Source organism: Schistocerca serialis, chromosome 3 (genome assembly GCF_023864345.2).
Source record: "Schistocerca serialis cubense isolate TAMUIC-IGC-003099 chromosome 3, iqSchSeri2.2, whole genome shotgun sequence".
Taxonomy (NCBI): domain Eukaryota; kingdom Metazoa; phylum Arthropoda; class Insecta; order Orthoptera; family Acrididae; genus Schistocerca; species Schistocerca serialis.
The window spans coordinates 291,301,621-291,373,709 of NC_064640.1; positions in this window are offsets into that span (position 1 = coordinate 291,301,621).

A 72,089-nucleotide genomic window follows, 5' to 3' on the forward strand; every position below is an offset into this window, starting at 1 on the left:
TATCAAACAAATTAATTAATGACCGAGAAAAAAGATCACCATTTGAGTGTGGATTTGACCCAAAAAGATCAGCACCAATAGCATTCTCACTTCGATTCTTCTTAATTGCAGTAATTTTCTTAATTTTTGATGTAGAAATCGGACTAATCCTTCCAATTTTAATTATTTTTAAGACTTCAGACATTATAATCTGAAAAGTATCAACAATATTTTTTATTATAGTATTACTAGGCGGACTATACCATGAATGAAATCAAGGAGCCTTACAATGAGCAGAATAATGGGTTGTAGTTAACTATAACATTTGGGTTGCATTCAAATAGTATTGATATAATCAATCAACCTTAAATAGAATAAGAAGCGAAATATTGCAGTCAGTTTCGACCTGGGAGGTTGGTAAATAAAATACCCTTATTCTTATTAACTGAAGCCAAAAAAGAGGCGTATTACTGTTAATAATATAATTGAACTATAAAGTTCCAATTAAGGAAATGTAAAGCCAATATGAAAGCTGCTTACTTTTTATATTAGCGGTTAAACTCCATTAACATTTCTCAACTTTATATAGTTTAAATAAAATATTACATTTTCACTGTAAAAATAATATATGTATATTTATAAATACCTAAAAGCAAAAATACTTCCTTAACATCTTCAGTGCCACACTCTAATTATAAGCTATTTAAGTGAACGAAAAATAATACCACCAAAATAAATATTCAAAAAATAAAAGTTAAAAGATAAATCTTAAAATTAGAATCATATCAACCATGTATATAACCAAGTAAATAAATAAATAGTCTATATAAACCTTGACCACCAAATAATTCACCTCAACCATAATCAAATGATTTAGATGAATAATATTTTAATTGTAAAGGAATATATCTAATAAACTTAGTTGAAAGAAAGGGTATAAACCATATAGAACCAGCAAATCTGACAAAAGAAGGTATACTTAAAGAAAATAAATTTTGAGAAAAATCAAAATTAGAAATGAGATAACCCAAATAAGCACCTAAAACAACTACAGTAATAGTTAAAAACTTTAAATAATAAGGCAAGGCATTCACATGAGGAACAGGGAAAATTAATCAAGACAAAAGGCTACCACCAAAAACAGCAACAAACAATAAACCAATTATACCAAACGAAATATAATAACCCTTATCATCAAAAGAAAATCTAGAATAAAAATTATTATCACCAGATATTGAATTATAAAAAAGACGAAAAGAATAAGAAGCAGTTAAACCAGTAGAAAAGAAATAAAGAAAAAAAATCAAACAATTAATTCATCTTAAGCAAATCATCTCAAGAATTAAATCCTTTGAATAAAACCCTGCTAAAAAACGTATACCACACAAAGACAAACTAGAAACATTAAAACAAACTGAAGTTAAAGGTATAAAATTAACAATTGAACCTATAAAACGAATATCCTGAGAATCCTTTAAATTATGAATTATTGAACCTGCACACATAAACAATAACGCCTTAAATAAAGCCTGAGCTAATAAATGAAAAAATGCAAGTTTTGGATAACCCATAGCCAAAATTCTTATTATTAAACCAAGTTGTCTTAAAGTAGAAAGAGAAATAATTTTCTTCTAATCAAATTCAAAATTAGCCACCAAACCAGCCATAAGTATAGTTATACAACCAATTAAAATTAAGAATCAACCACAATTATAAGTATCTAATACTGGTCTGAAACGAATTAATAAATAAACCCCAGTAGTAACAAGAGTAGAAGAATGAACCAAAGCAGAAACAGGAGTAGGAGCAGCCATAGCAGCAGGAAGTTAAGAAGAAAAGGGAATTTGAACTCTTGTAGTTATAGCTGCTGAAACAATTAATATAGTAATAAGCTTTATTTCGAAAGAATTAGAAATAAAATCATAATAATAAATATAATTTCAACCACCAAAATTCAATATTCAAGCAATAGAAATTAAAATAGCAACATCACCAATACGATTAGAAAGTGCAGTTAACATACCTGCACTATTAGATTTCACATTTTGGTAGTAAATAACTAAACAATTAGAAACTAAACCCAAACCATCTTATCCTAGTAAAATTCTAATCAAATTAGGAGTAATAATTAAAAAACCTATAGAAATAATAAATATTAAAACAATAACAATAAAACGATTTATATTCTTTTCTCCCAATATATAATCCTCTCTATAATAAATAACCAAAAATGAAATATACATAACAAAAGACATAAAAATAAGAGACATTCAATCCAAAATTAAAGTCATAACAACCATAGAACCATTTAAATTAAAAAGTTCTCATTCAACAAAAACTCTATAATCAATTATTAAATAATAATTACCCAAAATAAAAATTATAGTTCTAGAAAAAAACAAAGAAAAAACTAAAGAACAAATAGAAAATAAATTCATGGCCTAAGATGAAAAATTCATATCATTGATTCCACAAAACAACATTTTTATTTAAAATACTTAAGCAACCTAAACAAAAAAATACTCACCCCTTAAACAAAGAATGTTTAAAGGGAATCAATGTAAAAGTAAAAGATGATATTCACGAAAATAACCAAGAGAACAAGTATAAACACCAGAATAATAATTACCATGCTGTGAATAAGAATACATATATATAAAGTATAAACAGCTCTAAAAAAAGACAAAAAGATTAAAGCAAAAAATCTAAAAGAAGATCAAGACATAATTCAATTTAATAATCTAAGTTCACCTACCAAATTTAAAGAAGGAGGAGCAGCTATATTAGATGATCTCAAAAGGAATCATCATAAAGCCATTCTTTGTATCAAATTAATTATACCCTTGGTAATTAATAGTCTTTGTCTACCTAAACGTTCATAAATAATATTAGACAAACAAAATAAACCAGAAGAACATAAACCATGACCAACCATTAAAGAAAGAGAACCTATACAACCTCATCAATTCATGGTCATCAATCCTCCAATAACCATTCTTATATGAGCAACAGAAGAATATGCAATTAAAGACTTTAAATCAACCTGACGAAAACAAATAAATCTAACAATAACCCCACCAGATAAACCCAAAGACAATCAAAAATAATTAAACTTTAAACCCAAATAAGAAATAACCTTCATAAGACGAAAAATACCATAACCACCTAACTTTAATAAAACACCAGCAAGAATCATTCTACCTGAAATAGGGACCTCAACATGAGCCTTAGAAAGCCATAAATGAACAAAAAAAATTGGCATCTTAACTAAAAAAGCTAGAATTATAAACACATAAAATATAAAATAATAAGAACCAAAATCAACCAATAAAGGAAAATATAAGGATTAGAAAAATCATAAACCCTAAATAATACAAATAATAAAGGTAATCTAGCAACCAGACTATAAAAAATTAAATAAACACCAGCCTGTAAGCGTTCAGGCTGATAACCTCAACGCAAAATCAAAAGTAAAGTAGGAACTAATCTAGCCTCAAAAAAATTAAAAAAGAAAGAGCACTCAATCTAGCAAATGGACAATAAAGCATAATCATTAAAATTAAGACCCTTAAGACAAAAAAATTAGAATGATAAGAACTTAAATAAACTGAACCTCTAGCAGTAATTATTAAAGAACAAATTCAAAAGCTAAGCAAAATCAAACTAAAAGAAATATAATCAATACCAAAATAATATCTAATTATATTCAAATCTGTATATGAATAAACACAAATCATAAAAACAAAACTAGACAGAAATATTAAAGAATGAACCAACCATCAACAATTATTAACCAAACAAAGAGGTATCAAAAAAATAGTTATAAACAAATACTTTAAAATAAAGATAAACCAAAACAATTAAAAAATCATTTCCATGAGAACGAATTATTGAAACTCAAATAGAAAGACCTAAAGCACCTTCACAGACAGAAAAACCAAAAAAATTACAGGAAAAACTAATCATAATCAAACTCAATAAGAAAATCAATAACTAATATAAATAAAGAAAGAACAATAGATTCTAATCTCAAAAGAACCATTAATAAATGCTTACATTTAGAAGAAAAGACATAAACACCAGCAAAATAATCCAATAAAGGAGTAAACTCGAAATAAGTCCAGCCCGCACTTTGAAAACTTCAGAGGTGGAAAAGCTTCCATCATCGGCCCCCAAAACCGATATTTTTAATAAACTAACCCCTGAAATGATCAAAACAAAAATTATATCACTATCAAATGTATTAAATATTCGTTTTATTAAATCAAGACACCCAATATCAATAATGCTTTTCATTATCCTACAAACTTTTCTAGTTGGACTAATAACAGGAACAATAATGGAAAGATATTGATTATCATATATTTTATTTTTAACGTTTCTTGGTGGTCTATTAATTCGATTTATTCATATTGCGAGAATTGCAGCAAACGAAATATTTCAACCTAAATCAATTACGATAATTATTACCCTAACAATATGAGTATTTATTATATCAACATTAATTATTTTATATATAACAATATTTATAGACTTTTTCAAGAATACTGAAACTATAAATATTGATAATTCAATCAATTATCAAGAAATAACAATATCTTTAGAAAAACTATATAATAGACCAACATTCATTATCACAATAATAATAATAATTTATTTATTTCTAGCACTATTAGCAGTTGTTAAAATCACTAATATTAACCAGGGGCCTATTCGTAAAATAAGATAATTTACTAATGAATAAACCCTTACGATTAAGACATCCTTTAATTAAAATCATTAATAACTCTTTAGTTGATTTACCCGCACCTACAAATATTTCATTTTGATGAAATTTTGGGTCCTTACTAGGGTTATGTTTGCTAATTCAAATTGTAACTGGACTATTTTTAGCTATACATTATACATCAAATATTGAAATAGCATTTAGTAGTGTAGTTCACATCTGCCAAGACGTAAATAATGGTTGAATTATTTGAACCTTACATGCAAATGGAGCTTCTATATTTTTTATTTGTGTTTATTTACAAGTAGGATGAGGAATTTACTACGGATCTTACTTATACATACACACCTGAATAATTGGTACAGTAATACTATTCTTAGTTATAGCAACTGCATTTATAGGATACGTTTTACCTTGAGGTCAAATATCATTTTGAGGTGCGACAGTAATTACTAATTTATTATCAGCAATTCCATATTCAGGAACAGATTTAGTTCATTGAGTGTGGGGAGGGTTTGCTGTTGATAATGCAACATTAAATCGATTCTTTACATTCCATTTTGTACTACCATTTATTATTGCTGCAATGGCAGCAATTCATTTATTCTTTCTTCACCAAACAGGGTCTAATAACCCCTTAGGCCTAAATGGAGATATTGAAAGAATTCCATTTCACCCATACTTTACTTTCAAGGATTCTATTACATTTGTATTAATAACATCATTATTAATTATACTGTGCTTGGTTAATCCTTACCTCCTAGGGGATCCAGATAATTTTGTATCTGCTTACCCATTAGTAACCACTGTTCATATTCAACCAGAATGATATTTCTTATTTGCATATGCAATTCTACAATCAATCCCTAATAAGCTAGGAGGTGTTATTGCATTATTCTTATCAATTAGAATCTTAATAATTTTACCATTTTCTAATAAAACACCATTCCGAGGTATTCAATTCTACCGTTTTTATCAGATTTTATTCTGAATTATAGTAGTTGTTGTATGCTTATTATCATGAATTGGTAAACGACCTGTTGCAGAACCTTATATTATAACAGGACAAATCTTAACAATTATCTACTTTACATACTTCTTAATTAATGTTCACGTTGCAAACACATGAGATAAACTAATTAAGGAATAATAAGTTAACTAGCTTAGGAAAAGCATATGATTTGAAAACATAAAACTAGAAGTTTAACTCTTGTATTAACTTTTCTTAAAACATTTCACTAAATAAATGAAATAAATAAAATTTTAAACCAACAAAGAAAATAAAAAAATTCAAAGATAAAGGCAAACAACTTTTTCAAGATAAGTACATTAAATTATCATAACGAAAACGTGGTAATGTACCCCGAACTCAAATAAAACCAAAGGACATAACAGCAAGCTTAATAAAAAATATAAAGGAATAAAAATCACCACCTACAAAAATTAAAGCTAATAATAATCTTAAAAAAACAATGCTAGTATACCAGCTAAAAAAATTAAAGTAAACCCACCTGCACCATATTAAATATTAAAACCTGAAACTAACTCAGACTCACCTTTGGCAAAGTCAAAAGGAGTATGGTTAGTTTCAGCTAAACAAGAAGCCAAACAAGCTAAAGCTAAAGGAAAAGAAATAATAATAAATCAACAATAAAGCTGATAATTGATAAAATCGAACGTGTTAAAACTACCAATTAAAATAATCAAAGATAATAAAATTAAAGCCAAACTAACTTTGTATGAAATTGTTTGAGCAACAGACTGAAGAGAACCTAATAAAGAATAATTTGAATTAGAAGACCAACCAGCAACTATAACGGTATAAACACCTAATCTAGTACAACATAAAAAAACAAAAATTTATAAGAAAAAGAATATATATAAGTAAAGTAAGGGAAAATCACTCAAACAGCCAAGGAAATTATTAAATTAAAAACAGGAGAAAAATAATGAAGTAAATAATTAGATATAATAGGAATTGGCTGCTCCCTACAATTTAACTTAACAGCATCACTAAAGGGTTGAGGAATTCCTACAAATCCTACTTTATTTGGACCCTTTCGAATTTGGATATAACCTAAAACTTTATGCTCTAATAAAGTTAAAAAAGCAACACTAATTAAAACACAAATACATAATAATAAAAGAAAATTCAAAATAAACATTAATAAATCATAAAGAATCAATACTATTTGTAGAAAAAACCTATATAAATGAATTCTAAATTCAAAACATTAATCTGTCACAATAGTAATCTAATTAATATTAATCAATAAAATAAAAAATATTTCAACCATATGGTCGTTTCGTACTAATATGAATTAATAATCTTAGGATAGAAACCGACCTGGCTCACACCGGTCTGAACTCAGATCATGTAAGAATTTAAAGGTTGAACAGACCTAATTACTGGGCTACTGCATCCAAAATTTTTCTTAATCCAACATCGAGGACACAATCTGCTTTGTCGATATGAGCTCTCAAAAACAATTACACTGTTATCCCTAAGGTAACTTAATCTTATGATCATAAATTACGGATCAAAACAACAAACATAAATAAATGATAAAATAATGAAGAGTTTATTTATTCTTCATGTCACCCCAACAAAACATCATCATTAAATATAGAAAGACAAACAAAAAACTATATAAAGGTAAAATGTTAAGCTCTATAGGGTCTTCTCGTCCTAAAGAAAAATTTAAGCCTTTGACTCAAAAGTTAAATTCAAAAATTTATTAAGAGACAGTTGATTTCTCGTCAAGCCATTCATTCCAGCCACTAATTAAGAGACGAATGATTAAGCTACTTTTGCATGGTCAAAACACCACGGCTCTTTAAAAATCCGCTCAGTGAGCAGGCCAGACCTCAAAGTATTTTCAAGAGGACATGTTTTTGATAAACAGGCGGAAATCAATTTTGCGTAGTTAGTTATAATAAATTCACAAGGTAAAAATTATATACAAATAAATATACTAATTCTATCATAATTACAAAAATTTTTAAATTAAATCAATAATCTTAATAAAAAACCTAAAATACTTATAAAATCAAAATAAAAAATAATGAACTAAAATGTAATCTTAAAGATAGCTAGTTTAAAGCTTACTGTTACATTTCATAAAACAAATTATAGGTTATTAACTTCAAAGCTTATCCCTTAAAGAATAAATAAGTTAATATTAATACTTAAAAAATTAAATGAAAACAATTAACTTCAAAAAATTAAATTTTTTCTTAAGAAACTAGATATCTTGGTAAACAATTAACATCTCATTTCTATAAATAATTTAATAATGATTATGATACGTTAACTATAAATTATTTATAAATCAACCCAAATCGAGACAAGTAAAGTAAATACTAAAATTTTGATAAACCCTGATACAAAAGGTACAATAAATAAAATCTACTTATTAAAATTTAAAATAATATTTCATAAAACAATTACATTACCAATAAACTATAATCTAAAAATCAATTCTACAAAATATACTAAGATAAAATTCGACAAAATTATTTTTATTAAATAATTAAACAAACAAAAAATAAATATAATAAAATAGCTAATCAAGATACTCTGATTTGCACAGAAAAATTTTCAGTGTAAATGAAACACTTCACTAATAAGTTATATCTTGAAACACTTCCTAGATACACTTTCCAGTACATCTACAATGTTACGACTTATCTCATCTAAATTGAAGCTACATTAAAATAATAAAATAGAATAATCAATAATGAGTGCGACGGGCGATGTGTACACACCTCAGACCCAATATCAGTTAAATTAAATAAATTAAATTACTATCAAATCCACCTTCATTAACAGTATTTCCCCATCAAATCCGTTATAAACAAAAATCTATTGTAACCCACCTCCTCTTAACTATAAACTGCACCTTGACCTGAAATATTTTATAATTATAAATCTTGAGAATTATAACTCTAAAAAGATTCTCTGATAATGGATATGTACTAACAAATAAATTAAGTAGAGTAAATCGTGTATTATCAATCACTGGGTAGGTTCCTCTGAACGGAGTGAGATACTGCCAAATTCTTTGGGTTTAAAGACCTTAACTAATAGTACCCTGGTAAATATAATTAACATTTAAAATAATAGGGTATCTAATCCTAGTTTATTATTTAAATTTCACAGATTCATAAAAAAAGTTATAAATAAATTTTAACATTTCACCTTACAAATCTATATTTTAACCGTAAAAAATATAAACAACTGTTTTAACCAATAATATTCTCTTGTATCAATCATATAACCGCGGCTGCTGGCACGAATTATGCCGATACTAAATCAATTGCTAAATCCAAAATCACTTGATAATTAAATCAAATTACTGCAAAAAGAACATTTAGTTTAACGAAACTTACATATAATACAAAGAAAAAGTGAATAAACAAACAAGAATAAAACTTTTGGAAACAAAAATAAAAATTTGAAAATTTATAAAAATAAGAAAAAATAAAAGATTCAAATATTTAAAGAAAAAAAAGAAAAAGAACAAAAAATGACAAAAAAGAAGAAACGCACGGCCGTATGGCTACAACAACTTCTCTATTATATATAAATAAAGATTAATATGGAACATGTATACCAATAAATGTATGATATTCTTTCTTATTTAATCTTTCTTTTCACTAATAATAAAGTAAGATTAAATAATATAATAAATGTATTTTATACAATTATGTAATTTAATGTAATATTTTATTAATCTAAAATTAACTTTATAGTAAATTAAGTTAAATATTAACTAGTTAAATAATTTAATTATAGATAATTATGAAATTATATAATTATAATTAATATAATCATTTATATTAATATAATATTTTATATTTAATAACATTAATTATATAAATTATATCCAATTATATTAATATTTAATACTTAATCACATATTATTATATAATTTATAATATAATAACCTATTTTAAGCTAAAGACATAAGTATCTATAAACCTAGGTAAATAAATGTATTAAAAGGATCATTTAATAATAATAAAATAACATTGTAGGTATTTAAATTTAATTAAATGTAATATATTAATATAAATTATTTATTATATATATATATATATATATATATATATATATATATATATATATATATATATATATATATATATAAATTATCCGAATCGAGAAAAATTAATTAGAAATAACCGAAATAATACATAAACAAATTCAAAAAAAATTTTTTTTATTTATATATTAAATATAAATGAAGAGCCTGATTAAAGGGTTACCTTGATAGGGTAAATCAAGTAAATAAAAATTATCTTCATTAAAAATTACATAAGACAGAATTAAATTACCTCCTTTAATATCAAAAACTAACGTGCATCATACACTTTAATGTAAAAAGGTAAGCTAAACAAGCTAATGGGTTCATACCCCATTTATAGAGGTATCAATCCTCTCCTTTTTAATGACCAACAACTCTACAAAACTTCTCTTCCTATCAACATTAATGATAGGAACCATCCTGTCCATTTCATCAAACTCCTGATTTACAATTTGAATAGGACTTGAGATTAACTTACTTTCATTTATTCCGCTCCTAACAAGAAATAAAAATATAATAATAAATGAGTCGTCAATTAAATATTTTATTGTCCAAGCAATAGCATCGACAATACTGTTATTTTCAATTTTGCTGATTAAAATAACGTATCCAATAGGGTGAGAAAGAGAATTTATTCCCACAATAATAATTAGATCTAGATTATTATTAAAGATTGGGGCTGCACCCTTTCATTTCTGATTTCCAGAAGTAATAGGAGCTTCGAGATGAAATAACTGTTTAACACTAATAACATGACAAAAAATTGCCCCAATAATGGTATTATCTTATTGTATTCAACTAAGAACATTCATTTGAACAATTATCATTCTAAGAATTATTATTGGGGCAATAGGTGGATTAAATCAAACATCTCTACGCCAACTTCTAGCATATTCCTCAATTAGACATTTAGGGTGATTAATTAGATCCCTAACAGTAAGAGAAAACGTCTGAGAACTAGATTTTATTATTTACTCAGTATTAAGATTAGTTATGGTCTTATTATTTAAGCAAATAAGTCTATTTTTTATAAACCAAATTTATTCAGCCAGAAATATAAAAACTGAAATTAAATTCATAATATTTTTATCTCTCCTATCCCTAGGTGGTTTACCACCATTCCTTGGATTTCTACCAAAATGAATTGTAATACAATCATTAATAGAAAATAACATAACAACTATTATAACCATTATGGTTGTATTAACTACAATTACACTTTATAATTATATACATATTAGATTCCCAGCCCTAATTATGTCATACAGAGAAAATTCATGATCTATAAAAATAAAGTCTCAAAAATCAATAATTATTCTTCCTATAACAGTAATAATTTCAACAATAGGTTAATCTCAACATCAACCTTAATCTCATTATACTAAGGACTCAAGTTAATTAAACTAATAACCTTCAAAGTTATAATTAAAAGAATAATCTTTTAGGCCTTAGTAAAATTTTACACCTCTAGAATTGCAGTCTAGAATGATAATTGAATATAAGACCTAAAACATGATAAGAGAGAAACATCTCATAAGTAGATTTACAGTCTACCACCTAAAATTCAGCCATCTTACAGCAAAAATAATTATTCTCAACAAATCACAAGGATATTGGTACTTTATACTTCTTATTTGGAGCATGAGCAGGAATAGTAGGAACATCAATAAGAATACTTATTCGTGCTGAACTTGGTCAACCAGGAGCTCTAATTGGAGATACCAAATTTATAATGTTATTATTACAGCCCACGCATTTGTAATAATTTTTTTATAGTCGTACCTATTATAATTGGTGGATTTGGTAGTTGACTCGTACCATTAATAATTGGTGCACCAGATATAGCATTTCCACGAATAAGTAATATAAGTTTTTGACTACTACCGCCTTCATTAACCCTTATTCTTACATCTTCTGTGGTAGATAACGGTGCTGGTACAGGATGAACAGTTTACCCCCCTCTTGCAGGAGCTATCGCACACGGGGGTGCTTCTGTGAGCATTTCCAACCTATTTTTTCGCGGCATGAAAAGGCATTACAGAATCACGAAGCAGCCATAAAAGAACTGCAAACCATTGTTCATGAAAATCATGAGACCTTGTGGGCTAAAATTGACTCAGTTGCATCTACCGATTCGGTTACGCAACTTGCAAAAACTCAGGAAAACTTAAAGGACACAGTAGATTCGATTTCAACACAAATGGACACTCTGAAACTTGGTTCAGAAAAACACACTGAGGAAATGTGTTCACTATCGGAGAAAGTAGCCGAACTTTCGGATCAGGTCACTAACTTATCTACAAAGGTAGATGATGATCTGAATGACACAAGACCTGTAGCCTTCACTGACACAGAAGAGTATGAACAAATTAGAAAATTCAAACACATTCAAAATCAAATCAACACACAGTACAAAAGAGAAATCCGGGAAGTACAAGATCAGCTGACACAGGTAATACAAGAATTACGTATTTCAGAGGACACTCACGCCATAATACGGGAAGAGGGACATAGAAATACGGAACAGCCACAAAATAATAAGACAGGGCATTTCGGAAGTTATGAAAGAAATTGGCAATGTGCACCGAATTTTGAGATGGAACGGCCGACACGACCTAACAATGACCGATATGCGACTCGCCGACATGATGATTTTGACTATAAGCTATTCATTACTACACGTAAATTCAAAACATTTAAGAATTCTGACAACGACATTCATCCACAAGCATGGCTCCATCAATTCTCTCATTGTTTTCCTCCCAACTGGTCGTTAGAACACTGATTAGAATTTATGTGTGGCTATTTGGAGAATGAACCAGCTGTAAGAATGCGATCGGTCATTCACGATTTCCACAGTGAAGGAGAATTTTACCATGCCTTCGTCTCAGCATATTGGTCTCAAGCTACACTAGACCGAGTAAAACATAGCATCATGATGATGAAACACGTTGAACAATCTGAATTTTCCAGTCTTGTCAAATATTTTGAAGACATGTTGCATAAGAATCAGTATCTTTCAAACCCATACAGCCCCTCAGAACTCATCCGCATTTGCTTAATCAAATTGCCTGAACATTTACGACATATTATTTTAGCAGGACGCTGCAAAGACGACATTGAAGCTTTTCAGGGACTGTTACAAGAATTAGAAATTGTCACAGACAGTCACGGGATGCGAAAACAGGAAAACAATCACTACAGCTCACATCTGTCACAATTCCGTGACGACAGAAATAATACCTGGACACGACAAGCCTATTCTTACAACGCAAATCGTGACCAAAACAGACACCACCCATATGACAACCACTGGCAGAGTAATAATAGTTACAGAGAAAGATCGCATTTCCGTAGTAATGACTATCATAGGGACAATCAGAGAAACAGACAATATGGGAACCAAAACAATTATTATCAAGGAAGGCAGAATAACTTCAGACCCAACAGTTCGGCGCACAGTTACGATTCAGGGAGAAATTCTCCACCACGTGATGGACAAGGAAGAAACTACGGAATCTACCGACATGATGACAGACGATATATTCGTAACGACAGACCTGAATTGCATCTGAACTGGCGGGATTCAATCAGGGCAGGGCCTTCTCGTCAGAGTGAATTTGTGGAAGTTCGGGCTCCTAATCCCAATAACGACGTGCGCCAACAAAGAAACAGACAATGACCTGCACCGCAGACAGCCACATGCGCCGGCTGGCTCAGAGAAAAATAACATAGACGCTAACCTTGAGAAAAATTCCAGTGTTCTTTACCGACGTATACCGCATGACAATTGCATTCAAGTTCAAACTCTGATTACTATGAAGAGTAAAGGATTTCACCACACTTCACATATAAAACCGCTTATTGAAAGATAATCTGCTTTTTAACTTAGTCTTTGCCATAAAACGTTTCACTTCACGTTACTAGTATGCTTTAGAAACTGTTACCATGCAACAATGCTTGAAGTTAAATATCCAGTCAAGAACCAAGAGAATTTATTTCAACAGAAATTATGAATGCATTGTTATAGTGAACAGATGACACAATTATTTGTACATTCTTGCTTGTTAGTTGCACGATTACGTAACGACTATAAGGCTCACATACTTAGAACATTTACCGGTACTGCTAATGAGATTTTAATGCAACATTTTGGTTTACTTGAAATTTGGTGTATCATGAGGTAAGTACATTGGCTTCTGCAGAACTTAGCTTACGGAGGACGATAACTACGACACTTCCACAGAGATTATCTTACAGGAAGACGCACATTTAGCGCTACAGGACACATATTTGAGTGATTAATTTTGTACTTAAATAACTTATTTTTAAAGATATTTGAAGTACAATGATACAAAGGATTCACATGATCCATTTCATTCCATTGCTGTAATCTGTAACACCTGAGAGTATAATTACATTAATCCTCAGGGGGGTACACGCCTACTTTTTGTACCATGTGTTTGGCAAGCACAAGGAGCCCTAGCTAATATGGTATTTGCTTATACAACTTTACACATTGGTACCATATTCCTCTAACACAGAATTAAACAGCTAACTGATCATTTAACAGAGAAAGAAATTTTTTTTACTACATCAGTCACACATGTTTACGCAATTACACAGTTGGGTTACTTCACACTTATGAAACTGTATTTTGTCTGTACTTTGTAAACTGTTCATATTTTTTTGGAACCATTGTGATACTATGAGAGCTTTGAATGATGTATTTGGTATGGGATCATGATATTTAAAGTATGTTTGAGGTAGATGACACTCTTGAAATGAGCAGAGAATTTTTTTTAGGTTTTGACATTATTGCAAAAAGCTACGACGTTTTTGAGATTTGACTGAGGTGTTATGATGTTATTATTATGACAACGATGTGTATTATGCTGTTGAGGTATGTTTATGATCAATAAGATGATGCTACCGTGTATGAGGAATTTGATTATGCTACGTATTTATTAAGATGAAATATTGTAGAAGTGTCGACGAATATATATGTGTGTAATAAGGTAAGGAGTAATGAATAGTGGTTAGGGACTCTGGTTTGTGAAAAAGGTTGTTGGAAACCAAGAATCGTACTTTAAGAGTTATGAAATGTGTGTATATGCGTGAATGTATCACAATGCTGGCGAAAATTTTTTGGACGCTGTTATATTTATAGGATTTTGTTTCTATAGATTTGTAACCCAAATTCTTGACCTGTGAAATATTTTTATATGAAACTGTCACTGTAGCAGCAACTGGTGTCGTAAATATTTCGGTAAGAAAGTTAAGTGACCACCTGCACGTAATGCGTCGTGGGCACCCAGCTGGGCGACAGTCGCCTGAGAAAAAAAAGCCATTAGCGTGTGCCTTTCAGAGGTACAGGTGAAAAAAAAAAGGGAGGCCATTAGCCTCGCTATTGACATTCCTTTGTAGAAAGCATCGCAAATACGACACGCCCATAACTTGGAAACATTCTTACATCTGCACACCTGATTAGGACAAGTGTCTATCTACGAGAATTGAGAGAATTTCTACCAACTTATGAAATGCCTCATGACTACTGAATGATTATTTTGTGCTTTACTTTGTACACAGTTGCTTATTTCATTTGATATCTGGTTTCCAGCTGTCTTGCAGCATTGGTTTCATAAAATAAAATTAAATGCATTTGCTAATGTGAACACTTTCTGTCAACAGATCTACTAAATACTTATTTTATGACCCACATTCTTCGAAAAAGGAGCTCTTGGAATGGAAAGAACAATAAGAAGGGACTAATAACAGTAACTGCACATATCATTTTCTTTTCAAGTACTTGGTAACTTTTTTGGTAGAATAACTTCTTGTGGTGCACCACTTTAATTACTTAGACATTAAGATGTGATTATACATTGCATTGTTATCTTTAGTGTACTATTTTTTCTGCTTGAGCTATGTCCTGTTTAGATATATGTTTTTTTTATTTGCTGCTGCTGTTCGCCAGGCATAATGTTACTGAATTTGACTTTGTATTACACTGTTAAGCCAGTTTACTATGCATTTATTTTTCTTGTTTGCTGCACAGTGCTCTATATTAGTGGTAATATTGCAATTGCTCTGTCAGTTTGAATTTTTTGTCATTGATGTTTGTGTTAATTGTTTTGTGCTGCTGCATTGCCTTGTCCCTTGGTTTAGCATCTGAGCTCAGTAGATTTAAGTTAGCTTAAGAGGTGGTAGACTACATAAGAAACTGACTATGGACAATAGGAAAAAATACATTGAAAAGTTATATGAAAAAGATTTCGGCCAAAATGAGTATTGTACACTGAGAAATAATTATTTTGAAAGAAATATGAATAGAATACAGAAAGCAGGTATAGATAGCACTTTTTGAAATAATGAAGAACGTAGGGAGATCTCCAAGAAGTAAAGAAAATTTTGTTTGCAAGATACTGCAGTAAAACAAACCCTGTCCTTTCCCTTTCTGTTATTCCGCTGTGTTTGTGTACTCTTGTATATTTATGTTCTTCCTGTCTTTATATGTTTACCTCATAAGACTTATGTTGTATAAATTTTCTCATACTCAGCTACATGAACTATGATGAGGAATACTGTTATCCTCAAATATAATTTGCATTAATAATATATTATTTACTTTATAAAGATGTTTAGACATTATTTATTCTGTTCTGTTTTAATGCTTATGTGTAAAGTTGATGTTTCAAAAGTTATTCTGATCTTTTATGTATTTACTTATGTCATAATTCCTGTAACTCTGATGGATATGTTATTTCGATTCTCTTGTAAAGCCTGTACTACAAATGTTATCTGTATTGTTATGTTGTTTAATGATGTATTTTGTACCTTTGTAATTTTATTTTCATGTTGTAAATTTATAATTGTATAGACACCAGTTCTTCAAATTAAGTTACATTTCACTGCACACGTTTCTTTTGGTCATAGTATATGCACAATATGTAAGAAGTAGGGACTGTTAGTGTTTGTACGTATGTTAATAATTCTGCAACGGACTGGATACTAGCATTGCTGGTTCTAAGGACAATTCCAAACACTTTGTGAGTGTACAAGTGGTGGTTATGGACTTGCTATATTCTCCGCAAGAATCTTTGATGGTGATTGTGCACCTGCACAGTCGCAATGGATGGCTGCTGGCTATCTCTACAAGGACTACAATGGGTCTGCGTCTTTGCTGACTCACCAGTACCATTATTTCTACAAGGACTACAGTGAGTCTACACCTTTGATGATTCATCAGTACCATTATTTCTACAAGGACTGCAGTGGGTCTACGCCTCTGATGGGCCATCAATACCGTAATCTCTACCAGGACTACAGTGGGTCTGCTCTGTGATGACCTACCAATATTCTTCAAAACGTCGACTGACTCCGCTGTGGGTTTGCTCTGTTGTGGCCCATTACCTGTCAGCACGTCAAGAGTCAGCACTGTCTTTCCATTGGAAGGACAACACTACTTCTTCAAGACTGCATGGAAATCCACTACTTCCGTGTGCATTTTCTTTTACTGCTCAGACTTTGAGAAAAACACTGCTATTTTACTGTGATAAACAATCAGGACCGTCTCTATGGACTGTGAGAAAGTTTAGCTTTTGACCAACATTGTATCAATAAGTGTGTGCATTTGATATCTTTGTTATTGTAAATATGAAAAATTTTATCAAATCATTATTGGCCACTCCCCAAAACAATTTGTAAATTTTTTGTGTGGAGCATGGGGGCTATGTAAGTAGGCTGTCTAGGTTTCTTTATTGGTAACGCCACCTCTGTATGAAAATCACTGGCTGTGCTGTCTGCAGTCTGTGGCTGCTTTGCATTGTTGTAATACTTGCCATTGTAGTGTTGGGCAGCTGGGCTGTTAACAGCGCATAGCGTTGCGCAGTTGGAGGTGAGCCGCCAGCAGTGGTGGATGTGGGGAGAGAGATGGCAGAGTTTTGTAATTTGTCATGAACTGCTATATATATATTATGACTATTAAGGTAAATACATTGTTTGTTCTCTATTAATATCTTTCATTTGCTAACTATCCCTATCAGTAGTTAGTGCCTTCCGTAGTTTGAATCTCTTATTTAGCTGGCAGTAGTGGTGCTTGCTGTATTGCGGTAGTTCGAGTAACCAAGATATTTGTGAGATAAGTGATTTGTGAAACGTATAGGTTAATGTTAGTCAGGGCCATTCTTTTATAGGGATTTTTGAAAGTCAGATTGCGTTGCGCTAAAAATATTGTATGTCAGTTTAAGCACAGTCTTGTATAATTGTTCAAACGGGACGTTTCAATAGGAGGTGTTATTCAATGATAACCACTATTTACAGGATTAACTATAAATAATACATGATTAAAAATCCAATTTACAATTATATTTATTGGCGTAAACTTAACATTCTTCCCTCAACACTTCTTAGGGCTAGCAGGAATACCACGACGATATTCAGAATATCCAGATGCATATACATCGTGAAATGTAGTGTCAAGAATTGGAACTACGATTTCTATTGTAGGAATCATTATATTCATTATAATTATATGAGAAAGAATGGTTACAAACCGAGAAATCATATCTAGAGCTAACATAAGAAGATCTGCAGAACATAGTTACTCAGAACTACGACTAATTTCTAGATTCTAATATGGCAGATTAGTGCAGTAGATTTAAGCTCTACAAATAAAGGTTTGACCTTTTATTAGAAAAATTCACCAATGGCAACATGATCAAATTTATCCCTTCCAGATGGTGCTTCACCATTAATGGAGCAACTATCATTCTTCCATGATCATACTATGGTCGTATTATTATTAATCACAGTACTTGTAGGTTATGCCCTAAGTTATATACTATTTATTGCCTATACAAACCGAAACATAATTCACGGACATTTAATTGAAACAATCTGAACAGCATTACCAGTAATTACGCTAATTGTTATTGCACTTCCATCATTACGACTACTATATTTACTTGATGATTCAGTAGATGCAATAATCACAATTAAAACCATTGGACGACAATGATACTGAAGATACGAATATTCAGACATTATAGACGTAGAATTTGACACTTATATAACACCAGAACAAGACCTAGAAAGCGACAGATTTCGACTTCTAGATGTAGATAACCGAACAATTCTACCAATAAATACGGAAGTACAAGTATTAACAAGAGCATCAGACGTTCTACACTCATGAGCAGTACCTGCATTAGGGGTTAAAATTGACGCAACGCCAGATCGACTAAACCAAGGAACATTTACAATAAACCGACCTGGACTGTTCTTTGGACAATGCTCAGAAATTTGTGGAGCAAACCACAGCGTCATACCACTTGTAATTGAAAGAACTTCAATAAACTTATTTATCAACTGATTATCTAAGATAATCTAAGGAGTTAGTTAAAATGCATAACATTAGAGTGTCAATCTAAAATAACTAAATAATTAGTACACCTTGAAATACATCAGATGACTGAAAGTAAGTAATGGTCTCTTAAACCAAAAAATTGTAAATTAACGACTACTTCTGATGGGGAAATTTAATCCAAATCCCTCAAATATCCCCTCTCATATGATTCTCCCTATTCATTATATTTTCGGCTACATTAATTTTATTTAATCGAATTAACTTTTTCTCATTTAAACCAAATCCTATTAAAAGAGCAGAAAAAAGAACAATTGATATAAAAAACTTGAATTTAAAATGATAACAAACTTATTTTCAACATTTGATCCATCAACTAATATCTTCAATTTATCATTTAATTGAACTAGAACATTCTTAGGATTATTATTAATCCCATCTATGTTTTGACTTACACCATCATGGATTAATATTATTAGAAATAAACTAAACTTGACCTTACACAATGAATTTAAAACATTACTAGGACCAAAATCATTTAATGGAACAACATTCATCTTTATCTCGATTTTTATTATAATACTATTTAATGATTTTATAGGATTATTCCTTTACATCTTTACTAGAACAAGACATTTAGCATTAACATTTGCAATCGCTCTACCTATATGATTAAGATTTACGTTATTTGGATGAATTAATCATACCAATCACATATTTACACACCTTGTTCCTCAAGGAACACCGCCTGCATTAATATCATTTATAGTATTAATTGAAACAATAAGAAATGTCATTCGACCAGGTACGCTAGCAGTACGACTAGCAGCAAATGTAATTGCAGTACACTTACTATTAACATTACTAGGAAATACAGGACCATCTGTAGCAATAAACTTAATTTCACTATTAATTATTGGGCAAATACTTCTATTAATCTTAGAATCATCAGGAGCAATAATTCAAGGTTATGTTTTCTCTATTTTAAGAACTTTATATTATAGAGAAGTATACTAAACCTATGTTAACAACTCACTCAAACCACCCATTCCACTTAGTAGATTATAGACCTTGACCATTAACAGTAGCAATTGGAGCAACAGTTCTAGTATCAGGATTAGCAAAATGATTTCACCTATTTAGCATTAACTTATTTATAATCGGATTCGGAATTACCCTACTAACTATAATCCAATGATGACGAGATGTGGTACGAGAAGGGACATACCAAGGGCTACATAGGGAATTTGTATCAATTGGATTACGATGAGGAATAATTTTATTTATTGCATCAGAAGTACTATTCTTTGTTTCATTTTTCTGAGCATTTTTTAGAAGAAGACTAGCACCTACCATTGAACTAGGGATACTATGACCCCAATAGGAATTCAACCTTTTAATCCTATACAAATTCCATTACTTAATACAGCTATTCTTTTGGCATCAGGAGTAACAGTAACATGAGCAGATCATAGTTTAATAGAATCTAATCATACTCAAGCATTACAAGGACTATTCTTTACAGTATTACTAGGACTATGCTTCACTATACTTCAAGCATACGAATATTGAGAAGCACCCTTCACCATTGCAGATGCAGTTTATGGATCAACATTCTTTGTTGCAACAGGATTCCATGGTCTACATGTAATTATCAGAACAATTTTCTTATCAACATGTCTACTTCGACATTCAATAAACCAATTCTCACCAAGACACCACTTTGGATTTGAAGCAGCAGCATGATACTGACACTTTGTAGACGTAGTATGATTATTCTTATACATCTCTATTTATTGATGAGGTAGATAATTGTTTTTCTAGTATAAATAGTACATTTGACTTGCAATCAGAAAGCTTGATATAAATCAAGGAAAACAATCCTGATTTTATCTACAAGAATTTTTATTTGATTTATTATCCCAATAATTGTTATAATACTTGCAACAACACTATCAAAAAAATTTATTAATGACCGACAAGAAAGATCACCATTTGAGTGTGGATTTGACCCAAAAAGATCAGCATGAATACCATTCTCAATTAGATTCTTCTTAATTGCAGTAATTTTCTTAATTTGTGATGTAGAAATCGCACTAATCCTTCCAAATGTAATTATTTTTAAAACTTCAAACATTGTAATCTGAACAGTATCAACAATATTTTTTATTATAGTATTACTAGGCGGACTATACCATGAATGAAATCAAGGAGCCTTACAATGAGCAGAATAAAGGGCTGTAGTTAACTATAACATTTGGGTCGCATTCAAAAAGTATTGATATAATCAATCAACCTTAAATAGAATAAGAAGCGAAATATTGCAGTCAGTTTCGACCTGGAAGGTTGGTAAATAAAATACACTGATTCTTATTAATTGAAGCCAAAAAAGAGGCGTATTACATTTAATAATACAATTGAACTATAAAGTTCCAATTAAGGAAATGTAAAGCCAATGTGAAAGCTGCTAACTTTTTATATTAGCGGTTAAACTCCGTTAACATTTCTAAACTTTATATAGTTTAAATAAAACATTACATTTTCACTGTAAAAATAATATATGTATATTTATAAATAACTAAAAGTAAAAATACTTCCTTAACATCTTCAGTGTCACACTCTAATTATAAGCTATTTAAGTAAACGAAAAACAATACCACCAAAATAAATATTCAAAAAATAAAAGTTAAAAGATAAATCTTAAAATTAGAATCATACCAACCCTGAATATAACCAATTAAATAAGTAAATAGTCTATATAAACCTTGACCACCAAATAATTCACCTCAACCTCAATCAAATGATTTAGATGAATAATAACCTAATTTTAAAGGAATATATCTAATAAACTTAGTTGAAAGGAAGGGTATAAACCATATAGAACCAGCAAATCGGACAAAAGAAAGTATACTTAAAGAAAATAAATTTTGAGAAAAATCAAAATTAGAAATGAGATAACCCAAATAAGCACCTAAAACAACTACAGTAATAGTTGAAAACTTAAAATATTAAGGCATGGCAATCACATGAGGAACAGGGAAAATTAATTAAGACAAAAGGCTACCACCAAAAACAGCAACAAACAATAAACCAATTATACCAAACGAAATATAATAACCCTTATCATCAAAAGAAAATCTAGAATAAAAATTATTATCACCAGATATTGAATAATAAAAAAGACGAAATGAATAAGAAGCAGTTAAACCAGTAGAAAAGAAATAAAGAAAAAAATCAAACAATTAATTCATCTTAAACAAACCATCTCAAGAATTATATCCTTTGAATAAAATCTTGCTAGAAAAGGTATACCACACAAAGACAAACTAGAAACATTAAAACTAACTGAAGTTAAAGGTAAAAATTAACAATTGAACCTATAAAACGAATATCCTGAGAATCCTTTAAATTATGAATTATTGAACCTGCACACATAAACAACAACGCCTTAAATAAAGCATGAGCTAATAAATGAAAAAATGCAAGTTTTGGATAACCCATAGCCAAAATTCTTATTATTAAACCAAGTTGTCTTAAAGTAGAAAGAGCAATAATTTTCTTCAAATCAAATTCAAAATTAGCCCATAAACCAGCCATAAATATAGTTATACAACCAATTAAAAGTAAGAATCAACCACTATTATAAGTATCTAATATCGGTCTGAAACGAATTAATAAATAAACCCCAGCAGTAACAAGAGTAGAAGAATGAACCAAAGCAGAAACAGGAGTAGGAGCAGCCATAGCAGCAGGAAGTCAAGAAGAAAAGGGAATTTGAGCTCTTTTAGTTATAGCTGCTAAAACAATTAATATAGTAATAAGCTTTATTTCAATAGAATTAGAAATAAAATCATAATAATAAATATAATTTCAACCACCAAAATTCAATATTCAAACAATAGAAATTAAAATAGCAACATCACCAATACGATTAGAAAGTGCAGTTAACATACCTGCACTATAAGATTTCACATTTTGGTAGTAAATAACTAAACAATAAGAAACTAAACCCAAACCATCTCATCCTAATAAAATTCTAATCAAATTAGGACTAATAATTAAAAAACCTATAGAAAGAATAAATATTAGAACAATAACAAAAAACGATTTATATTCTTTTCTCCCAATATATAATCCTCTCTATAATAAATAACCAAAGAAGAAATATATATAACAAAAGACATAAAAATAAGAGACATTCAATCCAAAATTAAAGTCATAACAACCATAGAACCATTTAAATTAAAAACTTCTCATTCAACAAAAACTCTATGCTCAATTTTTAAATAATAAATACCCAAAATAAAAATTATAGTTCTAGAAAAAGATAAAGAAAAAAACTCAAAGAACAAATAGAAAATAAATTCGCGGCCTAAGATGAAAAATTCATATCATTGATTCCATAAAACAACATTTTTAATTAAAATACTTAAGCAACATAAACAAAAAAATACTCGCCCTTTAAACAAAGAATGTTTAAAGGGAATCAATGTAAACGTAAAAGATGATATTCACGAAGATAACCAAGAGGACAAGTATAAACACCAGAATAATAATTACCATGCTGAGAATAAGAATACATATATAAAGTATAAACAGATCTAAAAAAAGACAAAAAGATTAAAGCAAAAAATCCAAAAGAAGATCAAGACATAATTCTATTTAATAATCTAAGTTCACCTACCAAATTTAAAGAAGGAGGAGCAACTATATTAAATCATCTCAAAAGGAATCATCATAAAGCCATTCTTGGTATCAAATTAATTATACCCTTGTTAATTAATAGTCTTCGTCTACCTAAACGTTTATAAATAATATTAGACAAATAAAATAAAGCAGAAGAACGTAAACCATGACCAACCATTAAAGAAAGAGAACCTATACAACCTCATCAATTCATAGTCATCAATCAATCCAATAACCATTCTTATATGAGCAACAGAAGAATATGCAATTAAAGACTTTAAATCAACTTGACGAACACAAATAAATCTAACAATATTCCCACCAGATAAACCCAAAGACAATCAAAAATAATTAAACTTTAAACCCAAATAAGAAATAACCTTCATAACACGAAAAATACCATAACCACCTAACTTTAATAAAACACCAGCAAGAATCATTCTACCTGAAATAAGGGCCTCAACATGAGCCTTAGGAAGCCATAAATGAACCAAAAATATTGGCATCTTATCTAATAAAGCAAGAATTATAAACACATAAAATATAAAATAATAAGAACCAAAATCAACCAATAAAGAAAAATATAAAGTATTAGAAAAATCATAAACCCTAAATATACTAATAATAAAGGTAATCTAGCAACCAGAGTATAAAAAATTAAATAAACACCAGCCTGTAAGCGTTCAGGTTGATAACCTCAACCCAAAATCAAAAGTAAAGTAGGAAGTAATCTAGCCTCAAAAAAATATAAAAAGAAAGAAGACTCAATCTAGCAAACGAACAATAAAGCATAATCATTAAAATTAAGACCCTAAAGACAAAAAAATTAGAATGATAAGAACTTAAATAAACTGAACCTCTAGCAGTAATTATTAAAGAACAAATTCAAAAACTAAGCAAAATCAAACAAAAAGAAAAATAATCAATACCGAAATAATATCTAATTATATTCAAATCTGTATATGAATAAACACAAATCATAAAAACAAAACTAGACAGAAATATTAAAGAATGAACCAACCATCAACAATTATTAACCAAACAAAGAGGGATCAAAAAATAGTTAAAAATAAATACTTTAACACAAAGATAAACCTAAAAAATTAAAAAAATCATTTCCATGAGAACGAATTATTGAAACTAAAATAGAAAGACCTAAAGCACCTTCACAAACAGAAAAAACCAAAAAAAATAACAGGAAAAAAATAATCATAATCAAACTCAATAAGAAAAACAATAACTAATATAAATAAAGAAAGAACAATATATTCTAATCTCAAAAGAACCATTAATAAATGCTTACGTTTAGAAGAAAAAACATGAACGCCAGCAAAATAAACCAATAAAGAAGTAAAGACAGAGAATATAAACATTAGTTTTAATAGTTTAAAGAAAACGCCGGCCTTGTAAACCGGAAATAAGTCCAGCCCCCAGTTTTAAAACTTCAGAGGTGGAAAAGCTTCCATCATTGGTCCCCAAAACCGATAGATTTCATAAACTAACCCCTGAAATGATCAAAATAATAATTATATCACTATCAAACGTAATAAATATTAATTTTATTAAATTAAGACACCCAATATCAATAATGCTTTTCATTATCCTACAAACTTTTCTAGTTGGACTAATAACAGGAACAATAATGGAAAGATATTGATTATCATATATTTTATTTTTAACGTTTCTTGCTGGGATATTAGTTCTATTTATTTATATTACGAGAATTGCATCAAACGAAATATTTCAACCTAAATCAATTACGATAATTATTACCCTAACAATATGAGTATTTATTATATCAACATTAATTATTTTAGATATAACAATAATTATAGACTTTTTCAAGAATACTGAAACTATAAATATTGATAATTCAATCAATTATCAACAAATGATAGTACCTTTAGAAAAACTATATAATAGACCAACATTCATTATCACAATAATAATAATAATTTATTTATTTTTAGCACTATTAGCAGTTGTTAAAATCACTAATATTAACCAGGGGCCTATTCGTAAAATAAGATAATTTATTAATGAATAAACCCTTACAATTAAGACATCCTTTAATTAAAATCATTAATAACTCTTTAGTTGATTTACCCACACCAACAAATATTTCATTTTGATGAAATTTTGGGTCCCTACTAGGGTTATGTTTGGTAATTCAAATTGTAACTGGACTATTTTAGCTATACATTATACATCAAATATTGAAATAGCATTTAGTAGTGTAGTTCACATCTGCCGAGACGTAAATAATGGTTGAATTAATCGAACCTTTCATGCAAATGGAGCTTCTATATTTTTTATTTGTATTTATTTACATGTAGGACGAGGAATTTATTACGGATCTTACATATACATACACACCTGAATAATTGGTACAGTAATTTTATTCTTAGTTATAGCAACTGCATTTATAGGATACGTTTTACCTTGAGGTCAAATATCATTTTGAGGTGCGACAGTAATTACTAATTTATTATCAGCAATTCCATATTTAGGAACAGATTTAGTTCAATGAGTGTGGAGAGGGTTTGCTGTTGATAATGCAACATTAAATCGATTCTTTACATTCCATTTTGTACTACCATTTATTATTGCTGCAATGGCAGCAATTCATTTATTCTTTCTTCACCAAACAGGGTCTAATAACCCCTTAGGCCTAAATGGAGAAATTGAAAAAATTCCATTTCACCCATACTTTACTTTCAAAGATTCTATTACATTTGTATTATGAAACGTCCCCTTTGAACAATTGTACAGGACTGTGCTTTACCTGACACACAATATTTTTAGCGCAACGCAATCTAACTTTCAAGAATCCCTACAAAAAAAATGGCCCTGACTAACATTAAACTATACCTTTCAGAAATCACTTACCTCACAAAAATCTTCATTACTCGAACTACTGCAATACGGGGAGCGCCACTACTGCCAGCTGAATAAAAGATTCAAACTACGGAAGGCACTAACTACTGATAGGGATAGTTAGCAAATGAAAGATATTAATAGAGAACAAGCAATATATTTACCTTAACAGTCATGATATATACAGCATTTCATGACAAATTACAAAACTCCGCCATCTCTCTCCCCACATCCATCACTGCTGGCGGCTCACCTCCAACTGCGCAACGCTATGTGCTGTTCACATCCAGCTGCTGCTGCCCAACACTACAATGCCAGACAACAATGCTAACTACCCACAGACTTCACGCAACACAGCCAGTGATTTTTATACAGAGGTGGCGTTACCAATAAAAAAACCTAACAGCCTACTTACATAGCCCCCATGCTCCCCACAAAAAATTTTACAAATTGTTTTGGGTAGTGGCCAATAATGATTTAACAAAATTTTTCATAATTACAATAACAAAGATATCAAATGCACACACTTATTGATACAATGTTGGTCAATGTTTGTCACAGTCCATAAAGACAGTCCTGATCATTCATCATAATAGTAATTACAGTTTTTTTCACAAAGTCTCATTAGTAAAAGAAATTGCACACAGAAGTAGTGGATTTCCATGCAGTCTTGAAGAAGTAGTGCTGTCCTTCCAATGGAAAGACAGTGCTGACTCTTGACATGCAGACAGGTAATGGGCAACAACAGAGCAAACCCACAGCGGAGTCAGTTGAAATTTTGAAGAATACTGGTAGGCAGGTCATCACAGAGTAGACCCACTGTTGTCCTGGTAGAGATTACGGTATTGGTGGGCCACTAGAGGTGCAGATCCACTGCAGTCCTTGTAGAAATAATGGTGTTGGTGAGTCATCAAAGATGTGGACCCACTGTAGTCCTTGTAGAGATAATGGTATTGGTGGGCCATCGAAGGTGCAGACCCACTGTAGTCCATGTAGAGATTACGGTATTGGTGGGCCACCAGAGGTGCAGATCCACTGCAGTCCTTGTAGAAATAATGGTGTTGGTGAGTCATCAAAGGTGTAGACCCACTGTAGTCCTTGTAGAGATAATGGCATTGGTGGGCCATCGAAGGTGCAGACCCACTGTAGTCCATGTAGAGATTACGGTATTGGTGGGCCACCAGAGGTGCAGATCCACTGCAGTCCTTGTAGAAATAATGGTGTTGGTGAGTCTTCAAAGGTGTAGACCCACTGTAGTCCTTGTAGAGATGACCAGCAGCCATCTGTTGTGACTGTGCAAGTGCACAATCACCATTGAAGAGTCTTGTAGAGAAGATAGCAAGTCCATAAACCACCACTTGTGCACGCACAAAGTTTTTGGAATTGTCCTTAGAAGTCTTGCAGACAATATAGCAAGTCCATAAACCACCACTTGTACACTCACGAAGTTTTTGGGATTGTCCTTAGAACCAGCAATGCTGTTATCCAGTCCCTTGCTGAATTATTAACACACGTGCAAACACTATCAGTCCCTACTTCTCACATATTGTCCATATACTATGACCAACAGAAATGTGTGCAGTGAAATGTAACTTACAAGTTAATAATATGATGAATGGTGACAATTACAATTTTATAACACAAGAATACAATTACAAAGATACAGAAAACATCATTAAAAACATAATAATACAGATAACATTTGTAGTAATACAGGCTTTACAAAAGAATAGAAATAAACATATACATCAATGTTACAGGAATTATGATATAAGTAGATACATAAAAGATCAGAATAAATTTTGAAACATCAACTTCACACATGAGCATCAAAACAAAACAGAACAAATAATGTCTAAGCATATTTACAAGGTAAATAACATATTATTAATGCCAATTATATTTGAGGATAACAGTATTCCTCATCATAGTGAATGTAGCTTAGTACTAGAAAAATTCTACAACATAAGTCTTATCAGATAAACACATAAAGACAGGAAAAACACAAATACACAAGGGTACACAAACATATAGAGGGATGACACAAAAGGAAAGGACAGGGTTTGTTTTACTGCAGTATTTTGCATGGAGATCTCCCTTTGTTCATCATTATTCCCAAAAGTACTATCTAAGCCTGCTGTCTGTATTCTGTTCACATCCTCTTTCAAAATAGTTTTTCTCCACTGTACAATACTCATTTTGGCCCAAATCTTTTTTATATAACTTCTCAATGCATTTTTTTCCTATTGTCCATAGTCAGTTTCTTAATATAGTCTATCCCCTCTTAAGCTAACTTAAATCTACTGAGCTCAGATGCTAAACTAAGGGACGAAGCAATGCAGCAGCATAAAACAATTAACACAAACAGCAATGATCAAAAATACAAATGGCGAAGCAAGCAGCATAAATTACATCTAATATAAGGCAATGAGCAGCAAACAAGAAAAATAAATCAGTAGTAAACTGGCTTAGCAGAGTAACACAAATTAAAATTCGGTAGCACTATGCCTGGCAAACAGCAGAAGCAAAGGTAATAAATTATATCTAAACATGACAAAGCTCAAGCAGAAAAAAATATTACACTAAAGACAACAATGCAGACAAGGGAAATGTATATTCACATCTTAATGTCTATGTAATGAAAGTGGTGCACCACAACTATTTCTACAAAAGAAATTACCAAGTACTTGAAAAGAAAATGATATATGCAGTTACTGTTATTAGTCCCTTCTTATTGTTCTTTCCATTCCAAGAGCTCCTTTTCGAGGAATGTGGGTCATAAAATAATTATTTAATAGATCTGTTGACAGAAAGTGTTCACATTAGCAAATGCATTTAATTTTATTTTATGAAACCAATGCTGCAAGACAGCTGGAAACCAGATATCAAATGAAATAAGCAACTATGTACAAAGTAAAGCATAAGATCATCATTCAGTAGTCATGAGGCATTTCATAAGTTAGTAGAAAAATCTCTCAACTAGAGAGACAGTAGTCATAATCAGGTGTATAGACATAAAAATATTTCTCGTCATTTCATTAGGCATTTCAGTAAATATCATAAATTAAGAGCTCCACAGTGTAATCATATGTTTTCAAGTTCGACCATATCGTTTTTTGCGATTCTTTCTACAAAGGAACGTCAATAGCGAGGATAATGGCCTCCCTTTTTTTCTCCACCTGTACCTCAGAAAGGCACACGCTAATGGCTTTTTTTTTTAGGCGACTGTCGCCCAGCTGGGTGCCCACGACGCATTACGTGCAGGTGGTCACTTAACTTTCTTACCGAAATATTTATGACAGCAGTTTCCGTTACAGTGGCAGTCTCATATAAAAAAAATCACAGGTTGAGAAATTGCGTTACAAATGTGTAGAAACAAAATCTTATGAATATAACAATGTCCAAAAAATTTTCGCCGGCATTGTGATACATTCACGCATTTACACACATTTCATAATTCTAAAGTACGATTCTTGGTTTCCAACATCCTTTTCCACAAGTCAGAGTCCCTAATCACTTTTCATTACTCCTTACCTTATTACACATATACATATTCGTCGACACGTCAATCTTGCGATGACACTTCAATATTTCATCGTAATAAATACATAGCATAATCAAATTCCTCATATAGCATCAGCTTATTGATCATAAACATGCCGCAACAGCATAATACACATAGTCATCGTAATAATAACATCATAACACCTCAGTCAACTCTAAAAAACGTTGTAACATTCTGCAATGATTTAAAAACCTAAAAAATTCTCTGCTCATTGCAATAGTGTCATCTACCTCAAACGTACTTTAAAAATCATGATCTCATACCAAATACATCATTCAAAGCTCTCGTAGTATCACAATGGTTTCGAAAAATATGAGCATTTCTCAAAGTACAGACAAAATACAATTTCGTAAGTGTGAAGTTATCCAACTGTGTAATTACGTAAACATCTGTCACTGATGTAGTATAAAAAATGTTTATCTCTCAGTTAAATGATCAGATAGCTGTGTAATTCTGTGTTAGAGAAATATGGTACCGATGTGTAAAGTTGTATAAGCAAATACCATATTAGCTAGGGCTCCTTGTGCTTGCCAAACACATGATACACAAAGTAAGCGTGTACCCCCATGAGGATTAATGTAATTATACCCTCAGGTGTTACAGATTACAGCAATGAAATGAAATGTATCACTGAAAACCGTTGTATCATTGTACTTCAAATATCTTTAAAAATAAATGTTTTAAGTACAAAATTAATCACTCAAATGCGTGTCCTGTGGCGCTAAATGTGCGTCTTGCTGTAAGATAATTCTGTGGAAGTGTCGTACTTATAGTCCTCCGAAAGCTAAGTTCTGCAGAAGTCAATGTACTTACCTCATGATAAACAAAAGTGAAATGCTTTATGTATAGATATCTTAGTTATTACGCTTATTGCCATGATGAAGAAAGTACTGTGCTGTAACGTATTGTTGCGCTATGGAAAAGGCAGTCACATTGTAGCTATACCACAAAAGTTACTACTAAAACATGTTTTACTTTCCAGAATAAAACAGAAAACTGTGCAGATATAAAACAGAAACACTGCAAAAGCAACATTGTAAATTGTCACTCATTAGTAGCGTCGTGATAAAATCGTGTAGCTGTCACATAAACTAACCACTGTGTCATCTGGTATCTCACTGAAAGTACTTTAAATCCAGAATATATTTTCAAGTAAACCAAAATGTTGCATTAAAATCTCATTAGCAGTACTGGTAGATGTTCTAAGTATGTGAGCCTTACAGTCGTTACGTAATCGTGCAACTAACAAGCAAGAATGTACACACACAATAACACTGTGACGTCTGTTCACTATAACAATGCGTTCTTAATTTCTGTTTAAAAATGTTCCCTAGGTTCAAGACTGGATATTTAACTTCAAACATTGTTGCATGTTAACAGTTTCTTAAATCTGGCAAAGCATGCTAGAAATGTGAAGTGAAAAGTTTTATGACAAAGACTAAGTTAAACAGCAGATTATCATTCAATAAACGGTTTTACATGTGAAATGTGGTGTAAACCTTTACTCTTCCTAGTACACAGACTTTCAACTTCAAAGCAATTATGGTATTGTATACATCGGTAAAGAATGCTAAAATTTTTCTCAAGGCTAGCGTCTTATGTTATTTTTCTCGGAGCCAGCGGGCGCACGCAGCTGCCTGCTGTGCGAGTCATTGTCTGTCTCTTTGTTGGCGCGCGTTGTTATTGGGATTAGGAGACCAAACTTCTACAAATTCGCCTTGCCGAGAGGGCCCAGCTCTGTTAGAATCCCGCCAGTTCTGATGAAATTCACGTCTGTCGTTATGAATATATCGTCTGTCGTCATGTCGGTAGATTCCACAGTTTCTTTCTTGTCGGTCACGTGGAGGAGAATTTCTCCCTGAATCGTAAATGCACGCTGAACTGTTGCATCTGAAGTTATTCTGTCTCACGTGATAATAATTATTTTGGTTCCCAAATTGTCTGTTTCACTGATTGTCTCTGTGATAGTCATTACCGCAGAGAGGTGATCTTTCCCTGTAATTATTACTACTCTGCCAACGGTTGTCATACGGGTGGTGTCTGTTTCGGTCACGATTTAAGTTGATAGAATAGCCTTGTCGTATATTATTTCTGTCATCGCGGAATTGTGACAGATGTGACCTGTAATTGTTGTGCTCCTGTTTCCGCGTTCCCCGATTGTCAGTGTCAATTTCCAGTTCTTGCAACAGTCCCTGAAAAGCCTCAATGTCTTCTTTGCAACGTCCTGCTAAAACAATATGTCGTAAATGTTCAGGTGATTTGATTAAGCAAATGTGGATGAGTTCTGAGGGGCTGTCTGGGTTTGACAGGTAACGAGTCTTGTGCAACATGTCTTCAAAATATTTCACAAGACTGGAGAATTCAGATTGTTCGAAATGTTTCATCATTATGATGCCATGTTTTACTCGGTCTTGTGTAGCTTGAGACCAATATGCTGAGAGGAAGGCATGATAGAATTCTCCTTCACTGTGGCAATCGTGAATGACCGATCGCATTCTTACAGCTGGTTCATTCCCTAAGTAGCCACACATAAATTCTAATCTGTGTTCTAACGACCAGTTGGGAGGAAATCAATGAGAGAATTGATGGAGCCATGCTTATGGATGAAAGTCGTTGGCAGAATTCTTAAACGTTTTGAATTTATGTGTAGTAATGAACAGCTTATAGTCAAAATCATCATGTCGGCGAGTCGCATATCGGTCATTGTTACGTCGTTTTGGCGGTTCCATTTCAAATTTCGGTGCACCTTGCCAATTTCTTTCATAATTTCCGAAATGCGCTGTGTTATTATTTTGTGGTTGTTCCGTATTTCTATGTCCATCTTCCCGTATTGGGGCGCGAGTGTCCTCTGAAATACTTAATTCTTGTACTACCTGTATCAGCTGATCTTGTACTTCGCGGATTTCTCTTTGGTGTTGCGTATTAATTTGATTCTGATTTTGTTTGAATTTCCTAATTTGTTCGCACTGTTTTGTGTCATTAAAGACTACCGGTTTTGTGTCATTCAGATTATCATCCACCTTCGTAGATAAATTATTTAGCTGATTCGAAAGTTCAACTACTTTCTCTGATATAGTACTAATTTCCTCCATGTGTCTTTCTACTGTATCCTTTAAGTTCTCCTGAGTTTTTGCAAGTTGCGTAACCGAATTGGTAGACGCAACTGAGTCCATTTTAGCTTGCAAGGTCTCATAATTTTCATGAACAATAATTTGCAATTCTTTTATGGCTGCTTCGTGATTCTGTAATGCATTTTCATGCCGCGAAAAAATAGGTTGAAAATGCTCACAAATTTTAGTTTTTACGTCATTACAGACTTTTTGACATTTCGATCCAATGTTATGTAACTCAGTAGTTAAATCTTCACGTGTTTGTTTAAGAGTTTGTTCCAATGAGTCTAACTTTTGAAGCTGTTGCTGTGTTTGTCTCTGATTTTGTTCCATTGTGTCTAACTGTTGCTGTGTTTGTCTCTGATTTTATTCCACTGTGTCTAACTTTTGAAGATTTTTTCCATTGTGTCTAACTTTTCAAGCTTTTGTCCCATTTGTTGCATTAATTGTAATAACAATGCACTGGTGTCTGAAACATGTTCCTGAGTGCTTTTCGGCAGTGAATTTGCACCGGCAACATTCACATTTTGACAAGCGGAAAATGTGTCTTGACTCATTTGAGAAAACGGTGAGAACCCAAAACCTGAGTCTACAGTATATGCAATATTGTGTTCTGTCATTCCCGATTCCTGAGGCGAGCTGTTGCCGACCGATCGATCGATAACGCTTCCCTGTTAACTACCTGTTTCACTGTCTACACCATTATTTGACGCCCGCTCCACTTCCCTATGCACAGTTACCAAATTACTACTTTGAATGTCTTTTACTTCATTACACAGTGGTGATGATAAGCTACGCTCGTCATCACTATTATTTCTCAGTTTACTTTGGAGCCTAGTGTTACGTTCTTCACACGCCATTATTGTCACAATATTTCACACGATAACACAGAAAAGCACAATTTGAAGAACAAAATAAGATAACACATTAACATATAAATGGAAATAATATCTACTTAAATACTTGGTGCAAATATACATGCATGTCACAACTGTTTTACTGTACAACAATGAAAGACTGCAACTACAAAGGAGATTCTCTCTACAATTACACACTAGCAATAAACAAAATCTACGCTAATTACACAAACTACAAGGAAAAACTCAGAAGATTCCAGTGAGGTATCCTCGGCGAAGGGTCGACATATGAAACGTCCCCTTTGAACAATTGTACAGGACTGTGCTTAACCTGACACACAATATTTTTAGCGCAACGCAATCTGACTTTCAAAAATCCCTACAAAAAAAATGGCCCTGATTAACATTAAACTATACCTTTCAGAAATCACTTACCTCACAAAAATCTTCATTACTCAAACTACTGCAATACAGGGAGCGCCACTACTGCCAGCTAAATAAAAGATTCAAACTACGGAAGGCTCTAACTAATGATAGGGATAGTTAGCAAGTGAAAGCTATTAATAGAGAACAAACAATAGTCATAATATATATAGCAGTTCATGACAAATTACAAAACTCTGCCATCTCTCTCCCCACATCCATCACTGCTGGCGGCTCACCTCCAACTGCGCAACGCTACGCGCTGTTCACATCCAGCTGCCGCTGCCCAACACTACAATGCCAGACAACACTGCTAACTAGCCACTGACTTCACACAACACAGCCAATGATTTTTATACAGAGGTGGCGATACCAATAAAAAAACCTAAACAGCCTACTTACAGTATAAATAACATCATTATTAATTATACTGTGCTTGATTAATCCTTACCTCCTAGGGGATCCAGATAATTTTGTACCTGCTAACCCATTAGTAACCCCCATTCATATTCAACCAGAATGATATTTCTTATTTGCATATGCAATTCTACGATCAATCCCTAATAAGCTAGGAGGTGTTATTGCATTATTCTTATGAATTAGAATCTTAATAATTTTACCATTTTATATTAAAACACCATTCTGAGGTATTCAATTCTATCCTTTTAATCAGATTTTATTCTGAATTATAGTAGTTGTTGTATGCTTAGTAACATGAATTGGTAAACGACCTGTTGAAGAACCTTATATTATAACAGGACAAATCTTAACAATTATCTACTTTACATACTTCTTAATTAATGTTCATGTTGCAAACACATGAGATAAACTAATTAAGGAATAATAAGTTAATTAGCTTAGGAAAAGCATATGTTTTGAAAACATAAAACTAGAAGTTTAACTATTCTATTAACTTTTCTTATAAAATTTCACTAAATAAATGAAATAAATAAAATCTTTAAACCAACAAAGAAAATAAAAAAATTCAAAGATAAAGGCAAAAAACTTTTTCAAGCTAAGTACATTAACTTATCATAACGAAAACGTGGTAATGTACCCCGAACTCAAATAAAACCAAAGGACATAACAACAAGCTTAATAAAAAATATAAAAGAATAAAAATCACCGCCTAAAAAAATTAAAGCTAATAATATTCTTGTAAAAACAATTCTAGTATACTCAGCTAAAAAAATTAAAGTAAACCCGCCGGGACCATATTCAATATTAAAACTTGAAACTAACTCAGACTCACCTTCGGCAAAGTCAAAAGGAGTATGGTTAGTTTCAGCTAAACAAGAAGCAAAACTAGCTAAAGCTAAAGGAAAAGAAATAATAATAAATCAACAATAAAGCTGATAATTTATAAAATCAAACATGTTAAAACTACTAATTTAAATAATCAAAGAAAATAAAATTAAAGCCAAACTAACTTCGTATGAAATTGTTTGAGCAACAGACCGAAGAGAACCTAATAAAGAATAATTTGAATTAGAAGACCAACCAGCAATTATAACGGTATAAACACCTAATCCAGTACAACTTAAAAAAACAAAAATCCATAAGAAAAAGAACATATATAAGTTAAGTAAGGGAAAATCACTCAAACAGCCAAGGTAATTATTAAATTAAAAACAGGAGAAAAATAATAAAGTAAATAATTACATATAATAGGAATTGGCTGCTCCTTACAAATTAACTTAACAGCTTCCATAAAGGGTTGAGGAATTCCTACTAATCCTACTTTATTTTAACCCTTTCGAATTTGGATATAACCTAAAACCTTACGCTCTAATAAAGTTAAAAAAGCAACACTAATTAAATCACAAATAACTAATAAAGGAAAATTCAAAATAAACATAAATAAATCATAAAGTATCAATAATATTTGTAGAAAAAACCTACATAAATGAATTCTAAATTCAACACATTTATCTGTCAAAATAGTGATCTAATTAAAATTAATCAACAAAATAAAAAATATTTCAACCATATGGTCCCTTCGTACTAATATGAATTAATAATCTTAGGATAGAAACCGACCTGGCTCACACCAGTCTGAACTCAGATCATGTAAGAATTTAAAGGTCGAACAGACCTAATTACTGGGCTACTGCACCCAAAATTTTTCTTAATCCAACATCGAGGACACAATCTGCTTTGTCGATATGAGCTCTCAAAAACAATTACACTGTTATCCCTAAGGTAACTTAATCTTATGATCATAAATTACGGATCAAAACAACAAACATAAATAAATGATATAATAGTGAAGAGTTTATTTATTCTTCATGTCACCCCAACAAAACATCATCATTAAATATAGAAAGACAAACAAAAAACTATATAAAAGTAAAATGTTAAGCTCTATAGGGTCTTCTCGTCCTAAAGAAAAATTTAAGCATTTTGATTCAAAAGTTAAATTCAAAAATTTATTAAGAGACAGTTGATTTCTCGTCAAGCCATTCATTCCAGCCACTAATTAAGAGACTAATGATTATGCTACCTTTGCACAGTCATAATACCGCAGCTCTTCAAAAGTCCGCTCAGTGAGCAGGCCAGACCTCAAAGTATTTTCATGAGGACATGTTTTTGATAAACAGGCGGAAATCAATTTTGCCTAGTTCCTTATAATAAATTCACAAGGTAAAAATTATATACAAATAAATATACTAATTCTATCATTATTACAAAAATTTTAAAATTAAATCAATAATCTTAATAAAAAACCTAAAATACTTATAAAATCAAAATAAAAAATAATGAACTAAAATGTAATCTTAAAGACAGCTAGTTTAAAGCTTACTGTTATATTTCATAAAACAAATTATAGGTTATTAACTTCAAAGCTTATCCTTTAAAGAATAAATAAGTTAATATTTATACTTAAAAAATTAAATAAAAACAATTAACTTCAAAAATTAAATTTTTTCTTAAGAAACTAGATATCTTGGGAAACGATTTACATCTCACTTCTATAAATAATTTAATAATAATTATGATACATTAACTATACATTATTTATAAATCAACCCAAATCGAGACAAGTAAAGTAAATACTAAAATTTTGATAAACCCTGATACAAAAGGATAATAAATAAAATCTACTTTTTAAAATTTAAAATAATATTTCATAAAACAATTAGATTACCAATAAACTATAATCTAAAGAATCAATTCTACAAAATATACTTAGACAAAATTCGACATAATTATTTTTATTAAATAATTAAGCAAGCAAAAAATAAATATAATAGTATAAATAATCAAGATATCCTGATTTTCACAGAAAAATTTTCAGTGTAAATGAAACACTTTACTAATAAGTTATATCTTGAAACTCTTCCTAGATACACTTTCCAGTACATCTACTATGTTACGACTTATCTCATCTAAATTGAAGCTATCTTAAAATAATAAAATAGAATAATCAATAATGAGAGCGACGGGCGATGTGTACACACCTCAGAGCCAATATCAGTTAAATTAAATAAATTAAATTACTATCAAATCCACCTTCATTAACAGTATTTCACCATCAAATCCGTGATAAACAAAAATCTATTGTAACTCACCTCCTCTTAACTATAAGCTGCACCTTGACCTGAAATATTTTATAATTATAAATCTTGAGAATTATAACTCTAAAAAGATTCTCTGATAATGGATATGTACTAACAAATAAATTAAGTAGAGTAAATCGTGTATTATCAATCACTGGGTTAATATGGAACATGTATACCAATAAATGTATAATAGTCTTTCTTATTTAATCTCTCTTTTCACAAATAAAAAAGAAAGATTAAATAATGTAATAAATATATTTTATACAATTATGTAATTTATTGTAATATGTTATTAATATAAAATTAACTTTATATTAATTAACTTAAATATTAGTTGGTTAAATAAAGTAATTATAGAAAATTATATAATTATATTATTATAATTAATATAATCATTTATATTAATATAATATTTTATATTTAATATCATTAATTATATTTATTATATCCAATTATAATAATATTTAATATTAAATTACATATTATTATATAATTTATAATATAATAACCTATTTTAAGCTAAAAAAATAAGTAGCAATAATCCTAGGTAAATAAACGTATTAAAATAATCATTTAATAATAATAAAATAACATGATAGGTATTTAATTTTTAATTAAATGTAACACATTAATATAAATTTTTTAATATATATATATATATATATAAATTCAAATTATCTCAATCGAGATAAATTAATTACAAATAACCAAAAGAATACATAAACAAATTAAAAAATATTTTTTAATTTATATATTAAATATAAATGAAGTGCCCGATTAAAGAGTTACCTTGATAGGGTAAAGCAAGTAACTAAAAATTACCTTCATTAAAAATTACTTAACACAGAATTAAACTACCTCCTTTAGTATAAAAAACTAACTTGCATCATACACCTTAATGTAAAAAGGTAAGCTAAACAAGCTAATGGGTTCATACCCCATTTATAGAGGTATCAATCCTCTCCTTTTTAATGACCCAGAACTCTACAAAACTTCTCTTCCTATCAACATTAATGATAGGAACGATCCTGTCCATTTCATCAAACCCCTGATTCGGAGTTTGAATAGGACTTGAGATCAACTTACTTTCATTTATTCCACTCCTAACAAGAAATAAATATATAATAATAAATGAGTCGTCAATTAAATATTTTATTGTCCAAGCAATAGCATCGACAATACTATTATTTTCAATTTTGCTGATTCAAATAAAGTATCCAATAGGGTGAGAAACAGAATTTATTCCCTCAATAATAATTAGATTTATATTATTATTGAAGATTGGGGCTGCACCCTTCCATTTCTGATTTCCAGAAGTAATAGGAGCTTCGAGATGAAATAACTGTTTAACACTAATAACATGACAAAAAATTGCCCCAATAATGGTTTTATCTTATTGTATTCAACTAAGAACTTTCATTTGAACAATCTCTCCTCTCCCGAGGAGATCACGAATGTAAAATTAGAGAGATTAGAGCGCGCACGGAGGCTTTCAGACAGTCGTTCTTCCCGCGAACCATACGCGACTGGAACAGGAAAGGGAGGTAATGACAGTGGCACGTAAAGTGCCCTCCGCCACACACCGTTGGGTGGCTTGCGGAGTATCAATGTAGATGTAGCTGTAGATGTATCGTTCTAAGTATTATTATTGTGGCAATAGGTGGCTTAAATCAAACATCTCTTCCCCAACTTCTAGCATATTCCTCAATTAGACATTTAGGGTGAATAATTAGGTCCCTAACAGTAGGAGAAAACATCTGAGAACTATATCTTATTATTTACTCACTATTAAGATTAATTATGGTCTTACTATTTAAGCAAATAAATCTATTTATTATAAACAAAATTTATTCAGCCAGAAATATAAAAACTGAAATTAAATTCATAATATTTTTATCTCTCCTAACCATAGGTGGTTTACCACCATTCCTTGGATTTCTACCAAAATGAATTGTAATACAATCATTAATAGAAAATAATATAACATCTATTATAACAATCATGGTTGTATTAACTACAATTACACTTTATTTTTATATACATATTAGATTCTCAGCCCTAATTATGTCATATACATAAAATTCATGATCTATAAAAATAAAGTCTCGAAAATCAAGAATTATTCTTCCTATAACAGTAATAATTTCAACAATAGGATTAATCTCAACATCAACCTTAATCTCATTATACTAAGGACTTAAGTTAATTAAACTAATAACCTTCAAAGTAATAATTAAAAGAATAATCTTTTGGGCCTTAGTAAAATTTTACCCCTCTAGAATTGCAGTCTAGAATCATAAATGAATATAGGACCTAAAACATGGTAAGAGGGAAACATCTCATAAGTAGATTTGCAGTCTACCACCTAAAACTCAGCCATCTTTAGGCAAAAATGATTATTCTCAAGAAACCATAAGGATATTGGTACTTTATACTTCTTATTTGGTGCGTGAGCAGGAATGGTAGGAACATCAATAAGAATACTTATTCGTGCTGAACTCGGTCAACCAGGATCTGTAATTGGAGATGACCAAATTTATAATGTTATTATTACAGCCCACGCATTTGTAATAATCTTTTTATAGTAATACCTATTATAATTGGTTGATTTGGTAGTTGACTCGTACCATTAATAATTGGTGCACCAGATATAGCATTTCCACGAAAAAATAATATAAGTGTTTGATTACTACAGCCTTCATTAACCCTTCTTCTTACATCTTCTATGGTAGATAACGGTGCTGGTACAGGATGAACAGTTTACCCCCCTCTTGCAGGAGCTATCGCACACAGGGGTGCATCTGTAGACCTAGCTATTTTTTCACTCCACTTAGCAGGTGTATCATCTATTCTTGGTGCAGTAAACTTCATTACAACAGCAATTAATATACGATCAGAAAGTATAACTCTAGATCAAACACCTTTATTTGTATGATCTGTAGCTATTACAGCCCTTCTCCTCCTTCTTTCACCTCCAGTATTAGCGGGAGCTATTACTATACTATTAACAAACCGAAATTTAAATACATCATTATTTGACCCTGCAGGTGGAGGTGACCCAATTCTATATCAACACCTATTTTGATTCTTTGGACACCCAGAAGTTTACATTCTGATTCTACCAGGATTTGGGATTATCTCTCACATTGTATGTCAAGAAGAGGAAAAATTGAATCATTTGGAACATTGGGTATAATTTATGCTATATTATTAATTGGGCTAATAGGATTTATTGTATGAGCACATCACATATTCACAGTAGGAGTAGATGTTGACACACGAGAATACTTTACATCAGCAACAATAATTATTGCTGTACCTACAGGAATTAAGGTATTCAGATGATTAGCTACACTATATGGAACTAAATTCAAATTCAATCCACCATTATTATGAGCTTTAGGATTTATTTTTCTATTCACAATTGGTGGACTAACAGGATTAGTAATAGGAAATTCATCACTTGATATTGTATTACATGATACATACTATGTAGTAGCCCACTTCCATTATGTATTATCTATAGGAGCAGTATTTGCAATTATATTGTAAGTAGGCTGTTTAAGTTTTTTATTGGTAACGGCACCTCTGTATGAAAATCACTGGCTGTGTTGTGTGCAGTCTGTGGCTGCTTTGCATTGTTGTAATACTCGCAATTGTAGTGTTGGGCAGCTGGGCTGTTAACAGTGCGTAGCGTTGCGCAGTTGGAGGTGAGCCGCCAGCAGTGGTGGATGTGGGGAGAGAGATGGCAGAGTTTTGTAATTTGTCATGGACTCCTATATATATAATGACTATTAAGGTAAATACATTGTTTGTTCTCTTTAATATCTTTCATTTGCTAACTATCCCTATCTGTAGTTAGTGCCTTCCGTAGTTTGAATCTTTTATTTAGCTGGCTGTAGTGGTGCTAGCTGTATTGCAGTAGTTCGAGTAACCAAGATATTTGTGAGGTAAGTGATTTGTGACACATATAGGTTAATGTTAGTCAGGGCCATTCTTTTATAGGGATTTTTGAAAGTCAGATTGCGTTGCGCTAAAAATATTGTATGTCAGTTTAAGCACAGTCTTGTATAATTGTTCAAACGGGACGTTTCAATAGGAGGTGTTATACAATGATACCCACTATTTACAGGATTAACTATAAATAATACATGATTAAAAATCCAATTTCCAATTATATTTATTGGAGTAAACTTAACATTCTTCCCTCAACAGTTCTTAGGGCTAGCAGGAATACCACGTTTATATTCAGACTATCCAGAGGCATATACATCATGAAATGTAGTGTCAAGAATTGGATCTACAATTTCTATTGTAGGAATCATTATATTCATTGTAATTATATGATAAAGAATGGTTACAAACCGAGCAATCATATTTAGAGCTAACATAAGAAGATCAACAGAATGACTACAAAATAACCCACCTGCAGAACATAGTTACTCAGAACTATGGCTAATTTCTAGATTCTAATATGGCAGATTGGTGCAGTAGATTTAAGCTCTACAAATAAAGGTTTGACATTTTATTAGAAAAATTCATTAATGGCAACATGATCAAATTTATCCCTTCAAGATGGAGCTTCACCATTAATGGAGCAACTATCATTCTTCCATGATCATACTATGGACGTATTATTATTAATCACAGTAATTGTAGGTTATGCCCTAAGTTATATACTATTTATTGCCTATACAAACCGAAACATACTTCACGGACATTTAATTGAAACAATCTGAACAGCATTACCAGCAATTACGCTAATTTTTATTGCACTTCCATCATTACGACTACTATATTTTTCTTGATGAATCAGTAGATGCAATAGTCACAATTAAAACCATTGGACGACAATGATACTGAAGATACGAATATTCAGACTTTATAGACGTAGAATTTGACACTTATATAACACCAGAACAAGACCTAGAAAACGACGGATTTCGACTTCTAGATGTAGAAAACCGAACACTTCTACCAATAAATACGGAAGTACGAGTATTAACATGAGCATCAGACGTTCTACACTCATGAGCAGTGAAACGTCCCCTTTTTAACAATTATACATGACTGTGCTTAAACTGACACACAATGTTTTTAGCGCAACGCAATCTGACTTTCAAAATTCCCTACTAAAGAATGGCCCTGACTAACATTAAACTATACCTTTCACAAATCACTTACCTCACAAAAATCTTCGCTGCTCAAGCTACTGCAATACAGCGAGCGCCACTACTGCCAGCTAAATAAAAGATTCAAACTATGGAAGGTACTAACTACTGATAGGGATAGTTAGCAAATGAAAGATATTAATAGAGAACAAACAATGTATTTACCTTGATATCATCATATATAAATATAGCAGTTCATGACAAATTACAAATCTCCGCCATCTCTCTCCCCACATCCACCACTGTTGGCGGCTCACCTCCAACTGCGCAACGCTACGCGCTGTTCACAGCCAGCTGCCTAACACTACAATGCGAGTATTACAACAATGCAAAGCAGCCACAGACTGCACACAGCACAGCCAGTGATTTTCATATAGAGGTGGCATTACCAATAAAAAAACCTAAACAGCCTACTTACATAGAGAAAACATAAACAGCCTACTTACATAGCCCCCATGCTCCCCACAAAAAATTTAACAAATTTTTTTTTGGGCAGTGGCCAATACAGATTTGAAAAAATTTTTCATAATTACAATAACAAAGAAATCAAATGCACACACTTATTGATACAATGTTGGTCAAAAGCTAAAATTTTCGCACAGTCCATAAAGATAGTCCTGATCATTCATAATAATAGTAATTACAGTTTTTTTCACAAAGTCTCATTAGTAAAAGAGAGTGCACACAGAAGTAGTGGATTTCCATGCAGTCTTGAAGAAGTAGTGTTGTCCTTCCAACGGAAAGACAGTGCTGACTCTCGACATGCAGACAAGTATTGGGTCACAACAGAGCAAACCCACAGCGGAGTCAGTCGAAATTTTGAAGAGTATTGGTAGGTAGTTCATTGCAGAGTAGACCCACTGCAGTCCTGGTAGAGATTACGGTATTGGTGGGCCATCTGAGGTGCAGACCCACTGTAGTCCTTGTAGAAATAATGGTATTTGTGGGCCATCAAAGATGCAGACTCACTGTATTCCTTGTAGAAATAACGGTATTGGTGGGTCACCAAAGATGCAGACCCACTGTAGTCCTTGTAGAGATGGCCAGCAGCCATCTGTTGTGACTGTGCAGGTGCACAATCACCATTGAAGAGTCTTGCGGATAATATAGCAAGTGCATAACCCACCACTTGTCCACTCACAAAAAATTTGTTTGACATGTCCTTAGAACCAGCAATGCTGTTATCCAGTCCCTTGCTGAATTAGTAACACACGTGCAAACACTAAGAGTCCCAACTTCTCACATATTGTCCATATACTATGACCAACAGAAACGTGTGCAGTGAAATGTAACTAACAAGTTAATAATATCATGAACTGGTGACAATTACAACTTTATAACATAAGAATACAATAACAAAGGAACAAAATACATCATTAAAGAACATAACAATACAGATAACATTTGTAGTAAAACAGGCGTTACAAAAGAATAGAAATAGACATATATGTCAGTGTTACAGGAATTATGACATGAGTACATACATAAAAGATCAGAATAACTTTCCAAACATCAACTTCACACATGAGCATTAACACAAAACAGAATAAATAATGTCTAAACATCTTTACAAAGTAAATAACACATTATTAATGCCAATTGTATTTGAGGATAACAGTATTTCTCATCATAGTGAATGTAACTTAATATTAAAAGAAAAAAAAATTCTATGAAACTACACAGAGACAGGAAGAAAACAAATACACAAGGATACACAAACATATAGTGGGATAACACACAAGGGAAAGGACAGGGTTTGTTTTACTGCAGTATTTTGCATGGAGATCTCCCTTTGTTCATCATTATTCCCAAAAAGTCCTATCTAAGCCTGCTTTCTGTATTCTGTTCATATTTCTTTCAAAATAATTATTTCTGATTGTACAATACTCATTTGGGCCCAAATCGTTTTCATATAACTTTCAAAGCATTCTTTCCCTATTCTCCATAGTTAGGTTCTTATATAGTCTACCCCCTCTTAAGCTAACTTAAATCTACTGATCTCAGATATTAAACTAAGGGACGAGGCAATGCAGCAGCACAAAACAATTAACACAAACAGCAATGATAAAAAAATACAAATGCCAAAGCAAGCAGCATAAATTATCAGAGCAACTGCAATATTACAACTAATATAAGGCAATGTGCTGCAAACAATAAAAATCAGTAGTAAATCAGTAGTCAAATTGAGTAACACTATGCCTGGCAAACAGCAGCTTATATCTAAACATGACATAGCTCAAGCAGAAAAAATAGTACACTAAAGGTAACAATGCAGATAAGGGAAATGTATATTCACATCTTAATGTCTATATCATTAAAGTGGTGCACCACAACAACTTCTTGTAAAAGAAATATTACCATGTACTTGAAAAGAAAATTATGTGTCCAGTTACTGTTACTAGTCCCTTCTTATTGTTCTTTCCTTTCCAAGTGCTCCTTTTTTTTGAAGAATGTGGATCACAAAATTATTATTTAATAGATCTGTTGACAGAAAGTGTTCAAATTAGCAAATGCATTTAATTTTATTTTATGAAACCAATGCTGCAACACAGCTGGAAAACAGATGTCAAATGAAATAAGCAATTACGCAAACCAAAGCATAAAAACATCATTCAATAGCTATGTGGCATTTCGTAAGTCAGTAGCTCTCAACTCTCGTAGAAAGACACTTGTCATTATCGGGTTTGCAGGTGTAAGAATATTTCCCATCAGTTCATAAGCATTTCAGTAAATATCATAAATTAAGAGCACAGTGTAATCATATGTTTTCAAGTTCGACCGTGTCGTTTTTGCGATGCTTTCTACAAAGGAATGTCAGAAGCGAGGTTAATGGCCTCCTTTTTTTTTCTACCTGTGCCGCTGAAAGGCTAATGGCTTTTTTTTTTTTTTTCATGCGGCTGTCGCCCAGGTGGGTGCCCGTGACGCATTACGTGCAGGTGGTCACTTAACTTTCTTATGGAAATATTTACGACAGCAGTTTCCGCTACTGTGACAGTCTCATATAAAAATTTCACAGGTCGAGAATTTACGTTGCAAATGTGTAGAAACAAAATCCTATAAATATAACATTGTCCAAAAAAATTTTCGCCGCCATTGTGATACATTCACGCATTTACACGCACATTTCATAACTCTTAAAGTACGATTCTCGGTTTCCAACATCCTTTTTCACAAGTCAAGAGTCCTTAACTTCTTTCATTATTCATATACATATAAACACGTAATCACATTCCTCATATATGGTAGCATCATCTTAGTGACATAAACATACCTCAACAGCATAATACACATCGTCGTCGTAAAAATAACATCATAACACCTCAGTCAAATCTCAAAATCGTCGTAGCTTTCTGCAATAATTTCAAAACCTACAGAAAATTCTCTGCTCATGTCAATAGTGTCATCTACCTCAAACGTACTTTAAAATCATGCTCCCTTACCAAATACATCATTCAAAGCTCTCATAGTATCACAATGGGTCCAAAAAAATTAAACAGTTCACAAAGTACAGACAAAATACAATTTCGTAAGTGTGAAGTTATCCAACTCTGTAATTGCGTAAACATGTGTCACTGACGTAGTAAAAAGGTTTGTCTCTCTCAGTTAAATGATCAGATAGCTGTGCAATTTATGTGTTAGAGAAATATGGTACCGATGTGTAAAGTTGTATAAGCAAATACCATATTAGCTAGGGTTCCTTGTGGTTGCCACACACATGGTACACAAAGTAAGCATGTACCCCCCTGAGGATTAATGTAATTATACCCTCAGGTGTTACAGATTACAACAATGGAGTGAAATGTATCACTGAAAACCTTTGTATCATTGTACTTCAAATATCTTTAAAAATAAATGTTTTACGTACAAAATTAATCACTCAAATGCGTGTCCTGTGGCGCTAAATGTGCGTCTTGCTGTAAGATAATTCTGTGGAAGTGTCGTACTTATCGTCCTCCGAAAGCTAAGTTCTGCAGAAGTCAATGTACTTACCTCATGATAAACAAAAGTGAAATGCTTTATGTATAGATATCTTAGTTATTACGCTTATTGTTGTGATGATGAAAGTACTGTGCTGTAACGTATTGTTGTGCTATGGAAAAGGCTGTCTCCTTGTAGCTATACCACAAAAGTTACTACTAAAACATGTTTTACTTTGCAGAATAAAACAGAAAAACTGTGCAGAAATAAAACAGAAACACTACAAAAGCAACATTGTAAATTGTCACTGATTAGAAGCGTCGTGATAAAACCGTGTAGTTGTCACTTAAACTAACCACTGTGTCGTCTGGTATCTCACAGAAAGTACATTAAACCCAGAATGTATTTTCAAGTAAACCAAAATGTTGCATTAAAATCTCATTAGCAGTACCAGTATGTGTCCTAAGTATGTAAGCCTGATAGTCGTTACGTAATCGTGCAACTAATAAGCAAGAATGTACAAATACAACACTGTGTCGACTGTTCACTATAACAATGCATTCGTAATTTCTGTTTAAAAATTTCCCTAGGTTCTAGACTGGATATTTAACTTCAAACATTGTTGAATGTTAACAGTTTCTTAAGTCTGACACAGCATACTAGTAATGTAACGTGAAAAATTTTATAGCAAAGACTAAGTTAAAAAGCAGATTATCTTTCAATAAACAGTTTTACGTGTGAAATGTGGTGTAAACCTTTACTCTTCCTAGTGCACAGAGTTTCAACTTCAAAGCAATTATCATGTTGTGTACAACGGTAAAGAATGCTAAAATTTTTCTCAAGGCTAGCGTCTTATGTTATTTTTCTCGGAGTCAGCGGGCGCACGCGGCTGCCTGCTGTGCGAGTCATTGTCTGTCTCTTTGTTGGCGCGCGCCGTTATTGGGATTAGGAGACCTAACTTCTACAAATTCACTCTGACGAGAAGGCCCTGCCCTGTTTCAATCCCGCCAGTTGTGATGCAATTCAGCTCTGTCGTTACGAATACATCGCCTGTCGTCATGTCGGTAGATTCCGTAGTTTCTTCCTTGTCCGTCACGTGGTGGAGAATTTCTCCCTGAATCGTAACTGTGCGCCGAACTGTTGCGTCTGAAATTATTCTGCCTCCCTTGATAATAATTGTTCTGGTTCCCATATTGTCTGTTTCTCTGATTGTCTCTGTGATAGTCATTACTACGGAAATGCGATCTTTCTCTGTAACTATTATTACTCTGCCAACGGTTGTCGTACGGGTGGTGTCTGTTTTGGTTACGATTTGTGTTGTGAGAATAGCCTTGTCGTGTCAAGTTATTACTTCTTTCATCGCGGAATTGCGGCGGATGTGACCTGTAATTGTTGTGTTCCTGGTTTCGCGTTCCACGATTGTCAGTGTCAATTTCTAATTCTTGTAAAAGTCCCTGAAATGCTTCAATGTTATCTTTGCAACGTCCTGCCAAAATAATATGTCTCCAATATTCGGGCAGTTTGATTAAGCAAATGCGGATGAGTTCTGAGGGGCTGTATGGGATTGACAGGTATTGATTCTTGTGCAACATGTCTTCAAAATATTTCACAAGACTGGAAAATTCAGATTGTTCAAAGTGTTTCATCATTATGATGCTATGTTTTACTCGGTCTTGTGTGGCTTGAGACCAATATGCTGAGAGGAAGGCATGGTAAAATTCTCCTTCACTGTGGCAATCGTGAATGACCGATCGCATTCTTACAGCTGGTTCATTCTCTAAATAGCCACACATAAATTCTAACCTGTGCTCCAATGACCAGTTGGGAGGAAAACAATGAGAGAATTGATGGAGCCACGCTTGTGGATGAATGTCGTTGCCGGAATTCTTAAATGTTTTGAATTTACGTGTAGTAATGAATAGCTTATAGTCAAAATCATCATGTCGGCGAGTCGCATGTCGGTCATTGTTACGTCGTGTCGGCCGTTCCATCTCAAAATTCGGTGCACATTGCCAATTTCTTTCATAAGTTCCGAAATGCCCTGTGTTATTATTTTGCGGTTTTTCCGTGTTTCTAAGTCCCTCTTCCCGTGTTGGAGCGCCAGTGTCCTCTGAAATACGTAATTCTTGTATTACCTGTGTCAGCTGATCTTGTACTTCCCGGATTTCTCTTTGGTGTTGTGTATTAATTTGATTCTGATTTTGTTTGAATTTTCTAATTGGTTTATACTCTTCTGTGTCAGTGAAGGCTACAGGTCTTGTGTCATTCAGATCATCATCTACCTTTGTTGATAAGTTAGTGACCTGATCCGAAATTTCGGCTACTTTCTCCGATAGTGAACACATTTCCTCAGTGTGTTTTTCTGAACCAAGTTTCAGAGTGTCCATTTGTGTTGAAATCGAATCTACTGTGTCCTTTAAGTTTTCCTGAGTTATTGCAAGTTGCGTAACCGAATCGGTAGATGCAACTGAGTCAATTTTAGCCCACAAGGTCTCATGATTTTCATGAACAATGGCTTGCAGTTCTTTTATGGCTGCTTCGTGATTCTGTAATGCATTTTCATGCCGCGAAAAAATAGGTTGAAAATGCTCACAAATTTGTGTTTTTACGTCATTACAGACTTTTTGACATTTCGATTCAATGTTATGTAACTCAGTAGTTAAATCTTCACGTGTTTGTTCAAGTGTGGTGTCTAACTTTTGAAGATTTTGTTCCATTGTGTCTAACTTCTTAAGATTTTGTTCCACTGTGTCTAACTTTTTAAGATTTTGTTCCACTGTATCTAACTTTCGAAGATTTTGTTCCATTGTGTCTAACTTTTGAAGCTTTTGCTGTGTTTGTCCCATTTGCTGTATTAATTGTAATAACAATGCACTGGTGTCTGGAACATGTTCCTCAGTGCTTTTCGGCAGTGAATTTGCACCGGAAACATTCACATTTTGACGAGCAGAAAATGTGTCTTGACTTATTTGAGAAAACGGTGAGGATCCAAAACCTGAATCTACAGTATTTGCGAGATTGTTTCCTGTCATTTCTGATTCCTGAGGCGAGCTGTTGCCGACCGATCGATCGATAATGCTTCCCTGTTCTCTACATGTTTCAATGTCTACACCATTATTTGACACCCGCTCCAATTCCCTATGCACAGTTACCAAATTACTACTTTGAATATTTGTTAATTCATTACATGGTGGCGTTAACACACTGCTTTCGTCTTCACTGTCATTTCTCAGTTTACTTTGGAGCCTAGTATTACGTTTTTCACACGCCATTATTGTCACAGTATTTCACACGATAACACAGAAAAGCGCAATTTGAAGAGCAAAATAAAATAACATAGCAATGGAAATAATGTCTACGTAATTGCCAGCACAGCTGCGAAATACTTGGCGCAAATCTACATGCATGCCACAACTGTTTTACTGTACAACAATGAAAAACTACAACTACAAAGGAGATTTTCTCTACAATTCCGCGCTAGCAATAAACAATAGCTACACTAATTACACAAACTACAAGAAAAAAAAATCAGAAGATTCCAGTGAGGTATCCTCGGCTAAGGGTCGACATATGAAACGTCCCCTGACTAACATTAAACTATACCTTTCACAAATCACTTACCTCACAAAAATCTTCGCTGCTCAAGCTACTGCAATACAGCGAGCGCCACTACTGCCAGCTAAATAAAAGATTCAAACTATGGAAGGCACTAACTACTGATAGGGATAGTTAGCAAATGAAAGATATTAATAGAGAACAAACAATGTATTTACCTTGATATCATCATATATAAATATAGCAGTTCATGACAAATTACAAATCTCCGCCATCTCTCTCCCCACATCCACCACTGCTGGCGGCTCACCTCCAACTGCGCAACGCTACGCGCTGTTCACAGCCAGCTGCCTAACACTACAATGCGAGTATTACAACAATGTAAAGCAGCCACAGACTCCACACAGCATAGCCAGTGATTTTCATATAGAGGTGGCGTTACCAATAAAAAAACCTAAACAGCCTACTTACATAGAGAAAATATAAACAGCCTACTTACAGCAGTACCTGCGTTAGGGGTTAAAATTGACGCAACGCCAGGTCGGTTAAACCAAGGAACATTTACAATAAACCGACCTGGACTGTTCTTTGGAGAATGCTCAGAAATCTGTGGAGCAAACCACAGATTCATACCAATTGTAATTGAAAGAACTTCAGTAAACATATTTATCAAGTGATTATCTAAGATAATCTAAGGAGTTAGTTAAAATGTATAACATTAGAGTGTCAATGTAAAATAACTAAATAATTAGTACACCTTGAAATACATCACATGACTGAAAGTAAGTAATGGTCTCCTAAACCAAGAAATAGTAAATTAACAACTACTTCTGATGAGGAAATTTAATCCAAATCCCTCAAATATCCCCTCTCATATGATTCTCCCTATTCATTATATTTTCAGCTACATTAATTTCATTTAATCAAATAAACTTTTTCTCATTTAAACCAAATCTTATTAAAAGAGCAAAAAAAAGAATAATTGATATAAAAAACTTGAATTGAAAATGATAACAAACTTATTTTCAACATTTTATCCATCAACTAATATCTTCAATTTATCAATAAATTGAACTAGAACATTCTTAGGATTATTATTAATCCCATCAATGTTTTGACTTACACCATCACGGATTAATATTATTTGAAATAAACTAAACTTAACCTTACACAATGAATTTAAAACATTACTAGGACCAAAATCATTTAATGGAACAACATTCATCTTTATCTCAATTTTTATTATAATACAATTTAATAATTTTATAGGATTATTCCCTTACATCTTTACTAGAACAAGACATTTAGCATTAATATTTGCAATCGCTCTACCTATATGAATAAGATTTACGGTATTTGGATGAATTAATCATACCAATCACATATATACATACCTTGTTCCTCAAGGAACACTGCCTGCATTAATATCATTTATAGTATTAATTGAAACAATTAGAAATGTCATTCGACCAGGTACACTAGCAGTACGACTAGCAGCAAATATAATTCCGGGACACTTGCTATTAACATTACTAGGAAATACAGGACCATCTATAGCAATAAACTTAATTTCACTATTAATTATTGGGCAAATACTTCTATTAATCTTAGAATCAGCAGTAGCAATAATTCAAGCTTATGTTTTGTCAATTTTAAGAACTTTGTTTTCTAGAGAAGTATACTAAACCTATGTTAACAACTCCCTCAAACCACCCATTCCACTTAGTAGATTATAGACCTTGACCATTAACAGGAGCAATTGGAGCAACAGTTCTAGTATCAGGATTAGCAAAATGATTTCACCTATTTAACATTAACTTATTTATAATCGGATTCGGAATTACCCTACTAACTATAATCCAATGATGACGAGATGTAGTACGAGAAGGGACATACCAAGGGCTACATAGGGGATTTGTATCAATTGGATTACGATGAGGAACAATTTTATTTATTGCATCTTTGTTTCATTTTTCTGAACATTTTTTAGAAGAAGACTAGCACCTACTTTTGAACTAGGGATACTATGACCCCCAATAGGAGTTCAACCTTCTAATCCTATACAATTTCAGCTATTCTTTTGGCATCAGGAGTAACAGTAACATGAACACATCATAGTTAATAGAATCTAATCATACTCAAGCATTACAAGGACTATTCTTTACAGTATTACTAGGACTATACTTCACTATACTTCAAGCATACGAATATTGAGAAGCACCCTTCACCATTGCAGATGCAGTTTATGGATCAACATTCTTTGTTGCAACAGGATTCCATGGTCTTCATGTAATTATTGGAACAATTTTCTTATCAACATGTCTACTTTGACATTCAATAAACCAATTCTCACCAAGACACCACTTTGGATTTGAAGCAACAGCATGATACTGACACTTTGTAGACGTAGTATGATTATTCTTATACATCTCTATTTATTGATGAGGTAGATAATTGTTTTTCTAGTATAAATAGTACATTTGACTTCCAATCAGAAAGCTTGATATAATTCAAGAAAAACAATCCTGATTTTATCTACAAGAATTTTTATTAGATTTATTATCCCAATAATTGTTACAATCCTTGCAACAACATTATCAAAACAATTAATAAATGACTGAGAAAAAAGATCACCATTTGAGTGTGGATTTGACCGAAAAAGATCAGCACGAATACCATTCTCACTTCGATTCTTCTTAATTGCAGTAATTTTCTTAATTTTTGATGTAGAAATCGCACTAATCCTTCCAATTGTAATTATTTTTAAAACTTCAGACATTATAATCTGAAAAGTATCAACAACATTTTTTATTATAGTATTACTAGGCGGACTATAGTATTCAAAAAGTAATGATATAATCAATCAACCTTAAATAGAAGAAGAAGCGAAATATTGCAGTCAGTTTTGACCTGGAAGGTTGGTAAATAAAATACCCTTATTCTTATTAATTGAAGCCAAAAAAGAGGCGTATTACTGTTAATAATATAATTGAACTATAAAGTTCCAATTAAGGAAACGTAAAGCCAATATGAAAGCTGCAAACTTTTTATATTAGCGGTTAAACTCAGTTAACATTTCTAAAATTTATATAGTTTAAAAAAAACATTACATTTTCTCTGTAAAAATAATATATGTATATTTATAAATACCTAAAAGATAAAATACTTCCTTAATATCTTCAGTGTCACGCTCTAATTATAAGCTATTTAAGTAAACGAAAAATAACACCACCAAAATAAATATTCAAAAAATAAAAGTTAAAAGATAAGTCTTAAAATTAGAATCATACGAACCCTCTATATGACCAATTAAATAAATTAATAGTCAATATAAACCTTGACCACCAAATAATTCACCTCAACCATTATCAAATGATTTAGATGAATAATAACCTAATTTTAAAGGAATATATCTAATAAACTTAGTTGAAAGAAAGGGTATAAACCATATAGAACCAGCAAATCTGACAAAAGAAAGTATACTTAAAAAAAATAAATTTGGAGAAAAATAAAAATTAGAAATGAGATAACCCAAATAAGCACCTAAAACAACTACAGTAATAGTTAAAAACTTTAAATAATAAGGCAAGGCATTCACATGAGGAACAGGGAAAATTAATCAAGACAAAAGGCTACCACATAAAACAGCAACAAACAATAAACCAATTATACCAAACGAAACATAATAACCCTTATCATCAAAAGAAAATCTAGAATAAAAATTATTATCACCAGACATTGAATAATAAAGAAGACGAAAAGAATAAGAAGCAGTTAAACCAGTAGAAAAGAAATAAAGAAAAAAATTCAAGCAATTAATTCAACTTAAACAAACCATCTCAAGAATTAAATCCTTTGAATAAAACCCTGCTAGAAATGGTATACCACACAAAGACAAACTAGAAACATTAAAACAAACTGAAGTTAAAGGTATAAATTTAACAATTGCACCTATAAAACGAATATACTGAGAATCCTGTAAATTATGAATTATTGAACCTGCACACATAAACAATAACGCCTTAAATAAAGCATGAGCTAATAAATGAAAAAATGCAAGTTTTGGATAACCCATAGCCAAAATTCTTATTATTAAACCAAGTAGTCTTAAAGTAGAAAGAGCAATAATTTTCTTCAAATCAAATTCAAAATTAGCCCCCAAACCAGCCATCAATATAGTTATACAACCAATTAAAAGTAAGAATCAACCACAATTATAAGTATCTAATATCGGTCTGAAACGAATTAATAAATAAACCCCAGCAGTAACAAGATTAGAAGAATGAACCAAAGCAGAAACAGGAGTAGGAGCAGCCATAGCAGCAGGAAGTCAAGAAGAAAAGGGAATTTGAGCTCTTTTAGTTATAGCTGCTAAAACAGTTAATATAGTAATAAGCTTTATTTCAAAAGAATTAGAAATAAAATCATAATAAAAAATATAATTTCAACCACCAAAATTCAATATTCAAGCAATAGAAATTAAAATAGCAACATCACCAATACGATTAGAAAGTGCAGTTAACATACCTGCACTATACGATTTCACATTTTGGTAGTAAATAACTAAACAATAAGAAACTAAACCCAAACCATCTCATCCTAATAAAATTCTAATCAAATTAGGACTAATAATTAAAAAACCTATAGAAAGAATAAATATTAAAACAATAACAAAAAACGATTTATATTCTTTTCTCCCAATATATAATCCTCTCTATAATAAATAACCAAAGAAGAAATATATATAACAAAAGACATAAAAATAAGAGACATTCAATCCAAAATTAAAGTTATAACAACCATAGAACCATTTAAATTAAAAAGTTCTCATTCAACAAAAACTCTATAATCAGTTATTAAATAATAAATACCCCAAAAAAAATATAGTTCTAGAAAAAAATAAAGAAAAAAACTCAAAGAATAAATAGAAAATAAATTCACAGCCTAAGACAAAAAATTCTTATCATTGATTCCACAAAACAACATTTTTAATTAAAATACTTAAGCAACCTAAACAAAAAAATACTCACCCTTTAAACAAAGAATGTTTAAATGTAAAAGTAAAAGATGATATTCACGAAAATAACCAAGAGAACAAGTATAAACACCAGAATAATAATTACCATGCTGAGAATAAGAATACATACATTAAGTATAAACAGCCCTAAAAAAAGACAAAAAAATCAAAGCAAAAGATCTAAAAGAAAATCAAGACATAATTCAATTTAATAATCTAAGTTCACCTACCAAATTTAAAGAAGGAGGAGCAGCTATGTTAGATGATCTCAAAAGGAATCATCATAAAGCCATTTTGGTATCGAATTAATTATACCCTTGTTAATTAATAGTCTTCGTCTACCTAAACGTACATTAGTAATATTAGACAAACAAAATACAGCAGAAGAACATAAACCATGACCAACCATTAAAGAAAGAGAACCTATATGACCTCATCAATTCATGGTCATCAGTCTTCCAATAACCATTATTATATGAGCAACAGAAGAATATGCAATTAAAGACCTTAAATCAACCGGACGAAAACAAATAAATCTAACAATAACCCCACCAGATAAACCCAAAGACAATCAAAAATAATTAAACTTTAAACCCGAATAAGAAATAACCTTCATAACACGAAAAATACCATAACCACCTAACTTTAATAAAACACCAGCAAGAATCATTCTACCTGAAATAAGGGCCTCAACATGAGCCTTAGGAGGCCATAAATGACCCTAAAATATTGGCATCTTTACTAAAAAAGGAAAAATTATAAACACATAAAATATAAAATAATAAGAACCAAAATCAACCAATAAAGGAAAATATAAAGTATTAGAAAAATCCTAAATCCTAAATAATACTAATAATAAAGGTAATCTAGCAACCAGAGTACAAAAAATTTAATAAACACCAGCCTGTAAGCGTTCAGATTGATAACGTCTACCCAAAATCAAAAGTAAAGTAGGAAATAATCTAGCATCAAAAAAATATAAAAAGAAAGAAGACTCAATATAGCAAACGAACAATAAAGCATAACATTAAAATTATGACGATAAAGATAAAAAATTAGAATGATAAGAACTTAAATAAACTGAACCTCTAGCAGTAATTATTAAAGAACAAATTCAAAAACTAAACAAAATCAAACTAAAAGAAAAATAATCAATACCAAAATAATATCTAATTATAACCAAATCTGCGTATGAATATACACAAATCATAAAAACAAAACTAGACAGAAATATTAAAGAATGAACCAACCATCAACAATTATTAACCAAACAAAGTGGGATAAAAAAAATAGTTATAACAAATACTTTAACATAAAGATAAACAAAAAAAAATCATTTTCATGAGAACCAATTATTGAAACTAAAATAGAAAGACCTAAAGAACCTTCAGAAACAGAAAAAACCAGAAAAATAACAGGAAAAAAATAATCATAATCAAACTCAATAAGAAAAACAATAACTAATATAAATAAAGAAAGAACAATATATTCTAATCTCAAAAGAACCATTAATAAATGCTTACGTTTAGAAGAAAAAACATAAACACCAGCAAAATAAGCCAATAAAGAAGTAAAGACAGAGAATATAAACATTAGTTTTAATAGTTTAAAAAAAACGCCAGTCTTGTAAACCGGAAATAAGTCCAGCCCCCACTTTTAAAACTTCAGAGGTTGAAAAGCTTCCATCATTGGTTCCCAAAACCGATATTTTTAATAAACTAACCCCTGAAATGATCAAAATAATAAATATATCACTATCAAACGTAATAAATATAAATTTTATTAAATTAAGACACCCAATATCAATAATGCTTTTCATTATCCTACAAACTTTTCTAGTTGGACTAATAACAGGAACAATAATGGAAAGATATTGATTATCATATATTTTATTTTTAACGTTTCTTGGTGGTATATTAGTTCTATTTATTTATATTACTAAAATTGCATCAAACGAAATATTTCAACCTAAATCAACTATGACAATTATTACCTTAACAATATGAGTATTTATTATATCAACATTAATTATTTTAGATATAACAAGATTTATAGACGTTTTCAAGAATACTGAAACTATAAATATTGATAATTCGATCAATTATCAAGAAATAACAATATCTTAAAAAACACTATATAATAGACCAACATTCATTATCACAATAATAATAATAGTTTATTTATTTTTATCATTATTAGCAGTTGTTATAATCACTAATATTAACCAGGGGCCTATTCGTAAAATAAGATAATTTACTAATGAGTAAATCCTTATGATTAAGACATCCTTTAATTAAAATCATTAATAACTCTTTAGTTGATTTACCCACACCAACAAATTTTTCATTTTGATGAAATTTTGGGTCCCTACTAGGGTTATGTTTGGTAATTCAAATTGTAACTGGACTATTTTTAGCTATACATTATACATCAAATATTGAAATAGCATTTAGTAGTGTAGTTCGCATCTGCAGAGACGTAAATAATGGTTGAATTATTCGAACCTTACATGCAAATGGAGCTTCTATATTTTTTATTTGTATTTATTTACATGTAGGGCGAGGAATTTACTACAGATCTTACATATACATACACAACTGAATAATTGGTACAGTAATTCTATTCTTAGTTATAGCAACTGCATTAATAGGATACGTTTTACCTTGAGGTCAAATATCATTTTGAGGTGCGACAGTAATTACTAATTTATTATCAGCAATTCCATATTTAGGAACAGATTTAGTTCAATGAGTGTGGGGAGGGTTTGCTGTTGATAACGCAACATTAAATCGATTCTTTACATTCCATTTTGTACTACCATTTATTCTTTCTTCACCAAACAGTGTCTAATAACCCCTTAGGCCTAAATGGAGATATTGAAAAAATTCCATTTCACTCATACTTTACTTTCAGGGATTCTATTACATTTGCATCAATAACATCATTATTAATTATACTGTGCTTGATTAATCCATACCTCCTAGGGGATCCAGATAATTTTGTACCTGCTAACCAATTAGTAACCCCCATTCATATTCAACCAGAATGATATTTCTTATTTCCATATGCAATTCTACGATCAATCCTTAATAAGCTAGGAGGTGTTATTGCATTATTCTTATCAATTAGAATCTTAGTAATTTTACCATTTTATAATAAAACACCATTCTGGGGTATTCAATTCTATCCTTTTAATTAGATTTTATTCTGAATTATAGCAGTTGTTGTATGCTTAGTAACATGAATTGGTAAACGACCTGTTGAAGAACCTTATATTATAACAGGACAAAGCTTAACAATTATCTACTTTACATACTTAATTAATGTTCATGTTGCAAACACATGAGATAAACTAATTAAGGAATAATAAGTTAATTAGCTTAGGAAAAGCATATGTTTTGAAAACATAAAACTAGAAGTTTAACTCTTCTATTAACTTTTCTTAAAAAATTTCACTAAATAAATGTGAAACGTCCCCTTTGAACAATTTATACATGACTGTGCTTAAACTGACATACAATATTTTTAGCGCAACGCAATCTGACTTTCAGGAATCCTTACAAAAATATTTTTAACGCAATGCAATCTGACCTTCAAAAATCCCTACAAAAGAATGGCCCTGACTAACATTAACCTATACGTTTCACAATTCACTTACCTCACAAAAATCTTGGTTACTCGAACTACTGCAATACAGAGGGCACCACTACTGCCAGCTAAATGAAAGATTCAAACTATGGAAGGCACTAACTACTGATAGGCATAGTTAGCAAATGAAAGATATTAATAGAGAACAAACAATGTATTTACCTTAATATCATCAAAAGTCATAATATATATAGGAGTTCATAACATCCATTCTTACAAATATCAAAACTCCGCCATTTCTCTCTCCACATCCACCATTGCTGGCAGCTCACCTCCAACTGCGCAACGCTATGCGCTGTTCACATCCAGCTGTGGCTGCCCAACACTACAATGGCAGACAACAATGCAAACTAGCCACAGACTGCACACAGCACAGCCAGTGACTTTCATACAGAGGTGGCGTTACCCATAAAAAAACCTAAACAGCCTACTTACATAGCCCCTATGCTCCCCACAAAAATTTTAACAAATTGTTTTAGGCAGTGGCCAATAATGATTTGAAAAAATTTTCATAATTACAATAACAAAGAAATCAAAGGCACACACTTATTGATACAATGTTGGTCAAAAGCTAAAATTTTCTCACAGTCCATAAAGACAGTACTGATCATTCATCACAGTAACACTGCAGTGTTTTTCTCAAAGTCTGAGCAGTAAAAGAAAATGCACGCGGAAGTAGTGGATTTCCATGCAGTCTTGAAGAAGTAGTGTTGTTCTTTCAACAGGAAGACAGTGCTGACTCTCGACGTGCAGACAGGTAATGGGCCACAACAGAGGAAACCCACAGCAGTCATTCGACGTGTTGAAGAATATTGGTAGGTAGGTCATCACAGAGTAGACCCACTGTAGTCCTGGTAGAGATTATGGTATTGGTGGGTCACCAGAGGTGCAGACCCACTGCAGTCCTTGTAGAAATAATGGTATTTGTGGGCCATGAAAGATGCAGACTCACTGTAGTCCTTGTAGAAATAATGGTATTGGCGGGCCATCAAAGATGCAGACCCACTGTAGTCCTTGTAGAGATAATGGTATTGGTGGGTCATCAAAGATGCAGACCCACTGTAGTCCTTGTAGAGATGGCCAGCAGCCATCTGTTGTGACTATGCAGGTGCACAGTCACCATTGAAGATAATATAGCAAGTCCATAAACCACCACTTGTGCACTCACAAAGTTTTTGGAATTGTCCTTAGAACCAGCAATGCTGTTATCCAGTCCCTTGCTGAATTATTAACACATGTGCAAACACTAACAGTCCCTACTTCTCACATATTGTCCATATACTATGACCAACAGAAACGTGTGCAGTGAAATGTAACTTACAAGTTAATAATATGATGAACTGGTGTCAATTACAATTTTATAACATAAGAATACAATAACAAAGGTACAGAATACATCATTAAAAACATAATAATACAGATAACATTTGTAGTACAAGCTTTACAAAACAATAGAAATAACATATACATCAGTGTTACAAAAATAACGATATAAGTACATTCATAAAGATCAGAATAACTTTTGAAACATCACCTTCACATATTAGCAACAAAACAGAATAAATAATGTCTCAACATCTTTACAAAGTAAATAACATAGTATTAGAAAAATTCTACAACATAGCTCTCATCAGCTAAACACATAAAGACAGGAAAAACACAAATACACAAGGGTACACAAACATATAGAGGGATGACACAAAAGGAAAGGACAGGGTTTGTTTTACTGCAGTATTTTGCATGGAGATCTCCCTTTGTTCATCAATATTCCCAAAAGTACTATCTAAGCCTGCTTTCTGTATTCTGTTCACATCCTCTTTAAAAATAGTTTTTTTTCCACTGTACTCTACCTTTTTTTTGGCCAAACCATTTTCTTATATCTTCTCAATGCATTTCTTCCAATTCATCATAGTTAGTTTCTTATATAGTCTACCTCCTCTCAAGCTAACTTAAATCTACTGATCTCAGATGCTAAACTAAGGGACAAGGCAATGCACTAGCATAAAACAATTAACACAAACATCAATGACAAAAAATTCAAATTGGCAAAGCAATTGCAATATTGCAACTAATATAAGGCAATGCGCAGCAAACAAGAAAAATAAATTCGTAGTAAAACTGGCTTTACAGAGTAATGTAAAGTGAAAGTTAGTAGCACTATGCCTGGCAAACAGCAGCAGCAATGCTATAACGTATACCTAAGCATGACAAAGCTCAAACAGAAAAAATAGTGCACTAAAGGTAACAATGCAGATACGGGAAATTTATAATCACATCTTAATGTCTAAGTAATTAAAGTGGTGCATCACAAGAAGTTATTCTACCAAAAAAGTTACCAAGTACTTGAAAAGAAAATTATGAATGCAGTTCCTGTGAAGGTAAATGTCTTTGTGCTCCCTCATTTTTTTGAAAAAAATTATTATTTACTCCATCTGTAGACAGAAAATATTTATATTAGTACATCTATAAAATTCTATTTTAACCAATGCTGCAGTGCAGCTAGAAACTACATATTAAAAAATGAAAATATGTACAAAGGACGGCATGAAACATCATTCATTAGCCATATGGCATTTCATAAGGCAGTAAAAATTCTCTCAATTCTCGAGAAGGTGCTTGTCATAATCAGGTGTGCAGATGTAAGTATCTTTCCAAGTAGTGAGCGTGTCATATTTGCGGTGCTTTCTACAAAGGAATGTCAATAGTGAGGATAATGGCCTCCCTTTTTTTTTTTTTTTGCACCTAATGGCTTTCTCTCGTCAGACAACTACCTCTCAGCTGGGCGTCCAAAACGCATTACGTCAAGGTCGCTTACCTTTATTACTGAAATATTTATGACAGCAGTTTCCGCTACAGTGGCAGTCTCATATACAAAATTTCACAGGTCGAGAATTTGCGTTGCAAATGTGTAGAAACAAAATCTTATCAATATAACAGTGTCCAAAAAATTTTCGCCAGCATTGTGATACATTCACGCATTTACATACATTTCATAACTCTTAAAGTACGATTCCTGGTTTCCAACAACCTTTCCACAAATCAGAGTCCCTAACCACTACTCATTATTCCTTACCTTATTATACATATACATATCGTCGACACTTCTAGAATATTTCATCATAACAGATACATAGCATAATCAAATTCCTCATATAGCATCACCTTATTGATCATAAACATACCTCAACAGCATAATACACATCGTCGTCATAATAATGTCATAACAACCTCAGTCAAATCTTAAAAACGTCGTAGCTTTCTGCAATAATGTCAAAACCTAAAAAAATTCTCTGCCCATTTCAATAGTGTCATCTACCTCAAACGTACTTTAAAAATCGTGATCCCACACCAAATACGTCATTCAAAGCTCTCATAGTATCACAATGACTCCGAAAAAATATGAACAATTCACGAAGTATAGGCAAAAATACAATTTCGTAAGTGTGAAGCAATCCAACTCTGCAATTGCGTAAACATGTGTCACTGACGTAGTAAAAAAAATGTTTATCTCTCAGTTAAATGGTCAGATAGCTGTGTAATTTGTGTGTTAGAGAAATATGGTACCGATGTGTAAAGTTGTATAAGCAAATACCATATTAGCTAGGGCTCCTTGTGCTTGCCAAACACATGGTACACAAAGTAGGCGTGTGCCCCCCTGAGGATTAATATAATTATACCCCCAGGTGTTACAGATTATTGCAATGGAATGAAATGTGTCACGGAAAAACTTTGTATCATTGTACTTTAAATATTTTTAAAAATAAATGTTTTAAGTACAAAATTAATCACTCAAATACATGTACTGTAGCGCTAAACTGTGTGTCTTGTTGTAAGATAATCTCTGTGGAAGTGTCGTAGTTGTCGTCCTCCGAAAGCTAAGTTCTGCACGAGTCAATGTACTTACCTCATGATAAACAAAAGTGAAATGCTTTGCGTATAGATATCTTAGTTATTACGCTTATTGCCATGATGAAGAAAGTACTGTGCTGTAAGGTATTGTTGTGCTACGGAAAAGGCAGTCTCATTGTAGCTATACCACAAAAGTTACTACTAAAACATGTTTTACTTTCCAGAATAAAACAGAAAACAGTGCGGATATAAAACAGAAACACTGCAAAAGCAACATTGTAAATTGTCACTCATTAGTAGTGTCGTGATAAAATCGTGTAGCTGTCACATAAACTAACCACTGTGTCATCTGGTATCTCACTAAAGTACTTTAAATCCGGAATGTATTTTCAAGTGAACAAAATGTTGCATTAAAATCTCATTATCAGTACTGGTAAATGTTCTAAGTATGTGAGCCTTATAGTCGTTACGTAATCGTGCAACTAACAAGCAAGAATGTACAAATAACAACACTGTGTCGTCTGTTCACTATAAAACAGCATTCGTAATTTCTGTTTAAATAAGTTCTCTTGGTTCTTGATTGGATATTTAACTTCAAACATTGTTGCATATTAACAGATTCTAAGTCTGACAAAGCATACTAGTAATGTAAAGTGAAAAGTTATATGGCAAAGACAAAGTTAAAAAGCATATTATCTTTCAATAAACGGATTTACATGTGATGTGTGGTGAAATCCTTTACTCTTCATAGAACTCAGAGTTTGAACTTGAATGCAATTGTCATATGGTATATGTCGGTAAAGAATACTGGAATTTTTTTCTCAAGGTTAGCGTCTATGTTATTTTTCTCTGAGCCAGCCGGCGCACGCAGCTGCTTGCGGTGCGAGTCATTGTCTGTCTCTTTGTTGGCGCCCGTTGTTATTGGGATTAGGAGACCGAACTTCTACAAATTCGCCTTGCCGAGAGGGCCCAGCTCTGTTAGAATCCCGCCAGTTCTGTTGAAATTCACGTCTGTCGTCATGTCGGTCGATTCCACAGTTTCTTTCTTGTCGGTCACATGGTGGAGAATTTCTCCCTGAATCGTAACTGCGCACTGAACTGTTGCGTCTGAAGTAATTCTGTCTCCCGTGATAATAATAGTTCTGGTTGCCATATTGTCTGTTTCTATGATTGTCTCTGTCATATTCATTACTACGGAAATGCGAACTTTATCTGTAACTATTACTCTGGTAGTGGTTGTCGTACAGGTGGTGTCTGTTTTGGTCACGATATGTGTTGTGAGAATAGCCTTGTCGTGTCCAGTTATTATTTCTTTCATCGTGGAATTGCGACGAATATGACCTGTAATTGTTGTGTTCCTGTTTCCGCTTTCCGCGATTGTCAGCGTCAATTTCTAATTCTTGTAAGAGTCCCTGAAAAGCTTCAATGTCGTCTTTGCAACGTCCTGCCAAAATAATATGTCGTAAATGTTCAGGCAATTTGATTAAGCAAATGCGGATGAGTTCTGAGGGGCTGTATGGGTTTGACAGGTATTGATTCTTGTGCAACATGTCTTCAAAATATTTGGCAAAACTGGAAAATTCAGATTGTTCAAAGTGTTTCATCATCATGATGCTATGTTTTACTCGGTCTTGTGTAGCTTGAGACCAATATGCTGAGAGGAAGGCATGGTAAAATTCTTCTTCACTGTGACAATCGTGAATGAACGATCTCATTCTTACAGCTGGTTCATTCTCTAAGTAGCCACACATAAATTCTAATCTGTGCTCTAATGACCAGTTGGGAGGAAAACAATGAGAGAATTGATGGAGCCATGCTTGTGGATCAATGTCGTTGCCAGAATTCTTAAATGTTTTGAATTTACATGTAGTAATGAACAGCTTATAGTCAAAATCATCATGTCGGCGAGTCGCATGTCGGACATTGTTACGTCGATTCGGCGGTTCCATCTCAAAATTCGGTGTACCTTGCCAATTTCCTTCATAATTTCCGAAGTGCCCTCAGTTATTATATTGTGGCTGTTCCATATTTCTATGTCCCTCTTCCTGTATTGGAGCGCCAGTGGCCTCTGAAACACGTAATTCTTGTATTACCTGTGTCAGCTGATCTTGTACTTCCCGGATTTCTCTTTGGTGTTGCGTATTAATTTGATTCTGATTTTGTTTGAATTTCCTAATTTGTTCATACTCTTCTGTGTCAGTGAAGGCTACAGGTCTTGTGTCATTCAGATCATCATCTACCTTTGTAGATAAGTTAGTGACCTGATCCGAAAGTTCGGCTACTTTCTCCGATAGTAAACACATTTCCTCAGTGTGTTTTTCTGAACCAAGTTTCAGAGTGTCCATTTGTGTTGAAATCGAATCTACTGTGTCCTTCAAGATTTCCTGAGTTTTTGCAAGTTGCGTAACCGAATCGGTAGATGCAACTGAGGTCAATTTTAGCCCACAAGGTCTCATGATTTTCATGAACAATGGTTTGCAGTTCTTTTATGGCTGCTTCGTGATTCTGTAATGCATTTTCATGCCGCGAAAAAATAGGTTGAAAATGCTCAGAAATTTGTGTTTTTACGTCATTACAGACTTTTTGACATTTCGATTCAATGTTATGTAACTCAGTAGTTAAATCTTCACGTGTTTGTTCAAGTGTGGTGTCTAAATTCTGAAGATTTTGTTCCATTGTGTCTAACTTTTTAAGATTTTGTTCAACTGTGTCTAACTTTTTGAGATTTTGTTCCATTGTGTCTAACTTTTTGAGATTTTGTTCCACTGTGTCTAACTGTTGCTGTGTTTGTCTCTGGTGTTGTTCCATTGTGTCTAACTTTTGAAGATTTTGTTCCATTGTGTCTTATTTTTCTAGCCTTTGTCCCATTTGTTGCATTAATTGTAATAACAATGCACTGGTGTCTGAAACATGTTCCTGAGTGTTTTTCGGCAGTGAATTTGCACCGGCAATATTCACATTTTGACAAGCGGAAAATGTGTCTTGACTCATTTGAGAAAACGGTGAGAACCCAAAACCTGAGTCTACAGTATATGCAATATTGTGTTCTGTCATTCCCGAGTCCTGAGGCGAGCTGTTGCCGACCGATCGATCGATAATGCTTCCCAGTTCACTACCTGCTTCACTGTCTACACCATTATTTGAGGTCCGCTCCATTTCCCTATGCACAGTTACCAAATAACTACTTTGAATGTCTGTTAATTCATTACACAGCGGTACTGGTAAGCTACGCTCGTCGTCACTATTATTTCTCTGTTTACTTTGGAGCCTAGTGTTACGTTTTTCACACGCCGTTATTGTCACAATATTTCACACGATAACACAGAATGTAAGAGAACACATTAACATAGCACTGAAAATAATATCTCGTTAATTGCAAGCGCAGCTGCGAAATACTTGGTGCAAATCTACATGCATGCCACAACTGTTTTACTGTACAACAAAGAAAGACTGCAACTACAAAAGAGATTCTCTCTACAATTACGCGCTAGCAATAAACAATAGCTACACTAATTACACAAACTACAAGAAAAAAATCAGAAGATTCCAGTGAGGTATCCTCAGCTAAGGGTCGACATATGAAACGTCCCCTTTGAAAAATTTATACATGAGTGTGCTTAAACTGACATACAATATTTTTAGCGCAACGCAATCTGACTTTCAAATATCCCTACAAAAATATTTTTAGCGCAACGGAATCAGACTTTCAAAAATCCCTACAAAAGAATGGCCCTGACTAACATTAACCTATACGTTTCACAAATTACTTACCTCACAAAAATCTTGGTCACTCAAACTACTGCAATACAGCAAGCACTACTACTGCCAGCTACATAAAAGATTCAAACTACGGAAGGCACTAACTGCTGATAGGGATAGTTAGCAAATGAAAGATATTAATAGAGAACAAACAATGTATTTACCTTAATATCATCAAAAGTCATAATATATATAGGAGTTCATAACATCCATTCTTACAAATATCAGAACTCCGCCAGTTCTCTCTCCACATCCACCATTGCTGGCGGCTCACCTCCAACTGCACAACGCTACGTGCTGTTCACATCCAGCTGCCGCTGCCCAACACTACAATGGCAGACAACAATGCAAACTAGCCACAGACTGCACACAGCACAGCCAGTGATTTTCATACAGAGGTGGCGTTACCAATAAAAAAACCTAAACAGCCTACTTACAAATGAAATAAATAAAATCTTGAAACCAATAAAGAAAATAAAAAATTCAAAGATAAAGGCAAAAAACTTTTTCAAGCGAAGTCCATTAACTTATCATAACGAAAACGTGGTAATGTACCCCAAACTCAAATAAAACCAAAGGACATAACAGCAAGCTTAATAAAAAATATAAAAGAATAAAAATCACCGCCTAAAAAAATTAAAGCTAATAATATTCTTATAAAAACAATTCTAGTATACTCAGCTAAAAAAATTAAAGTAAACCCACCTGCACCATATTAAATATTAAAACCTGAAACTAACTCAGACTCACCTTCGGCAAAGTCAAAAGGAGTACGGTTAGTTTCAGCTAAACAAGAAGCAAAACAAGCTAAAGCTAAAGGAAAAGAAATAATAATAAATCAACAATAAAGCTGATAATTTATAAAATCAAACATGTCGAAACTACCAATTAAAATAATCAAAGATAATAAAATTAAAGCCAAACTAACTTCGTATGAAATTGTTTGAGCAACAGACCGAAGAGAACCTAACAAAGAATAATTTGAATTACAAGACCAACCAGCAATTATAATGGTATAAACACCTAATCTAGTACAACATAAAAAAACTAAAATCCATAAGAAAAAGAACATATATAAGTTAAGTAAGGGAAAATCACTCAAACAGCCAAGGAAATTATTAAATTAAAAACTGGAGAAAAATAATACACATTAATCTGTCAAAATAGTAATCTGATTAATATTAATCAATAAAATAAAAAGTATTTCAACCATATGGTCTTTTCGTACTAATATGAATTAATAATCTGGGCTACTGCACCCAAAATTTTTCTTAATCCAACATCGAGGTCGCTATCTGCTTTGTCGATATGAGCTCTCAAAAACAATTACGCTGTTATCCCTAAGGTAACTTAATCTTATGATCATAAATTACAGATCAAAACAACAAACATAATTAAATGATATAATAATGAAGAGTTTATTTATTCTTCATGTCACCCCAACAAAACATCATCATTAAATATAGAAAGACAAACAACAAACTGTATAAAAGTAAAATGTTAAGCTCTATAGGGTCTTATCGTCCTAAAGAAAAATTTAAGCCTTTTGACTCAAAAGTTAAATTCAAAAATTTATTAAGAGACAGTCAATTTCTCGTCAAGCCATCCATTCCAGCCACTAATTAAGAGACTAATGATTATGCTACCTTTGCACGGTCAAAATACCGCGGCTCTTCAAAAGTCCGCTCAGTTAGCAGGCCAGACCTCAAAGTATTTTCAAGAGGACATGTTTTTGATAAACAGGCGGAAATCAATTGTGCCTAGTTCCTTATAATAAATTGACAAGGTAAAAATTATATGCAAATAAATATACTAATTCTATCATTATTACAAAAATTTTAAAATTAAATAAATAATCTTAATAAAAAACCTAAAATACTTGTAAAATGAAAATAAAAAATAATGAACTAAAATGTAATCTTAAAGATAGCTGGTTTAAAGCTTAGTATTATATTTCATAAAACAAATTATAGGTTATTAACTTCAAAGCTTATCCCTTAATGAATAAATAAGTTAATATTTATACTTAAAAAATTAAATAAAAACAATTAACTTCAAAAAATTAAATTTTTTCTTAAGCAACTAGATATCTTTGGAAACGATTAACATCTCATTTCTATAAATAATTTAATAATTATTATGATACATTAACTATAAATTATTTATAAATCAAGAGACAAGTAAAGTAAATACTAAAATTTTGATAAACCCTGATACAAAATGTACAATAAATAAAATCTCCTTTTTAAAATTTAAAATTACATTACATTACCAATTACATTACCAATAAACTATAATCTAAGAAATCAATTCTACAAAATATACTAAGACAAAATTCGACAACATTATTTTTATTAAATAAGTAAACAAACAAAAAATAAATATAATAGAATAAATAATCAAATTATCCTGATTTGCACAGAAAAATTTTCAGTGTAAATGAAACACTTTACTAATAAGCTATATCTTGAAACTCTTCCTAGATACACTTTGCAGTACATCTACTATGTCACGACTTATCTCATCTAAATTGAAGCTACCTTAAAATAATAAAATAGAATAATCAATAATGAGAGCGACGGTTGATGTGTACTGTAATGACACATTCCTATGCAGAGACATACAATATCTTAAAACCTGCGCCAAAGATAAATTGAGAGGCATGTATATTATAATCTTTGTAAAGTTCACATTGGATTCTCTTTTGTTTGATACTCCAAGGAGCTAAGGGACACTTTCGATTGTTGCCTTGTGGAGGATGGACGTGATTTTCGGACTGTGCGGAAAGGCAGACATATGGTTGGTAATTATGGTTTGTGCGACGAGCACAGCAAGTCTTATTGTGTTGTGAATAAAAAATAGTGAAAAGTATCGAAGTGTTACGAAAATTATTTAAAGCAACGTTGCATTGTATTCCTTGGTTTCCACCGTCTTCGTGAAGTGAACCGATGCCGACTCATGATGGTACACACGGTCAACAAAGAGAAGAATATCGATGGCGACTAATGAATTAATATTGTGGCAGAAGGACTAATTCTACGTCTAAGGTGAGAACTCTGATTAAATCAATAATGACGTGGAATTTAAAAATATAAAATGTATTTTATTTATTTCGCCACACTGGCGACCGCTGACAGGGACAGTGCTGGTGGAACAAAGAGTAAGTACTTCATTGTCATGCTACAAATGTACTTGTACTAATTACTGCTTCTCTGTTACATGACGCACATGGAAAATGACGAATAAGGTGAAACAATATTAACTGTATAAACGGATGGCACAATAACCAGAAGGAACAAGGACAAGGATTTACAAACCTAACGTAATCGTGAGTGACGCAGCTCAGCCGTAATTAAGGTAGGAAAGCGCAAACGCATGCAGCGGCTGCACCTTGGCTTAGCTCCACTTAAAGCAGAACCTTTTCCTTTCCATATTAAAATCCTGGTAGTGTTTGTGGCAACACACAATTACACTTTGATAATTACTTTTTTATGTTCAACAATCGCAGAATTAGAAGACGTAGTGCGCCATCTTGTAAATTTCCGACGCGCAACAAATAACAATCGCGAGATATTTTTATTAATTCAACTGCGAGAGAATTTAAAGATTTACATTAACAGTAAAGTACAGATAAAAATAATATCTTCACAATGGAATCGAAGAACTTTAATTTGACAAATGTTCATGGACACGTCACCGATTCTGACAATAGTGACGTAAATGATGACACAATTAGTTTTTCAGCACAACATAATGTAGAAGTAAATACAATTCAATTGCACTCCACTGGGATTAACAATAACGAACCACTTGCAAATGAAACCTTGTGCACAGTCGATGAAGCATCGATTACCAGATCAGATGAAAATATTTCGCATGAAATCAGTGAACCTAGCCCGGTTTCGATTCAATCAGACTGTGGCAGAGAAACAATGGCAACAAATAATGGCATAAATACAAACACACAAGCTTCGTCAGTTACGCTTGAGGCATTATATAGTCTGATGTGAAACATGAGCGAGAAACTGGGGAATCTAGAAATGAGCCATAACATGACAAACACAAAATTGTCAAACATGGAAATTGAGTTCCAACAGCAGTTTTCAAGTGTAAACACGCAATTTGAAAACATACACAGACATTTCCATCAACGCTTAAATAAACTCACCAATGAAATTGATCAAAAGATCGAAGACAAACTCATCAAAACCGTCAATAGTGTATACAATGTATTGGCAAATGACTTAGAAAAGAAATTGTCAGATCTTACAAACAAACAGGAACAGGAACTGTCAGAAATAGTAGAAACACACAATCAAACACAAACCGTACAAAAAGAAATACATGAAAACGTACAGGCTATTCAATTAAATTTAACAAGAGTACAGTCCGCATTTGAAGAAATACCTGACCAAGTTAATAAAGTTAACGAAGAAGTCGGTTTTCTGAAACAGGAGACTCGATGTATCAACGCAGACATTATCAAAATAAATGAAACTTTAGAAAACGGTAATGTAAATGAATCAATAACCGACCGGGAAAAAAAACTTTTTAAAAAATTAGGTAATGAAATCAAAGTAGCCGAGGACAGAATACGCAAGGAAATTGCTGGCAGACTGAATGTTTCAAATGACTTGCCTACATTAAGCAACAGGCAGCGTGACACTTATTCGCCCGTGCCAGATTAAGATGTCAATAACGCAGAACATCATGCGCCCAGTCCGGCGTATGTGCACGCACCAGCACAGGCAAACAATGGCTATTCGCCAAACGCGGTGCTGCAACAGGCAGTAGGCGTGTCGCCTTGCATCTCGACGATTCTAGTCGATGAGAGCCTGTTGAAACATAGACAGTTTCCAGTTTTCTCCACAGAATCCAGAAAAACTCATCCAGTCGTATTCGTAAGAACATTTAAAAATGTCTTACCAAGAA